Genomic DNA, 70994 nt, shown 5'->3' with positions numbered 1-70994 from the left:
AAGGACTGCAGCTGAGCTGCCCTGCCAAGACAGCCTGTGCATCCATAGATGAACCACCTCTTCCTGCACCTAATACAGTGGGGTCTGGGGACCTCTCCAAGCTGCGGGTGACGGGGCTCTGGAGTTACCGGGGTCTGTTCGTGGCTCTGTCACTGACCTGCTTGGTGACCTGGGGAACTCACAGCCCCTCTGTGTTTTCCTCCTACCCACTGTCTACTTGGATTGTCATCTCTTTGGAGCAAGGACTGTCCCTCTCTCTCTGTGCAGTGCCCAGCACAATGGCGGTGCTGATTTCAGTCAGGTTCTCTCCTATGCGCAGCACGATGGGGCCCTGATCTCCATCAGTGTCTGTGCAACGCAAGGCACAGTTTATAGACTCACAGACTTTAAGGCCAGAAGGGACCATCATGATCATCTAGTCTGAGCTCCTGCCCATCGCAGGCCACAGAACCTTCCTCACCCACTCCTGTAACAGACCCCCTAACCTCTGGCTGAGTAATGAAGTCCTCAAATCATGATTTCGGGAGAGAAAAGTGTGTCTGTGTGTTGCACCTACCCCTCCCCCCCGCCCCCCCCCTTCCCTGCGGCAGGGCCCTTCCCCGGCCCTGGCCCCCTTAAACCTCCCCCCCCCCCCCCGGCTCCCTTAGGGCCCGTTTGAAGGGGGGGGGGGAACCGTCACTGTCTGTGTGTGTTGGACAGTCACATAAAATCCCTCCAAACTGCCCCCTTTCCCCTCCCCTCATTTCATAGCCACAGAAATCCCCCCCCACCCCCCATCTGGGGGTTTGTCTCTCCTGTTACCAAATGCGGAGTTTGTGACCCGTTTTCTGCACCACTCTCATAGATGGATATAACATATCCTAAAATCCCTCCACCTGCCCCCCTGCCATTTTCTCTCTCGTACTCTATTTCTACTTGAATGGGCCCTGAGTGTTGGGCCCTGTCTCTCTAATGATAAAACACAAACAACATCTCAGATTTACCCCTTTTCTCCGGTTCTTCAGCGTGACTAGGCATTTATTGCAAATCTTGCCTCTTTTCTCTCTGTTCATTTGTCAAATACTGATGGGAAATAAACTCAGATTTTACCTCTGATCAACAACTGACGTATGCTGTGGAGCGTAGGGTTTTTTTTTTTTTTTTTGGGGGGGGGGGGGTTGTTTTTTTTCCTGATTTGCCTGACGTTGTGGTGGGGATTTTTCTGTATGTTGTGTTTTTATACCTATATATTGCATAGCATCTTAGACATGTAGGGCTGCTCGGGATCTCAAGCGGTCATCAAGTCCATCTCTCTCTGCCGAGGCAGGACCCAGTATATGTAGATTATCTCTGACAGAGGTTTGTCCTACCTGTTCTTAAAAACTTCCAGGGAAGCGACTCCAGCAACTAGGGATTTATCCAGTGAAGTAGGTGACTTTGAGCCAGACACTGAAAGATCCTCGTGCCTTAGTTTCCACACTGGCCACAGGAGGTTACTAGTACTCCCTCCCCAGATTCCTGGGGGCAGCCAGGGATAATTTAGTGGTTTATGGGAATTAGAAGAGGAAAATTCATTAAGAACGATGATATTTGTGTGTTTATTATTAAATCCCCAGACACCCACCAATCCCCGTCCTCCTTCCGATGAGCTATAAATATCTATGATCCTATAGTGAGTTTCTTCCTCTCCCCACTTTCTATAGCAGCGCTTTTAAGAACAGGCCAGGGAAACATGGAAATACTTTCAACCAAATTCCAGAAGCCGCTGAGCGTGCACAAGTTAAAACGAAAACAAGGTTCTGTCTCTCCAAGGACCTGGCCCCTAGTTCAAAATTATAGACACTCCGCAGAAATCTGAAATGGCCACTTCATAACTGATAGAATGTTATTGATCTATTGACTTCTGGGAATTACCAATAAAAGAAAGAACCCAGTGAAGTTGATACCATGAGGGAAAGATCTCATGTGTCTTTACAAATTGGTATAATCTAATCTGGAACTTTATACAGTAAAATGCCTTATTCGTAGCCCTATAGCGATTGCCTGTATCCTGTAGGGACCTTAATTCTGCCCATTCCCAACTGCTTCTGTCCCCCACCATACCCCAAAACTTTTTCACCCCTGGAACTCTAAACTCTATCCCCTTCTCTTTGCCTCTGAAAGTTGCCTTTCCCAGGGCTTTGCTGCCTGTGTGAATGGCAGGTAGGGATGGGGAGCCATCACTTTCTGTGTATTTATTGAACATTCATCTAGTCCCTGACACCTTCATTTATGCAGCGGTACGTTTATTGTAATTATTTATCTTTTAAAAAGGCAAAAACGTCAAAGATCAGGTCTGCAGCCTACAAACCCTCCGTGTCCTTAAACAGCAGTATGTTGGGCCCTGCCAGAGTATCAAGTTCAGCAAAATTCAAACCTCCAAAAACTAGGAAATAGAGAGCTAATGTGCACGCCAATGCAACCTTAACTCTGCCCCCTGGAGGTGGCAACAGCCACTGGGCATTATCTGCCAGCACTCCAGCTGCACTCACTGTGTTAGGTGTAGCTTCACTGAAAGGTAGAGGCGTTAGTTGGAGCAACTTGGTGGAGGTGTGATTGTGATATAAGAAGATCTGGGTCTGAGTCCCCCATGTGTGCGATGAAAGGAAAGAGGTGCATGTGTACCTTGAGCTTCCAGTGTGTATCTGCACTGAGCTGTGCATGTTGTCAGGTGGAAACGGGACTGTTTGCCATGAGAATGGTCAGCAGTGAGATGGGATGCGAGAGCAGTCTGTGTGCTTAACGATGGGTACGTGAATGTAGAATGTTAGCTGGAACTTCTGTGAGTAAGGATGAAAGAGTTGTAAAAAGGGGTGAAGAGGTGCCTGTACAGCGCAGCTCACCTAAAACCAAATTCCGTCTTAGCAAAGATCAAGTGCTTTATTGTGTGCCCTGGTTGACATTTTCCCCAGTACTTTAGTGATAGGCACTATCTCAAATAGCTGGGTGCACATAGGTGTGTTGTAGGAGTAAAGAAAGGGTCATTGCTCACGTGGGTCAGAATTAGGATTACATTGGTGTGTACCTTATCTCTGCATTTCCTGACTATTACAAGTTTGAGTTTTGCTGATCTCTCTTCTGGAGGGCACCAGACAGCTCCGGGCAACCTTAAATCCTGCGTTCATAAAGTTTTTTGTAAGTGAATTTCCTAGCTTTTTGCATAGAGCGATGTTGGCGGGAGGAGGTAGCAGCCCTATAGGCAGTTGTGGGTCTCACACAAGTTTGCAATCGGAGGCACAGAGAAGTGCAATGAGTTACCCAAGGTCGCCCAACAGGTCTGTGGCAAAGCCAGGTATAGTCCCAACCCAGCGCTCTCTCCATGTGAAGTGTTGCTCTCCTCTCCTGTATTTTTTCATTATGGTGGAATGGGAATAATGGTCATGCTTTCAAATGTTTCTCTCCTTCCCCACCTCCTCCTTCTGCCACCATTTCCAGCTCGGCCTCCCCTTCTTTCAAGTGTTTGTCATGGGCAGTTGGTAACAGAGCCAGTGAGAGAAATCTCTGACCTGGTCTGTGCCCCAGCTGCGCCTTCTGCTCCTGGTCTAGCCATGTCCTAGCTCTGCCCCTCCTCCAAACAGGCCCCCTCCCCGATACACTGTGGCCTGCCCCTCCACCCCATACATGTGTAACATGTACCTTTAAACTATTCATATTTTGGATTTCAGATAATTAAATTTGTTACCTTCAGCTCCCCCCATAAGTTTCAGTTGTTTGGTCTGACAGTTTTCCATTGACAGTTTAGGAGGGAGCAAGGCTGGTCCCTTGAGCGTTGCGTTACCTTGCGTGCTGACTAGTGAGAAGTGACGACTCCCTCTTGGGTGGATGGGCCGATCCGGGGCCGGTTACCTCTCGGTGATTGATTTTTCCATTCCAAGTTCATAAAGTAGATTTTCAATATAAATGCTTTGTTCCTTACGTAGGACCCGTACGTTGATCTCTCGGTCTTTGAGTCTTGACCAGCTATGAGCTTTCTGTAGACACCTCGCATGACCATCCTCCAAGAGATGTGTTTGGTGTGATGGGTTTGTCAGGTCTCAGATGAGAGCTGCTGGCAAAGACCAAGTGACCCTTTGCCAACGGATCTCTGTGTCACTGTCTGACCCCCGTAGGCCAGGGAGAGGACAACTTTCTGCCAATGGCCTTCAGGACGGGTGCTGAATTCACTGCAGTGCCCCATATCCCCTCTCCATTTCCCTTCTCGGTGTGCTATCTGGGACGCTGCTCCACTTTCTGCTCCACAGGCCACCCCTTATCTACTCCATGTGCCAGGCTGCTGGCAGCCCCCAGTGAGAGGCCATCCAGCCCATCAACCTGGTGCCCAACTGCTGGGCCTCCCTCAGTGAAGGCCAGAACCCCGCATGCTGCCAACCCTCTGTTTGGGGCTGGAGATGCTCCACAGACTGTTCCCAGGGTTTCCCCAGTCTGAATAGAGTAGGTCTCTCCTGTTAACTCCTGCTCCAGTCCTGGCATGGTTTGCAGGTGTGGAGGAGCTGGGCCAGTCCAGACTAAAGCAGTTTAACCCCTTCTGTGCCAGCGTGGGGTTTATATAGCCCTTCACAGGCACCCAGGCCCAGGGAATGGCCCCCTATCAGCCCCATGCCTGATGTGGTGGGGCGACCCACTGGCAGCATTGCCTTTGAGGGTGCTGCTCCCTCCTGCTCCCTTCCCTCCCCCTTTACTGCCACCACAGGGCCTGTTACCTTGACTTCCTGAGGGGTGACCCCTAGAAGGTGTGTTTTGTTATCTCTTTCCCACCCCCACGGATCCGTTGTGCACCCTCTGTCACTCATCTCTGTCTCAGGAGACAAGGCGGGTAATGGGGCGCAGGTGATGCTATGCTGGAGATCCATCATCACTCCAGAAGTGACAGTCTTGACCCTCCTTGAAGGTTGCCGGGATGCTGACTTGCACTGGCGGAGAACTGGGGCTTGACTGAGTCCATAGACCATTTGGCCCACACTGTGTCACTGTAAAGCCTGCTCCGCGTTGCTGCCAATTGCTGCTGGTGGCGTTGTGCCCGTAAGTCTCTGTAACTCTGTCTTCAGTGACTCGAGGGCATGAGCACCAGCCTCAGGCAGACTGGGAAGAAGCAGGGAACAAACCCCAAATTGGTTGTGAGGTCTATATGGAGATTTCACCAACCAAGTATCCAGTGTAAACGCTTCAGGCACTGTAACAGCATTAACGTGGAATCACAGACAGTTCCCTTGTGCCATCCCATATATCTCACCACGCAGGTGAGCTCACCTTTGTGACAGATGGTCCCTTACTCCAGGGGTTCTCAACCTTTTTCTTTCTGAGGCCCCCCCCCAACATATAAAAACTCCATGGCCCATGTGGGCCACAATAACTGGCTTTCTGCATCCAAAAGCCAGGGCTGGCGTTAGGGGGTAGCAAGCAGGGCAACTGCCTGGGGCCCCATGCCATAGGGGCCCCCACAAAGCTACATTGCTTAGGCTTTGGCTTTAGCTCCTTGTCGTGGGGCTCAGGGGCCCTGACTTCAGCCCCATGCGCTGGGACTTCAGTTTTCTGCCCTGGGTCTTGGCAAGTCTAATGCTGGCCTTTCTTGGCAGCCCCCCCGTTAACTGCTCGTGGCCCCCCAGGGGGCTCCAGACCCCTGGTTGAGAACCACTGCCTTACACCACGAATCACAGCAATGTTCAGGTTACTGCCAGTCCCAAAGAATCAGTCACTTCCTTAGGTCAATTGAATCTTAGATCTCCCACAAAGACAACACTTGGAGCCAGTCCTGTCATAACCTCTATTGAGATTTATTTCAAAGAAAATGAGAATTGTTTACAAAGTTAAAGCAGATGGAGACGAGTTACAGTCTTAAATTTCAAAAGGCAATGGAAGCTTAATAAGCAAGCTCTACATATTCTTTAGGACTAACCCAGGATAGGGAGCTGAGAATCTCTTCCTTATGCCTAGAAACTTTGCCCCCGCCCAGAGTGCAAGCAGCATACAGATAATCAGTTCCTTCAGCATGGGTTTTTTTATCCCCTTTCTGCCATGTGCTCTGAGCTGCAAACTCAGCTAATGAGAGGTCAAGAGCACAACAACAACAGTCTTGTGTCTTCTTTAACGTCCCATAATAGTCTATCTGATGTTGATGGATCTTTCCTGCCAGGCAGGGTGTAATGCATTCTGTTGGCAATCAGCACTTCCCCTAGGTAAAGTCTCTCCCCTGTCTGGTGATGTAAATAGCCACAGAGGCTCACAATGCAACTAGTGAGATATTAACCCAGGCAACAACTCAATAAAGCATTCAATAAAGTCTAAACACATTCTTGTCATTCTAATACCTGTTTTAACAATACTAACACTGGGGAGTCAGACTGATTCCAGCTATGCGTTTGTCCGTGTTCAGTTAAAACATGGGGGCTTTTACAAGAGCTAACACCTCATCTGCCAGTGTCACAGGCAGGATGGGCAGGGATGGTGTCTCTGGCCTCAGTTTGCCAGAAGCTCAGAATGGGCGACAGGGGATGGATCACTTGATGATTCCCTGTTCTCTTCATTCCCTCTGAAGCACCTGGCATTGGCCACTGAGCTAGATGGACCATTGGTCTGACGCAGTGGGCCATTCTTATGTTCACAGGTTCTATGAGGAGTATCTACTCATCTGGACTCAATAGGGAGCCACAGAAAGAAACAAGGTGTGCTGAGACAAGGAGGCCCAGTCTCAGAGCCCCCAGGGTCATGCTTGCCAAAAGCTAAAACTAGGCCCAGCCCATGAAAGGGGGCACTCCCAGGAGAGACTGTATAAAGGCTGGAGCATCAAACAACTTAGTAAACCTGAGACAGCTGCCTTGGGGACAATGACAGGGAGCATCCCCCAAAGTGACTCCTTTGATTCTGCTCTTCTCTGGCCTTTGGTTCATAGAATCATAGAACTGGAAGAGACCTCAAGTAGTCATCTAGTCCTGTCCCCTGCACTGAAGGCAGGACTAAGTATTATCTAGATAATCCCTGAGAGGTGTTTGTCCAGCCTGCTCTTAAAAATTCCCAATGGTGGAGATTCCACAACCTCCCTAGTCAATTTATTCCATTGCTTAACCGCCCTAACAGGAAGTTTTTTCTAATGTCAGACCTAAACCTCCCTTTCTGCAATTTAAGCCCATTGCTTTTTGTGCTATCCTCAGGGGTTAAGAAGAACAATTTTTCTCCCTCCTCCTTCTAACAGCCTTTTATGTACTTGAAAACTGTGATCATGTCCCTTCTCAGTCTTCTCTTCTCCAGACTAAACAAACACAATTTTTTCAATCTTCCCTCATAGGTCATGTTTTCTAGACCTTTCATCATTTTTGTTGCTCTTCTCTGGACTCTCTCCAATTTGTCCACATCTTTCCTGAAATATGGCGCCCAGAACTGGACGCATTGCTCCAGTTGAGGCCTAATCAGCGTGGAGCAGAGCAGAAGAATTACTTCTCGTGTCTTGCTTACAATACTCCTGCTAATACATCCCAGAATGATGTTTGCTTTTTTTGCAACAGTGTCACTCTGTTGACTCGTATTTAGCTTGTGATCCACTGTGACCCCCCAGATCCCTTTCCACAGTACTACTTCCTAGGCAGTCATTTCCCATTTTGTATGTGTGCAACTGCTTGTTCCTTCCTAAGTGAAGTACTTTGGATTTGTCCTTGTTGAATTTCATCCTATATACTTCAGACCATTTCTCCAGTTTGTCCAGATCATTTTGAATTTTAATCTTATTCTCCAAAGCACTTGCAATTCCTCCCAGCTTGGTATCCTCCGCAAACTTGATAAGTGTAACAGAGAGACTCTGCTACTGAGAGGGTTTCACCGTGTGTCAGAGGGTTACACCCTGGTGGGAGGGGGCTAGGCATGTACTGGAATAAGGTCACTCTGTGCTTCGCAGTGTGGCAGAACCTAGAATGTCCATTAGCAGGGAAAAATCTGTGGGGAATCGGCTTGTGGAGTGGACAAAATCCCCATCTGAATTCTCTCACATTGCCCTTCTCTCCCTGGCAGGCTACAGAATAACGTCCATGTTTCGCTCCAGATCATTCCCTCCTCCCAGGGGGAAGGAAATGGCTGCAATGGAGCTGGCTCAGGTAAGGGATTACCAGGGAGCTGGTGATGGGTTCTGCTTGGAGGGAGAGGAGCAGTAAAGGCATAGGAGGGTGGGAGCTGCTAGAGGTGATGGGAGATAGGAACTATCTAGGGTGGAGAAAGGGAGGGGACAGGACGTGACAAACTGGCTGAGACTTGTGTAATCTAGGATGTAATGGGTTGTCACCCTGGTGTGCAGTCTGGGGGGCTTCTGGGAACCGCTGTGCCCTCTAATTCTGAAGCTGGGCTGTCCCTTCTCACACTGCTTTGCTGGAGATTCAGCCAGCCTCTCCAGGCCTTTTTATCACCCAACACGACAACAGGTGGCGCCATACACTCAGTTAAGCTACCTGAGTGCTTTACCTAAGCCACTCAAGGACAGACAGAAAACAACAACCAATTTCCCAGCGATAAGTGATAGCAAATAGATCAAAGTAGATTACTTGGCAAATAACCAGAAACTCAAACTGAGCCTCGCATACTAGATAAGAGGTGGGTAAACTATGGCCTGCAGGCCACATCCAGCCCGCAGGACCCTCTTGCCCGGCCCCTGAGCTCCTGGTCCAGGGGGCTAGCCCCTGGTCCCTCCCCTCCAGTTGGATAGAGGGCAGGGGAGTTCGGGGTGGTGGTCAGGAGGTGGGGGTGTGGATAGGGGTCAAGGAGGTCAGCAGGGCCGCTCAGAGGGCGGGGCAAGTGGGGCATTTTGCCCCGGGCCCTGCAGGACCCCCCACAAGAATATAGTATTCTATAGTATTGCAACTTATTTTTATGGAAGGGGCCCTCGAAATTGCTTTGCCCCAGGCCGCCTGAATCCTAACCAGCCCTCCATACAATTTCCCAAACCCGATGCAACACTCAGGCCAAAACTTTTTCCCGCCCCTTTACTAGCTGCATAGAATTTGAATTAGCAGTTTCTCACCCTGACTGATGATTGAAGCAGTCCACCAGCACATCCCCCAGTTCAGTCTTTGTTCCTCAGGTGCTTCCAGGAGTTCACTTGTCTGGGGAATGAGGCCAAGAGATGATGTCACATCCCACCTTATGTAGCTTTTCCATATGGCAGGAACCCTTTGTTCCAAACTCAGTTCCCAGTCCCCTTTGTGGAAAAATACAGGTACCAAAATGGAGTTCATTGTCATATGGTCTGGTCACATGCCCTAGCATGCCCTGCTGTAGCCATGACTCATAGGCTGGCTGGAACATTCACAGGAAGGGTAAGCTCTTCCACGGTCCATTGTCTTTGTTGATGAGCCATCAGCACTGTCTGGCTTCTTCACTGTTGTACCTGAAAGGCTCGTTGTGGGTGTTACCCAGAATAAGCACATTTGAAATACAGATACATAGTCAATATTCATAACTTCAGATACAAACATGATCCATGCACACAAAAAGGATAATCCTATTCAGGAAATTATAACTTTTCCAATGACCCTGCACATGATGCATCTTCCACAAAATGCCTCATAATTATGTCCTAATCATATTATAATCCAACACTACGCTGAATATGGGGTGTAGTGTGAGATAGGTCTTAATTTCAAGGCACAGGAGTTGGGAATGGAACTTCCCCTCTTTGTGGAACAGGAAATAACCCCCCAGCCAGGACTGGGAAAACTTCCCAGACTCCCAGTGCTGGAGCCTGAATCTACTGACACTTTATTAGTTACCACCACCCCCAGTCTTTGTGGCAACTGCAAACTTTATCAGTGATGATTTTATATTCTCTTCTAGGTCATTGATAAGAATGTGAAATATCACAGGGCCAAGAACCAATCCTTGCGGGAAGCCACTAGAAAGAAATCCACTTGACCATGGTTCCCCATTTACAATCCCAGTTTTTAATCTATTTAATGTATGCCGTGTGTATTTTGTATCTTTCTAGTTTTCAAGTCACAATATTGTGCTGAACCAAGTCATATGCCTTACAGAAGTCTAGGTATATTACATCAGTACTATTAGCTGTGACCAAACTTGGATCTCATCCAATAAGGATATCCAGTTAGTTTGATAGGATCTATTGTGTCTAAACCTTTGTTAATGGGTACTAATTATATTAGCCCCCCCTTTAATTCTTTATTAATGAAATCCGGTATCTGCTGCTCCATTCTTTTGCCCAGTATCAATTTTAGACTAACACCCTTGTAATGAGATAGGTCATCTCTTTTACACTTTTTAAATATTGGCACAGCATTAGCTTTATTCCTGTCTTATGGAATTTCCCCAGTGTTCCAAGTCCTAATTAAAATCAACATTAACAGTCCATCACTCTCCTACACCAGGTCTTTCAAAACTCTTGTTATCTGGACCCACTGATTTAAACATATCTAACTTTAATAGATGGTGTTTAACGTCCTCGTGAGTTACTGTTGGAATAGAAAGACTGTCAGCGTCAACATCTTATGATAAGAGTTAGATCATCTGTTTTTTTCTCCAAATCCAGGAGAGAGATATTTATTGAACACTTTTACCTCTTCTTCATTATTTTTGATAATTCTGCCATTTCCATCTAGTAATTTACCACTACCATTGTTAGGTTTAATGTTGTACTTAATATACTTTTAAAAATTTCCTTCTTATTGTCATTGATCATTGATTTCTGATAGCTTCCCTTACCAATTTTCTACAATTCTGACCTTCTAACTTATATTCTTTACTATTGACTTCCCCTTTCTTCCATCTATTTTATTTGGAGAGTGTTGGGATTCCTAGTAGGGAGCCACCAGCAGGGTCCAGAGACAGCCCCATCTCCTATATCAATCTCTGGCTAGTAGGTATGTGATAAATGTGAAAACCCTGCCTCCTTCTGTCAGCTGGGAAACACAAAGGTTCTCTCTTCCTACCCTCTGATGCCTCCTGGCTGCTCTAGGCAAGGTGGGGTGGGACTCTGTTAACATGTGCCTCCCAGAGCTTCCATTTACCTGGTGCTGTTGTTCCGTGAATAGTGGGGTTGTGACTGGGGCAGCAGGTACTGAGTGTTGAACTCTTGCTCTTTCAGAGGCCGGTGACTTTCGAGGAGGTGGCTGTGTATTTCACCAGGGAAGAGTGGGCTCTGCTGCACCCCACTCAGAGAGCCCTCTACAGGGATGTCATGCAGGAGAACTATGAGAATGTGACCTCGCTGGGTAAGGATTCCCGTCCCCTCAGTTATTAGATGCTGTGGGTACTCTAAAGAACCTGAGTAGTAATAACTATTCACCTTTACTCATGATACAAGTTTTGACAAGTTTCCTAGCCCCTCCCCCTTTTTTTTTTGCCTTATCTCCCACCCACTACTATAATTTTTGGACATGTGCCTTTTTGGTGTTATCGGTCATTTTAAAATTGCATTTAGTGTATCGTTATTGGATACATTAATATCTACATTAATAACTGTAACTTTCATGCCTTTTCCTCATTTTAAGAGGAAAATATGCTGCCTGTAGAATTCTAAATTAAGTAAATAGTGTAGGACTCATGCATGGCTTGTGTGACAATCAGATGACCTCCTCTTTTGATAGGAGAGCGTATAATGTTGCCATTCAGGACCCCATAGGTGAAGGAAGAAGAGAGATGTGGGAGGGGAGGAAAATGGGGGAGGGGGGTAGATAATTCTGGGGCGCCAGGACATGGGGAGGGTGTGTATAGGATTAGAGCTAAGAAGCAGCAGGGAGGGATGAGGTAGTGAGAGACGAGAAGGGAACACTAAGAAGTTCCCAAGGTGCCGGGAGGTGGTGCCGGCTGAGAGTAATGGGACGAAGGGGAGGGGAGTGTGTAGGAAGGGCACCCAGGAAGTGGGCTGGGTGCGTCAGTGGGAGGGAGGAGAGGTTTGGGGATGTAGAGCTTGGGGGATCCCAGACCTTTAACCCCGAATCCCTATCCAAGCCTTGTTGCTTTAGAGCCTACACTCCAGTTTTATTTCTGTGCAGTTTCAGTTAATTGTACGTTTCCCCCCCAAATATTATTATTTTAACTCTTGACCTCCCTCTTCCACTCATTACCTCTCTCCCCATATAACCTCCCCATCTCTATGCACAGCAACCCTGGCCAACCATCCTGAGTCCTTGTTGCATCCTGAGTCCTCCCTCCCATACCAGGGCCCCTACCCAGGCACAAATGGGGATTTGGTTGATGATGTCACAGGATGGTAGTGTAGCCTGTACACTTTTTACACCTATAAGATTACGTGTTGGGGTACAACTTGTCCTTGTAGATGGCTACTCCAAGTTAATGGAGGAGATGAAATTTGGTGAAACACACAGAACTTGATTTAATACAGACAGTTATAATTGAAATCATAGGCAAAAATCAATACACATAACGATTAGATTAAAGTAAGTACAGTAAAGAGGGTCTTGCACTCTGCGTACTTACAAATTATGGACACCATTGGAAACAGAGATGGAGGGGCAAGGGCAACCATCAGAAGGGAGGCCCTCCTTCAGTTTACACTGTCTCGGGGACCCGACAAAATGAAAAAATGGTAACTAGGAGAGGTATTTTATCTGCTTTCTTAGGGTAATAGGATGGCTATATACCGTATCTGCTCCTTTACTCTGATTACAATAATTTCAATAGGTGCCCCAAAACATATGTGGCCTTTCGGAAGTCCATAATTATGCATCAAGCATTAATACTCATGATTTACATCACTTATTTATTAATAATACATATGAATGCGGTCCAACTGCTGAGATACTTCATAGCAACCTAATTGCTGAAGCACGCCTCAAACTTCCTGCTTTCAGAATCCTGCAGTGTATTGCACCTGTTTGCGGTTCCTCGTTAGTCTCTCAAAATGGGGGTGCAAAATACCTGACCTGGGATTCTCTCCTTAGGCCTATTCAGGTAAATTCCAGACTTCAGCATAACTACTCCCACAGAGCCACAACCTAATATAAGACCCTTTATTGTAGCAAGCTTAGGCTATGTCTACACTACTGCGGTAAGTCAACCTATGTACCTTAGGTAGAGTTACCGCAGGGTCTACTTACCTTACTCTTCTCGTCAGGGTAGAGTACAGGGTTCGACTGCAGAGACATCTTTAGTCGATTTGGTGGGTTTTTACTAGACCGCTACATCGACCACCGGTGGATCGATCTCAGAGCTTTAATCCCAGCTGTAGTGTAGTCCCTGCCCTTAATAACCCATTTATATATGATCACTTCCTTGCCCCTCCACGCATGTTCCAAGCAAATAAGTAATACTTTGAGAATGACATTTTACCACTAGCAAGTATAAAATTGCCCACAAAACATGAGACTAGGTCATAGATCATAAAATCAGGTCGGGGTCAGCAGGAGCGAGAGTTTGGAGAGAGTCTTGTCCCCTCTCTCCCCATCTGCAGCAGCCACAAGCTGTTTTCCCTCCAGGCTCCTTGGATCTTTGAGCCTGTCCCTCCTAGGTTGCATGGCCCAGTTCTTGTTTCTTACATTCTCCTTTTCTAGAAGTATTAGAGGCTGTTGCTCCTGAATTTTAGTGTTTAATTCCCCAGCCTTCTCCACACGCTGGGGAAGTTTAATTCTCCCTCCCATTACACCTGAGTCACTCGATTTCTTAATGCCCCCAAAAGTGCTTTTGCGATGTCACAGTTCTGGGATAGCTAAGCCTTTGACCTGCCTCCGCAGTGTGCTCAAGGAATGCGCTCTCCTGTATCATGCCTCTAGCCAGCCCCTCTCTATGGGTGGGGACCCACATGCCTCTCCTTCTTGACTAAGGTGTGAGGATTGCAGCTTCTCCTCCACTGTGTTCACTGGAATAAGCTCCAGCTCCTGTGCTTTGCTCTCTCTCCAAGGGCTGTGAGCAGTATGTGTGTGTGTGTGATAGAGGTGGGAATTGTGGTGATACTTGTATGATGCCAATACACACCTCGGTTTCCCTCTGTGATTGGTATTGCTATGATTATAAAGAGTAGGAGAAATGAGGTGTTTTCTCACGTAGCTGTCATGGGGTGATATGAATGGGTTATTAAGGACTGGCTGGGACCAACCTACATCGATGGAATACCTGACAGAGACAACGGAATAATTATTACCTGTCCATGGGAGGATATCTGCTTGGCTGAGTGAAGCATACATGGACTCGTTATGTTTTTGGGAGCAGGAAGAACTGGGCTCGCAGAGGCAGGAAGCTCTGCCGGAGCGAAGACAAATGGGCAGTCACAGTGAAAGGAAACCAAAGCGTTTTCTACAGCAGCAGGGCTCAAGGGCATTGCCCAGTACGGACTATATTGTCTTCTTTGCTTCTCTGTCATTGTACTGAAATCTAACTAACAAATTCTAACATATTGTAATATAATTTTCTAACCAATATATCCCAGTACCCTAATTAACTTACACCTAGCAAAATTAATTATACAGCAGACAGAAAAAATGAGAGAACCAGACTGATTGACAATGTAAAAGCAGTGGCCATAAAGATAAAACAATACGGAAATGAGGGTTTCACAGCCAGAACCATTGATAAGTGATTTCTTGCTAGACAGGATGCTATCAAACTAAGTTTTCTTTAAGCATCTTAAGGTCTGTTTCTTTATCAGGTGGTGATGGGCGCTATCGGGACAAGATTGTCTTCCTAACAGCCCAATAGCACCTTAGTTCAGTGTGACTGGTTTGGGAGGTGAGGACGTGACCGGTCGCTTCCCAGCTTATGGCTGCCCCTGCTGCTTAGCCAAAGGGTTTAGCCTGAGAATAAGGCCTCAGACTCTCCTAGTGAGACAAGGCCCAGACACAGGCAGACTGTGATTTTGATTCTTTGTTTTTATACCTCTGTAACTAGCTAAGTGATAAAAATACACCTGAGTTCTTAAAGTATAGGCTTTACAGGCAGGCCTGAATATCTCTATTCTAACAGTGGGTTCTACCCCTTCCCCCATTCTGTGTCCGTCTTGTCTAATTAGATTGTAAATAGGGCATGGGCCATCTACTATTCTGGGTTTGTACTTTGCCTAGCACAATGGGTACCCACTGTTAGTTGGTCCTGAGGCACTAAGGTAATGCATATGATTTATTATAATAATAACTCTCCTGCCACTTTCAGCTAAGGAAGCTGGCCTTGGGATGTTACTGCTTAAAAATCAGCTGGGGTTAAAACCATGGAATATTCTTTGTGCCAAGTATTCCACAAATTCCACTGACCTCCCTTGTTTTCTTTGCCTGTAGTAGGGTTTCCAGTTTCCAAACCTGATGTGATCTCGCAGCTGGAACGAGGGGAAAAGCCATGGATCCTAGACCTCCAGGGCTCTGAGGAAGAAGTGCTCCGGAGAGGTGAGAAATTGGTTAAACCAAATCAACATCTGTTTGGGAATGCAAGAAACATTTGGGATGCCCTACAAAGACCCTGTGAGCTCTCCAAGTTTAGGATTGTTCCCTGCAGATGTGGAATCATTATGGCAGATATCACTCATGGCTTCCTTCCTATTCTGACTGGCAGCAGATCCCTCCCCAATCTCGCTTTTCCCTGAGTGTTCTGGTGAGATGCAGACCAAAACTGATCCCTTCCTCTCTCCTCTGTGGAAGGGTTTGGGGAAAATCAGCTCCTGATAGGTTTGATCTCTCCCACACATATTTTCGGTTGTTCATCCCTTTTTCCATTCCTCTCTCTGAGATTTCCTTTCTTTCTGGTGCAGGGAGTGACCGATGTCTGGATTCTTTTTGTCTCCCATTCAGGTGATGGGATGGTGAGTGAGAATGAGGAGAAACCCCAGCAGGAAGATGCTGAGCAAGTAGAACCACATGGGAAGTTATCAGGAAGATCCAAAGGGAATGTTTCCGGGAGTTGTGCACTCCGAGAAAAAGCAAAAGCCTGTGAGAGTCAGGAGAGACCAGAGGAAAACTTCAGTAGCCACTCAGACCTTATAATACATGACAGAATCAACTTGGAAGAGACACACTACATGTGCTCTGAGTACGGAAAAAGCTTCAATGGGAACTCTGCCCTTATCACACATCAGAGAATCTACATGGGTGAGAAACCTTATGGATGCTCTGAGTGTGGGAAATGCTTCAATCGGATCTCACACCTTATCAGACATCAGAGAATCCACACAGGAGAGACGCCCTACACGTGCTCCGAGTGTGGGAAAAGCTTCAGTCAGAGCTCTGCCCTGAGCACACATAGGAGAATCCACACAGGAGAGAGGCCCTACACATGCTCCGAGTGCGGGAAAAGCTTCAGTCACAGTTCTGCCCTGAGCACACATAGGAGAATCCACACAGGAGAGATGCCCTACACATGCTCTGAGTGCGGGAAAAGCTTCAATCAGAGCTCTGTCCTGAGCCTACACAGGAGAATCCACACAGGAGAGAGGCCCTACACATGCTCTGAGTGCAGTAAAAGCTTCAGGCGGAGCTCACACCTTTTCAGACATCAGAGAATCCACACAGGAGAGAGGCCGTACACGTGCTCTGAGTGCGGGAAATGCTTCAGTTGTAGCTCACACCTCATCTCACATAGGAGAATCCACACAGGAGAGACGCCCTACACATGCTCTGAGTGTGGGAAAAGCTTCAGGCTGAGCTCAGACCTTATCATACATAGGAGAATCCACAGAGGTGAGAAACCGTATGGATGCTCTGAGTGCGGGAAATGCTTCAGTCGGAGCTCACACCTCATCTCACATAGGAGAATCCACACAGGAGAGACGCCCTACACATGCTCTGAGTGTGGGAAAAGCTTCAATCAGAGCTCTGTCCTGAGCGTACACAGGAGAATCCACACAGGAGAGAGGCCCTACACATGCTCTGAGTGCGGGAAAAGCTTCAGTCAGCGTTCAAACCTTATCAAACATCAGAGAATCCACATGGGCAAGAACTGTAATAAATCCTTTGACTAGGGCTGGCCAAAGATTTTTTTTAAAAAAAAATCACATTTGCTAATTCCCACATAGTGATTTTTGCACCATATTCATCGTGATCTCTCAGCTCCACCAGATGAGTTGCCTGCTTGTGCCTTTTGCTGCTCACCTTCTTTGGGGTCAGTCCTGTGATCTTATCTATCAACTCCTTTCCTTTTGAGTTGTAGGAGTGTGTGTCCCTCCAGCCAGGAATGTTCATCAGCTCCAGGTGGGAGAGAGAGATTTGATCCCAACAAGCGGAAGCAAAAACTATCTGTGCCTGACATTCACTAGGACTGTACATGGCGTTGGCTGCTCAAGTTAGTGATCTTGATGTAAAAAGACAATTCTAGTTGTAGCGCAGATGCAGCCCAGGTGCAGTGGTTGGCATTAGGTTCCCCCTTGACCCGACCTAAACAAACCCTGAGCATCACGGTTATACTGTTCCTCCATTTCAAAGCAATTGTTAGTCTTCAGGTTCCCCCTTTGGGAACAAATTGTTTCATTCCCAGTTGCTCTGATGTTGCTTCAGGTTGTGCTGCAGAGCAGATACTTTTACTACTATTTTTATCACTTCAATATTTTTAACTATAACAAAGAGCAGGAACAGGGCAGGGATAGGGGAAAATGTTATTTCACCCTCTGTAACAACAGAAGAAGATAGGGTAAATCAGAGAGATTTCCTTATTCCCCATCACCATCCCAATCCCCCCTGTTCTTCAATTGGTTAGGTCAATATTTTTTCTAAAGGGCTGGGAAGAGGATTCCCTAGTAAATGACTTGGAACTACGCAAAATGCCCATACATTTGGGCTCCCAAAGCAGTTGTGGCACGGGCTCTGCAGGAGGTCGCTCCTGAAGATATCTCCTTCCTAAGCAGCTGCATGTTGCCTGTTATCTGGGAAAGGCAATCCCTATCTAGGTAGAGATGGGGAAAATGGAAGTGACATTTCTGTTCAACTCTCCCCTGGGAGATGCTGCAAATGTGTAGAAAATGAAATCCATGTTGAATGTGATATAGCTGCAGAAAGATATCTATTTTTAATAGATACCTGACAATTTGGATCTTACACTGATTCTAAGCCGTACCTGAATTTAGGTCCTAATTTAAATCTGTGCCACCAGATTAAAGAAATAAAAGGGCATATTTGGGGGAGTTATACCTCACTATCGCTACTGATATGTTGTGTGGTTGGTGAAGTATTCTACGCCAGAGAAGTGTCAAATTACTCCAAGTAAGATCAAAGATTTGACAAGAACTCAGGTAGAAATTGCAGGTACTGGTGGTTGATTTTCACACCAGAGATGGAAGCTATGGTGACCTGTGGCCCAGGAAAAATATTTTTAGATCCCTGCTCCCTTGTTTAGTGGTATTGGTCACACTCCTAAGGGATGCCATAATTAAATTGGGAATAACCGTCCTTTACCATTTGGATCCAAAGTTTCATGAAGCACAGAGAGAAACAGCTGATTCCTTCAGAGCCATTCTATGCCTATGGGTCTGAATCTGGCTACCTTGTTGGACAAAAGCACTTCCATGCTGGGCAAATGATGGTAGCCAATGAGGGAATGTATCAGATTCCAAGTTCAGACTGCAGGATTCATGATTGCTAAGTCCAGAGTCTGTGGTTTGGTCTCTTGGATTTGCTATTAAGTCTAGTGCATTTGTATCACTTCTCCTGCTGCTGCTACTTTGAAGGATTAGAAAGTGTGAAAATAGAGCACAGGTGGTTTTTCTCATGATGCAGCCTTCCCACGTAGTGGGAGACCCCTTCCAACCACACTTCTGGGAGAAGACCGAGGGAGAAATGAATTCACAGAAATGGAAGGCTCCTAGGTTATTGTAGAATGTGACTTCACACAAAGCTCACTGGGTGGAAATGGGAATGAAGAGAAAACTGCCCTATTGGTTTATATTTTGTAATCGTTGGATAAGTTGTTACCAGCAACAATGAAAATAAACATGAAGTTAATTAGTGTCACGGAAGAGGCTGATGATGTGATAACTTTCAGTGTTACAATATAATTCAGGTTTTCTAATTCTCTCCCTGCTGCCTCCTACTACATTGGAAATGGAGGCTAATCCTGAAATTAAAACCTCACTTCAAAGGAATTAGAGTAGGGGAATATGTGAGAGAAATAGCATGTATGAGAATAGAGACCCAGTATAGACGGTAATTATTTCTATTTAAAATGGAATTTATTATGATAAATTTTAAAATAAATCTTCCCTTAAGAGGAAAATTACTTGAGACAGGATTTGGAACCTTTTACCCAGTTAGAGGGTAACAGCCACAGAGTTCTCCAGGTCTCTTGTTTGCAAAGCAAAGATGTCACATCAGGCAGGAGATGTCAAAATCTAAAATGGTGATGGATGTGTGATGGTAGCTTTTCTGGGTTGTTTTTTGGTTTGGTTTGGTTCCTTAATTTAAATTTTGTAACCAGTTATTTTTATAGGTGCTGAGGCCCCTTTTCCTTAGGTCTGGCTCTGGAAACCTCCTCAAAACTGGCCTTGTGTTTCTTTCATGTTTGATATCTTTGGGGTTCACACATCCACACTACATGCGGTTCACAGCAAGAGATACTTTGAGAAAGCTGCTGGGTTAAGCGGGCCTTTTCCAAACTGACATTGGCCCAAAGTCTGCCTCAATTCAGCTGGATTGGGACACATCTGTATGAAAGGAGTGGTTCACACGTGATTTGCCCAGAGACCTCGGGGGAGCTGTTGTAAGATAGGATAAGTAGGAATCCACAACAATAAAATTAAAGGTAGGGGTGACAGACCTTCACCTTGCAGGTCAACAAGCCTGTTCTGTTCGTTCCCTCTGATGCATCTGGCACTGGTCACTCTCAGGCAGCACGCTGGGCTAGATTGACCATTGGTCTGACCCAGTATGACCAGTCTTGCGTTCTTCTGTAAGCCATCTAGGGCCTTGTCTACATTGGCAAGTTTCTGCCCAGTAAAGCTGCTTTCTGTAGTGTAACTCCCGAGGTGTACACTCTGCCAAGCCACTTACTGTACAGAAACTGAGCAGTTGCAGCGCTGTAAAAAAAAACAAAAAAACACTGCGATGAGAGGTGTACAGCTTCCAGCGCCCGGGCTACAGCGCCGCGGTGCCAGTGTAGACACCCTGGTCGATTACAGTGCTGCGATTGGCCTCTGGGAGGCGTCCCACAATCCCTGCTCTCGCCTCTTTGGTCATCATTTTGAACTCTACTGCACTGCCCTCAGGTGACCAACCATGAACCCCCGCCCCCTTAAATTCCTTGGGAATTTTGAAAGTCCCCTTCCTGTTTGCTTGGTGATGCATGCAGTGGTCTCAGTGCATCTTTCCAGGTGACCATGCCTGCTCCATGCACCAAGCGATGCCTTGCTTGGAGCAATGTTGAAATGCTGGACCTCATCAGCATTTGGGGAGAGGAGGCTGTTGTAGCTCTAAGGATTAATATGCTCATTTGCATAGTTAGAAAGTAAACAACTCTAACAGCTTTTGCATTAGCTTCCTCTGCCAGAGGTGTGACATTAGTTTTCTCTATCAGAGGCACCACCAAAGGTGTGATCCTATATCTTCAACACCAGGTCATCAAAACAGGGTGTAAGTATTAACCAAACCTTTGCAGCACATAATCATGTATTACCATATATATATATATAGCTTGAATAACTGTGATACAATTATAATTTTGTAATTCTAACCGTTTTACCATTTACTTATTATGTCATTAATTTTAATAAAAAGTCTTTATACTTGTCTCAGGGTATGTCTACACTACGAGAGTAGTTCGACTTTACTTAAATCGAATATGTGGAATCGATATTACAAAGTCGAACATGTGTATCCACACTAAGGACAGTAATTTGACTTTGTGAGTCCACACTAACGGGGCAAGCGTTGACATTGGAAGCGGTGCACTGTGGGCAGCTATCCCACAGTTCCCGCAGTCCCCGCTGCCCAATGGAATTCTGGGTCAAGCCCCCAATGCCTGCTGGGGAAAAAAATGTGTCGAGGGTGGTTTTGGGTAACTGTCGTCATCCAACCGTCACTCCCGCCCTCCCTCCCTGAAAATGCCGGCGGGCAATCAGTTCGCGCACTTTTCTGGTGAGTGACAGCGCGGACGCCACAGCACTGCGAGCATGGAGTCCGATGCGACCATCGCTGCAGTTATGGCCGTTGTCAACTCGCACCTTATCATCCACCTTTTCCAGAGGCAGATGCTGAGAAATTGGACAAGGAGGCTACAGCAGCGCAGTGAGGACATTAAGACTGAGAGTGGCACAGACTTCTCGCAAAGCATGGGACCCCGCGCCGTGAACATAATGGTGGCAATGGGTCATATTGATGCTATGGAACGGCGATTCTGGGCCTGGGAAACAAGCACGGACTGGTGGGACCGCATAGTGCTGCAGGTCTGGGATGAATAACAGTGGCTGCGAAACTTTCGCATGCAGAAGGGAACTTTCCTGGAACTTTGTGAGTTGCTGTCCCCTGCCCTGAAACACAAGGACACCTGGATGCGAGCAACTCTGACTGTCCAGAAGCGAGTGGCCATAGCCCTCTGGAAGCTTGCAACGCCAGACAGCTACCGGTCAGTCGCGAACCACTTTGGCATGGGCATATCTACCGTGGGGGTTGTTGTGATGCAAGTAGCCAATGCAATCGTTGAGCTACTGCTGTCGAAGGTAGTGACCCTTGGAAACGTTCAGGTCATCATAGATGGCTTCGCCGCGATGGGATTCCCAAAGTGCAGTGGGGCTATAGATGGAACTCACATCCCTATCCTGGGACCGGACCACCAGGCCAGCCAGTACATTAACCAAAAGGGCTACTTTTCAATGGTGCTGCAAGCACTGGTGGACCATAGGGGACATTTTACAAACATCAACGTCGGATGGCCGGGCAAGGTTCATGACGCTCGTGTTTTCAGAAACTCTGATCTGTTTAGACGGCTGCAAGAAGGTATCTACTTCCCGGACCACAAAATAACTGTTGGGGATGTGGAGATGCCTATAGTCATCCTCGGGGACCCAGCCTATCCACTAATGCCCTGGCTCATAAAGCCCTATACAGGCGCCCTGGACAGTGAAAAAGAAGTCTTCAACTACCGGCTGAGCAAGTGCAGAATGGTGGTGGAGTGTGCTTTTGGATGTCTCCAGGGGAGATGGAGAAGCTTACTGACTCGCTCTGATCTCAGCGAAACCAATGTCCCCATTGTTATTGCAGCTTGCTGTGTGCTCCACAATCTCTGTGAGAGCAAGGGGGAGACCTTTATGGCGGGGTGGGAGGTTGAGGCAAATAGTCTGGCTGCTGATTATGCCCAGCCAGGCAGCCGTGCGATTAGAAGAGCCCAGCGGGATGCGCTGTGCATCCGGGAGGCTTTGAAATCTAGGTTCCTGAGTGAGCAGGGTAACCTGTGACTATTAAGTTTGTTGAAAGAGAAGCTGAACCTGCCCCCGTTTCTTTACCCAGTTAATGTTCACTATCCTCTCCAGTTACATACCCCGTTCACCCCCTTCCAACACACGTTTAAAAATAAAATAACTGGAAATTTGTTAATGAACACCGTTTTCTTTATTACGGTTTTCGTGGTAAAGTGTTGAAATTGGGACACAGACTGTGGTGGGGAGCAGGTGTAGTGTAGCGATGCAAAGATCGCTTCTAAACTAGAGGAATGACAGGCTCCTGCTCCTAGAGCGGTCCGCACTGGTGGACTGGTTGTTTCAATGGAGCGTGCCACCCCTCCTGTTCGGGACTCTGTGTGTGGGGGCTATGTGACTTTGTGGCAGGGGGAGGACGGTTACAGATCCCCTGCTGCGTGGCTCTGTGATCCAGGATAAGGACTGCTGCATAAGATCTCTAACCGTCCTCCCCCGCCACAAAGTCACATAGCCCCCCACACACAGAACATGAAAACCACCTCCCAGAATGACCAGGGTGCCTAGTGACTACAATGTGTGTGTGACCTGCTGCTGAACCTGCCCCTGTGTCTGTATCCTGGTAAAGGTGACTGTCCTGTCCAATTACCAACCCTTTCCCCCCCCCTTCAAACACACTCTCCTCTAAAAGAACATGATGGAAACAGTAATTACAGAAACGTATTTTTTATTAGCAGCTACAGAGGTAGGGGATGAAACTGGGACGGGGGCTTGGGTGAGGCAGGAAGGAAAGGACTTATCAAATTTTGGGGAATGACAGCCTTCTACTACTAGAGCAGTCTGCAGGGGTGGAGTAACAGTTTTCACAGCCTCTGCTGCCCCTCCTTGGGACTTTGGGTGAGGGGGATATGGGACTTTGGTGGGGGAGGGCAGTTAGAGATAGACTGCAGCGGGGCTCTGTCCTCCTGCCTCCGGTGCTGCAGAACATCCACAAGGTGCTGGAGCATGTCCGTTTGCTCCCTCATTAGTCCAAGCAGCGTTTGAGTCGCCTGCTGGTCTTCCTGCCGCCACCTCTCCTCCCGTTCGCTCTGTGCTCGCTGGTATTGCGACATGTTCTCCCTCCACTGAGTCTGCTGGGCCGCCTCATCTCGGGAGCAGCCCATAAGTTCTGAGAACATGTCGTCCCGTGTCCTTTTCTTTCTGCGCCTAATCTGCGCCAGCCTCTGGGAGGGTGATGCCAGGGTAGGTCGGGAGACAGTCGCAGCTGTGGGATGGGAAAAAGGGAGTGAATTCCTCAGAAAGATAATTTTTTTTTTTGTGAACAAAGAACATAGTCTTTCTCTGTGAACAAGACCATGCACAGCACCTATCACATGCGCACTCAGGACAAGGTCGAATTTTCGGCCTTCGTATTCAGTGGCTAGGGTCTTGCAGTGCAGATCAGACAAGCGGGGCAGGATAGCGGAATTTGGGTATCAGACTGACATGGTAAGCCTGTAGACTTGTGGCTGCTTAAAACTTAAATTATAGCACTTCCCTCCTTTTCACGTTCAAAGCAATGCTCCTAGCGTTGGCCAGTTCCTGCTGCCAGCAATCGGGCAAGCATGAACTCTGCCCCTGTCCCACCTTCTCGCAGCTGTCCCTGGGAAAGATCCCTGTATGCTGCCCCTCTCCCGCCTCCATCGCGTGGCTGTAAACTGCCGGTTACAGTTCTGTAAAGGAACAGGCAAGCAGTCCCAATACTAACATTCCCCTAATTCAAAGCAGGTCACCATGAGCGACATCACTCTGATAAGGATTTCTGAGACCAAGAAAGAAAGCATGCTTCGTGAAAGCCTGCAAAAATCAGGGCCGTATGCCGCCATGCTCTGCAAGGCAATGATCCCGGAGTACTTGCTGCTAGCCTGGTGCAGAAACGTTTCCTACTACGGAGGACACAATAAGGCCACTCTCCCAAGGAACCTCATGCAAAGGCTTTCCAATTACCTCCAGGAGAGCTTCATGGAGATGTCCCATGAGGATTTCAGCTCTACCCCGGACATATTTTACTGTAGAGCGCCTAGGGCAAACCAATCATGATAAACCGGACATTGTTAGATTTTTTTGCAGTAGTTGCACCACCAAGGACTAAAACTAAAACGTTAAGTGCCTAGGGCAAACTAATCATGAAAAACCCACTGTTAATATTCCTGTTCTGTTCAAAATAAATGTTTACATGTTTAAAACACTTACCAACTGATCCTTCCCCTGATTCTGGGTCTGGGTTAACGCCTGGGGACGGTTGGTGGGGGATCTCTGTGAGGGTGATGAAGAGATCCTGGCTGTCTGGGAAATCAGCATTGTAAGCGCTGTCGACTGCCTCGTCCTCCTCATTTCCTTCCTCATCTTCCCCGTCCGCTAACATCTCCGAGTAAGCAGCTGTCGGCAATATCCCTTCCTCAGAGTCCACGGTCAGTGGTGGGGTAGTGGTGGCAGCCGCACCTAGGATGGAATGCAGTGCCTCGTAGAAATGGCATGTCTGGGGCTGGGATCCGGAGCGTCCGTTTGCCTCTTTAGTCTTCTCGTACCTTTGTCTCAGCTCCTTGATTTTCACACGGCACTGCGTCGCATCCCGGCTGTACCCTCTCTCTGTCATGGCTTTTGAGATCTTCTCGTAGATCTTTGCATTCCGTCTTTTCGATCGCAGCTCCGAAAGCACGAACTCATCGCCCCACACAGCGATCAGATCCAAGACTTCCCGATCAGTCCATGCTGGGGCTCTCTTTCTATTCTGAGATTTCATGGCCACCTCTGCTGGAGAGCTCTGCATCGTTGCCAGTGCTGCTGAGCTCGCCACGATGTCCAAACAGGAAATGAGATTCAAACTGCCCAGCCAGGAAAAGGAATTCAAATTTTCCCGGGGCTTTTTCTGTGTGTCTGGTCAGAGCATCCGAGCTCGGACCGCTGTCCAGAGCGTCAACAGAGTGGTGCACTGTGGGATAGCTCCCGGAGTATTAGCATCGATTTCCATCCACACCTATCCTAATTCGACATGGCCATGTCGAATTTAGCGCTTCTCCCCTCGTTGGGGAGGAGTACAGAAGTTGAATTTAAGAGACATCTATGTCGAACTAAATAGCTTCGTTTTGTGGACGGGTGCAGAGTTAATTCGATTTAATGCTGCTAAATTCGACATAACCTCCTAGTGTAGACCAGGCCTCAGTGTAAGCTATATGTCATACCCCCAAAGGTCCTTTTATAAACTCTATAAAGCCTAATTCAAAACAAACTTTATCTTCTAATCAAACGAATTGGCAAGCCTAACCCCATACTTATTATTATGGATATCAATAAGTATTAATATTAATTAATTAAAAATTAAGTATATTAATAAATTAAATCAACACTACTAACATACCCCAAATCAGGCTACACTGTCCAGTCCCAGCTGTTCTTCAGCCAAAGAAATTGATACATATGGACAGATTTCACGATGCATGAGAGAAAGGGGCCATGACCAGGACACGCTGCAATGCAGGGTCAAAGTGAAGGAGCTGCGGATCGCCTACTCCTAGGCACGGGAGGCAAACCGCTGCTCCGGTGCTGCACCCACCAGCTCCCGGTTCTACAAATGGCTGGATGCGATACTTGGTGGTGACCCCACCTCCTCTGCGAAGACCACTGTGGATACTTCGGTGGCTCACGTGCCAGTTGATGGTGGACCGAGCCAGGAGGAGGAAATCTTGGATGACGATGTGGAGGTGGAGGGAGACCCAGAGGCAGAGGATGAGTTGGAGGTCAGAGGTGCATGCAGCCAGTTCTTCTTCTCTACCCTGGAGGAGCCTAGCCAGTCACAGCTGTTGGAGCTTGGCAAAGTTCAAACAGGAGAGGAGGCCCCTGGTAAGTGGCTTTGATTTGGGGAATCACTGAAGTGAGTTCTTGGGGGCAGGAGGGTTGCAGAAAGCAGGCTTGTGTCTGTATGATGTGTGTACCACCACATGCCCAGTCTGAGCAGCGGAACAGGGTGTTGATTGACTCCCTCACTTCATGGGAATCTGCGCCAGAGATGTCCATAGAAAGCAACAGAGGGTCCTGTGGCACCTTTGAGACTAACAGAAGTATTGGGAGCATAAGCTTTCGTGGGTAAGAACCTCACTTCTTCAGATGCAAGTAATGGAAATCTCCAGAGGCAGGTATATATCAGTGTGGAGATAACGAGGTTAGTTCAGTCAGGGAGGGTGAGGTGCTCTGCTAGCAGTTGAGGTGTGAACACCAAGGGAGGAGAAACTGCTTCTGTAGTTGGATAGCCATTCACAGTCTTTGTTTAATCCTGATCTGATGGTGTCAAATTTGCAAATGAACTGGAGCTCAGCAGTTTCTCTTTGGAGTCTGGTCCTGAAGTTTTTTTGCTGTAAGATGGCTACCTTTACATCTGCTATTGTGTGGCCAGGGAGGTTGAAGTGTTCTCCTACAGGTTTTTGTATATTTCCATTCCTGATATCTGACTTGTGTCCATTTATCCTCTTGCGTAGTGACTGTCCAGTTTGGCCAATGTACATAGCAGAGGGGCATTGCTGGCATATGATGGCATATATAACATTGGTGGATGTGCAGGTGAATGAGCCGGTGAAATCTGGAGATTTCCATTACTTGCATCTGAAGAAGTGAGGTTCTTACCCACGAAAGCTTATGCTCCCAATACTTCTGTTAGTCTCAAAGGTGCCACAGGACCCTCTGTTGCTTTCTACAGATTCAGACTAACACGGCTACCCCTCTGATACCAGAGATGTCCATGAAACTCTCATGGAGATACAGGGCAATCCAGTTCTTTGGCAGAGCTGCTTTTTTCTTGCCCCATTAAGGGTAACTTTCCTGCACTACTCTGCTGTCATGGGAGGGGCAGGGGGGGCCATTGCTGCACCCAGGGGAGTCATGTAAGAGCCATGGTGAAAGCTGCAGTCTTGGAGAAGACCCTCCCTTGATTCCCTGCTCACCCTCAGCAGCGAGATATCTTCCATAATGAACACAGCCTGTGGAAAATGTGGGTATAGGAATGATTATAAGCTCCCCCCACAGTGCTGTCTCTCCCCAAGAGCCACATGTCCAGTGTACAGTACAGTTCGGGAACAGTGATTTCCCCTGCTGTTACCATTTTGGGGGTCTTGTGGCTCGTGTGTGCTTGCCTGGGTTTAGCCAGTTAGTGATAGGTATGTGAACAGTGGCTGTATTTTAAATAACTGTACCAATGGTCTCTCTGTTGCAAACAATACTGCTTCTGTAAAATGTTGCATTTTGGCTTCAGAGAGATGATCTTGGGAGCCCAGCCTCCCTCTTGGTTATCGCTGGCTGAACGGCTGCACAGAATTAGAAAGCGGCCATGAAGAACTAAAGAGAACTTTCTGCATGCGGTCATGATGCACTCTGTGGCCAAAAAGCATGAATTGCAGGAGTGGCCAGACAGTGAGAAGAGGGACCAAAAGGAGAACACGGTGTGTCAGAATGAAGCCACAGAGCGGCTCTTAAATGTTATGGACTGCCACGTGGACACGCTTCAGGTGCAACTAGCACTGCAAACCGAGCAGCTCCGCGACCACCCTCCCCTGCATCTGCTGTCACAAAAGTCTTTCCAATGCATCCCCCTGACACTACCAACACACTCTTATTCACCTCCTGGCTCCAGTCTGTACTCGCTGCATTCCACTCCTGCCCCATCACAGTCCAGGCCTGTGGACGCCCAATACCCAGTGCACTCAACACCCGTCCCTCTGTAGTTTATTCCTGCTGAAGTATAGTACCCGCTGCACTGTACTCCAACGGATAACGTTGGCTATGATACCTGCACATACACAAATCTTTAACTGTCCTGGGACCCCACCACCTCATGTGCCCCTCCCTTCCCCCATCCCCCACAGTGCTGATGTGTTGTTGTTTTTTGTCTCTCTCCTCCGGTGGTTGTTTTTTCATAAAAGAATAGTTTTGGTTTGAAAGCAATCGTTATTCCATTAAAGGAAAGCAAACAGAGCCTTGCAAAGCAACACACAATTTTCTTAAACTTTCATAGTGCATCGTCTGCAGCAATCACAATCACCTCCTAGCATTACAAGCACTGCACTGAACTCCTGTGAATAGCAACAAATATTAGTGGCTTTTAGCTTCAAATTGCTGCCTTGAGGCATCCCTGATTCTTATGGCCCCACGCGTCACCCCTCTAATAGGCCTGGTCTCTGGCTTTTCAAATTCAGCCTCTGGGTGCTGAGCCTCAGCCGTCCAACCCTAAATGAAGCTTTCACCCTTCCCTCCACAGATATTATGGGGTGCACAGCATGCGGCTATAAGCATAAGAATATTGTCATCGGCCAGGTCCAGCCTTCCATAGAGGCAGCGCCAGCGGGCCTTTAAATGCCCAAAAGCAAACTTAACTGTCATTCTGCACTTGCTCAGCCTGTTGTTGAACAAACTCCTTGCTGCTGTCAAAATACCCCATGTATGGCTTCATAAGCCACGGCATTAAGGGATAAGTAGGGTCTCCCAGGATCACAAGGGGCATTTCAACTTCACCTAAAGTGATCTTCTGATCCGGGAAGAAAGTCCCTGCGTTCGGCTTCCTGAATAGGCCAGTGTTCTGAAAGATGCGGGCGGCATGCACCTTTCCGGATCAGTCTGTGTTAATGTCTGTGAACACACAAGTGCCTGTAGAACCATAGAAAAATACCCCTGTGATTAATGTACTCGGTGGCTAGGTAGTCAGGTGCCAGAATTGGAATATGCGTGCCATCTATCCCCCTCCGCAGTTAGGGAAGCCCATTTGTACAAAGCCATCCACAATGTGACACATGTTTCCCAGAGTCTCAGTCTTTCAGAGCAGGATGCAATTAATGGCCCTGTACACTTATCAACAGGGGTCCAACAGTCGACTTTCCCACTCCGAACTGGTTAGTGACAGATTGGTAGTAGTCTGGAGTAGCCAGCTTCCACAGTACAATTGCCACACTCTTCTCCAATGGCAGGGCAGCTCTCATTCTCGTGTCCTTGCATTGCAGGGCTGGGGCAAGCTCATCATAGTCCCATGAATGTGGCTTTCCTCATCCAAAAGCTCTGCAGCCACTGCTCGTCATCCCAGATGCGCATCATAATGTGATTCCACCGCTCGGTGCTTGTTTCCTGAGCCCAAAAGCGGCATTCCGCTGTGGTCAGCACCTCCGTGAATGCCACAAGCAATCTCGTGTCATAGCTACTGCGTGTGGCGAGATCAATATCGAACTCCTCTTGCCTTTGTAGTTTAAGGAAGAACTTCACTGCCACTCATGACGTGTTAGTAAGTGTGGGATCCATTCCTACAGACCAAATAGGCAGAGCGTGTAGTACACAAATCACTGAAAGATGGCACCAAATGGGGACAGAAGCACGGTGATTGCTGAGATGAGAAGCAATGCATGACAAGACATTCACCGCGGTGCTGACCACAGTGGAATGCTGCTTTTGGGCTCAGGAAACACCTCCCTCCCACCTTCCTACACCTTCCCACAACTCTTAGTGGCAGAGGAGAAAGAGGTGCTCAGTGCAATAGCTGCCCAGAGTGCACCGCTCCGAGTACCACTGTAAGTTCAGCAGGCAGCTGACAGTGTGAACACACAATAGCAGTTTCCCTTCAGCACTCTCTGAGTGGTGCTGTAACTCTGCTAGTGTAGACATAGCCTCAGAGAGACTGACTGCCAGGATCCCAGGACTGATCCCCTCTGGGGAATGAAGCACAAGGCCGACAGGTTTTGCAGCCTTCACTAGTCTCCCTGTATCTGCAAACCCTGCTAGCCCAAAGTGCTGGACCATCTATGCCATTACCTGATTCCTAAACTGCAGCTACAGTTCCTACTCCTGGTGAATCCAAAGACCGAGAGGTGCAGAGACCAAACCCCTTATAATCTTAGAAATGCTTTGTTCCTTTATCTATTTTTTGTCTGTTTCTTTTTATGGACTTGGAGACCTCCCATCCTTTCTATTAGATTGGGGTGTAACCGTGCGGCTCAGTGGGTGTGAGTGTGTGAACGCCTCTGAAATCTACAAAGGGAAGATGTGAGGAAGAATAGTTCCCCAAATCTGAATAGCCTTAAAACTCTGCCCTATGAAATGACTGAACGCACGCTCCTCACCTATGAAAGCATTGCAAGGCATTGAGCTGTCAGATATGTATTGTTCAGCGAGAGCTGTTTGAACTTCTTTTACTAATGTCTCTCTAAGGTTTGTATGTGTTCTGGGGCAAGAGGGCGAGGAGAAGTATTAGCTACACAATAGTGAAATCTAAGGAGAAAACTAATTCGCTTTGAGGTAATGGGCTAAATGTAAGCAATAATTTGGTTTCGGTATTGAAATATTCAGCTGGCTAAATCTGGGTTGCACTGCCTGGGTAAATCTATGATTGGGATTTTGGCATCACTAAATATACACCTGCCTTCTTGGGTTACTCTTTTAGGATTTATAAGGGTTGATTTTCTGCTGTATTAATCTGATGGTTAGACCAAATTGATAACTTGATTCCAATGCAATATCCTTGTTAACTCATTGATTTGACCTGAACTTTGTCACTGTATTGTTTAACCCTTAGCTGAGTGGTGTCTATAGTCATTTAGCCTTAGTGATGTGTGCTCTTGGATGTATTTGTTCGTGTTAATAAAACATGTAACTGGGCTACTGAGTCATTTCTTTCAATAAGCAACAGGGGCTGGAACTTTTATTTATATATTTCCCTATAATTCAATCTCCATTTTCTTCATTTCATACTGTCCTAAATTAAGGAATGTGCAGCACCAGAAACTTATACAAGCCTTTTGCTGCCCCATTCTGTGCCCATCCAGCAGGAGTAGAGAACAAACACCTCCTGGAGCGGGGATTGTCACAGTGGACTGTACATACAGACGCATGTTAGTAGTATAAGGGCCCTACCGTCAATCAGAACCTAAGCCCGCCCCTTAAGCCCCGCCCCTTGACTCATCGGCGCCTCCCACTTGTCACCAGAAGTCGCACCCCATGTGTGTATTACTTCCAGGGTCAATGTGCCACCTGACCGGAAGCAAGGTGTGTCATGTGGCCCCTCTAAGAACTCCCCTCACCACCTTCTACCAATCAGGAGCAGTTTCGTCCCGATAGGACAGCCCCGAGAGGAGATTTTGACCAATCAGGGTGACTTCCAGGGCGGGGGTGACCCGTCCGAAAGTGGGTCGTGTGACCCCTCTAAGAACTCCCCCCAGTACCCTCTACCAATCAGGAGGGGTTTTGTGCCGAAAGGACCGCCCCGAGAGGAGATGTTGACCAATTAAGGGTGACTTCCGGGGCAGGGGTGACCCGTCTGGAAGTGGGTCGTGTGACCCCTCTAAGAACTCCTCCCACCACCCTCTACCAATCAAGAGGGGTTTCGTGCCGACAGGACCGCCCTGAGAGGAGATGTTGACCAATCAGGGTGACTTCTGGCTTGGGGTGACCCGTCCGGAAGTGAGTCGTGTGACCCCACTAAGAACTCCTCCCAAGGCCCTCCGCCAATCAGAGTGCAGCACCATTACCCCATAAGTCCCAGCGCCAGACAGAGGAGGCGGCCATCTCTTACCAAGGACACGTGTTTTCGAAAGCATGGAAAGGCTGCTGAGAGGAAACATGGACTCCTTCACCACCCCCGTGAGAACTTCAGACTTTGTTTTAGGCCCAAGGGTCTTTGACCTTCTGCGGAGAAAGTGCTACATCAGCGACAGTTCCGAGGAGGAGGAGGGAGCGACCGAGGGGAGCCCTTTGGCCCAGCCGTTGCTGGATACACCGGAACCCGACCCCGAAACCCTCGTGAGACAGCCCGATGGCACCATGACTGTGTGATTTGGACTTCAGTGGATATAAACTGCAAGCTCCGGGGCCTGTGTGCTGAGCTGTGTTTGGAAAGCTTATTAAACACTGTTGTTGCCATAGGTTATGATATGCAATGTCTGTGCCTAACCCAAGAACATTTAGTGCAAGGGCTGACCTTGATAAATGCTATGCAATTCAGTGCAGACCCTGACTGTGTTCTAAAGAAAATGACCAAACCGGAAGATGCCTGCTTAGAGCGTTATATTGACCGTCTAGTCCGCACAAAGAGTTACAGAACCCTGCTTAAGAAAAAAACTATTTGTAAGAAATCTAAAAGGATTAAGTTAGAGAATGGTGAGGGGACAAACATGCGATATAAAACTTGGTAGCTGTAAAATTTTTTTAAAAGGTGGGGTTTGTGACTATCTGTGTTTTGTTAGAAGGCCTTTGGCCCTTAAGTGAGCTAAAAAGTTTTAATGAAGCATCTTGGTTTGTTTTCAAGGAGCTGTATGTTTTTTAAAATAAAAAAATTAATTGTTTGTGAGAATTAGCTCTTGTGGGTTTTTTTTTTTTTCGTGTGTGTATAGCAAAAAGCTGAAATATCTGTTGTGGGAGGGGGGAAAATCCTAAAAATGTGCTTACAATAAAACAAACAAGGCTAGTTCAGACATGTGTCTGAGTACAATAGAGAGTTAATATGGAGATATACTTATCTCATAGAGCTGCTTTCACTAGCAGGGCCAAATATTGATTTTGCCCTAGAGCCCTAAGTGACCCTCTCAAGGCTTGAACTCACAACCCTGGACTTAACAGGTTGATGCTTAAACCACTGAGCTATCCTTAATCTGTTGAACTGAATGGGGTTTTAACCACACACACCCAGACAAAATGGTTTCACTACCCCAGATCACAAAAGGGAATGCTATGGGAGGGGTGATTAAATTAACCTGTTAGCAACTATGTTTGAAACAATGGGCTAAGAGGGTATAAAAACCTCAGGTATGCTGCAGTTTGTCCTTTTCAACAGAAAACTTTCTTGGATAGCTGCTGGACTGCAAAAAGAGGTAAGACTTGCTGTCTTTAACTCTGAAACTATATATTATATAAGGCCACTCTTTGCCCATGCTGTCTTAGTAAATAATGGTGCCTATGTTTATTGCAGTGTGATCTGTTTAGCATGGAACCAGTAACTTTAAACTGCATTTCACCACCAGGCCAAGGTAAAAACCATTTTAACTATGGTTGTGCTTAATACTGTTGAATTAAAAAAAAAAAGTATTACACAGGCTGTATAGGGATTTGGTGGTAATACTAACTAACATTTTTGCTTGTTCTTGAATCTGAAGGCCCAAGCACACATAAGGGGGAACAGAACAAGCGTGTGCCTGCAACACTTTATCCCATAGTGAAAGGTAACTTTATTTTTTTTTTTTTATTTTTTTTTTTTTGCAACAAACTTTTAAATGCATGTGGGTTTTTGAAAAGTATATGGCTGCAAACTTTGGGTTTTAAACTGGTGGTATGTGTATTTTAAACTAACAAGGGTTTCTCTGCAAAATGGATTTTAAAAGCAGTTTTGGTTTTTATTCTGCAAAAATGAGATGTATTTAAAAACTTGTTTGTTGTACAGCCTGAAATGGATTATTTTGTTGTAAAGCTATGACCTTTTAAATAGAAAAACACCCTAATGAAGTAAGTGTGTGTGTGTGTGTGAGAGAGAAGTGTGTTTACAAGACAGTTTCATGTGTTTTAGAATAATATTGTTGTTTGCTCCACAGTACAGTCAAAACATGAGAGATCCTTAGAACAGAGGGAAAACAAGCTGAAAAGAAAAAGGAAAGAGACCACTGAAAAGGAAAATTCACCAGCATCAGTGATGGATGGATGAAGCCCTGTAAATATATTTTGCTTATTGGTTTGGTTGTTCTGAGGTTTTGTATTTTAAGTAAATACATAGGTGTGGGTGAGAGAGGTGGTAAAGTTCAGTTTTTGTAAAATGTTGTTTTCCCCCGTCATAGGCCTGGGCAACTTTTCTGACAGTGCTGTAGTCAGAGATACAAGGACATCTCCTCCAGAACTGCCAACGAACCAGGAATCTGCTTTGAGACCTTTAACAACGCAAAACAGCACAAGAGTGCAGCTGAAACATCTGGGCAGTCCAAACCTCATATACGTCAAACCCAAGGACAAAACAAAAGACTCTGGTAAACAACCATGCCACCACAACTCCAGTTCCTCAGTGGCCACCACCACACCAAGCCCTGAGGAAACTGAGCGAAAACACCCACATTCACAAACCTGGAGCATGCGCTCTAGGGGTTGTGAATAAAAAAACAAGAACTGACAAACCATTCTCCCAAAACCATAAGCTTGTCCCAGCTCCCCCATATTCTAGTAGTTGGGAAGGGCTTGAGGCTTCCCTCAGAAAAGTGGTGGAGGATGTATCCTCGGGTAGTCTAAAAGAACGGGATTCTAGAAAGAAATGGGAAAAATATGATGCTTGGTTCAGAGCCATGATGAAAAACATAAGGGCTGGAAAGGGTGGCTCTGAGCAGGCATGACTAGTTGTGAAAAGGGGCCTGGGTAAAAGGGGCACCCTCCAGGGTACACATCAGCTCATGTGTAAACAAAAGGGGGGAACAGCGCTTGGGGGATAAACAGATGGCTGCCAAAAAGTTCCAGGCCCGGGTTGTTGTAAAAATTTTAAAAAGGGCTAAAGAGGTAATGAGGAAAAAAAAGAGATGCCCCCTACTGGAGGCTCTCAAACTGGCTTGTCTGAAAATGGGGAGGCGGAATCAGACTCTGGTTTAGCAAATTCCCCAGAGGGCTCTCTAGATGGGTCCCGTTCTACTCCCAATGACCCTCATGGAGGCGCCTCAGAGTCTGACTCTCAAATAGCATCTGATGTAGAAGATGCCGCTAATGATCCCGTAGAGGAACCCCCAAGTAACCCCGAAAATGCCGAGGTGTATATGGAGAGAGTGAGAAGTTGGCAATGTGAAGTACCCAGATTTGGGGGGTCGGTGTATTGTGAGGAATTTTGTTTTGTTAATCTTGAGCAAATAAATTCAGCTCAGCAGGTTGTTGAAGCCATACACCGGGGAATACAGTTAGTGCTCGATGACATTAATGGTAGAGTAGGCCCTGATGATTATGTTCAGTTACGTTTAGAGAGCCGTAATTTAACTAACTCTTTGTTTTCGGTCAAAAGAACTAGGGATGAGCTGTGTGCTGAGGATTTCTTAAATCAGACCTCAAAACTGCTACAGAGCAATAGAGAATTGCATCTCAATGGGACGTTGCGCCTTGTTGTGACAGTTGTAAAAAACAGGGGTTGGGGCGCTCGTAGAGTTTTAAATACTATCCTTAATAGTCAAATTAGTCATAAAAAGAGACAGTGTTTAGTAGACCTGACTTACACCGGTACCAATTTGTGTTTTGCGGGTGGGCTCTTGGCTGTCATATCCGATCGTAAACCTACGGACACTGAATTGTTAGCGGAGGCAAGAAAGTTACATGAGAAACTGGGGTGGTCAGATCAAAAAAAGGTTATGCTCAGCGACGTAGCAAAGTTTGAACAGCATTTAGGAGTTAACATACAGGTGGTGCTGTATACGGCGAAAGGCGGCTGGGGCTTTTTTAAAATGGGGGGCACAGTGTACCCCAAGACTTATTTTATCCTGCTGCACGATGAGCATTACTATGGGGTTCTGGATATAAAAAAGTTGTTCGGAGCAAAAAATTATTGTGAGTTTTGCCACATGGTGTACAGCCACGACCACTCTTGCAGATATCGTTGCCGCTTCTGCTTGAGCATAACGTGCTCAGACAGCATGGGTGTGCAGCAGCGGTGTTCTAGCTGTAGACTGTATTGTCGGTCCAAAGAGTGTTTGGACAGACATATCGACTGCATCAAAAAACCAAGTTGAATGCCTGTCTAAAACTTTGTGTGAGAAGTGTCAGTCTTACGTGAACAAGCAGCATAGGTGTAAAGGGAGACGGTGTAAGCAGTGTCAGGGTTTGATCGTTGGTGATGTAGACAGTCACCTCTGTTTTATGGACAGCCTTAGAAAGCCCGAATCTTCAGAAAAGTGTTTTTTTTTTTTTTTTTTTTTTTTTTTTTTTTTATGATTTCAAATGCACGCAGGAGACTGGGGTGCACACTCCAATTACATTTTTGCTATGTCCCTAAAGCCAGAAGAATCCTGGGAATTTAAGGGCGATGAGTGTCTTTATGTGTTTGTGAAGTCCTTTATTGGCAAAGAGTTTCGGGACTACACGTTCTTAGCACATAATTCTAAAGGTTATGATGCATACTTTATTGTTAGACGTTTCCCAAGGAAAAGATGGGCCTAGAACTGATCACTCAGGGTAGTAAACTAATGTACGTGGAAGTTAAGGCCCTGGGCATGCGTTTTATAGACTCTTTAAACTTCTTGCCCATGAAGCTTAGCAAGCTACCGCAGGCGATGGGGTTTGAAGGGTGCAAAGGGTATTTTCCACACTTTTTTAACACGTTAGAAAATCAAAATTACGTGGGGCCTATGCCCGGTATGGAGCACTATGGTGTAGAAAGCATGATGCCCAGAGAAAAAGCAGAGTTTCTCGACTGGTATCGGGACCACAGCTCTGAGGCACTTGACTTGCAGAAAGAGCTCGCGTATTACTGTCAGCAGGATGTAAAAATTTTGAGACAGGCCTGTATCCTATACAGAAAAGAGATTATGAAAATGACAGAGAAGGGAGATGTAGTAGAGAGAGAACCTGGTAAATTCACTGAGATAAAACTGTGTATAGATCCATTCCGGTACATAACACTGGCATCTGTCTGCATGGCTATGTACAGGTTTATGTTTTTGGAGCCTAACACGGTAGCTCTTCTCCCTCCAGACAACTATCACAGGCAGAAAAAGAGATATTAGACCCCATCTATTCAGTGGCTGTTGTATCTCTCACAAAGAAAATATACAAATATGGCATGCTTTACAGGGTGGGGAACTACAGGTAGGCCCCTACTTTTTAGACGGTTATGCCGATGTTGATGGGGTACGCACAGCCTTTGAGTTTAACGGGTGTGTTTTCCACGGCTGAGTCACCTGTTGTGAAAAAGCACAAAATCCTATGACGGGGACATCTTTTGGGTTTCTTTATTACAAGACGCAGCTCAAGACCGACTATCTGAAATGACTTGGTTTTGTAGTGAGGACTCTTTAGGAGCACGAGTGGGAGGTGATGAAAGAAACAGACAGGGAGCTTGCAGACTTTTTAAACCGAGCCCAGTTACCCCAGCCTCTCGTGCCTAGGGATGCTCTTTTTGGGGGGAGGACAAACGCTATCCGCCTATATTACAAGCCTAACCCCGGGGAAGAAATCCACTATTATGATTTTACCAGCCTGTACCCTTTCGTAAACAAAACCAAAGAATACCCTATTGGACACCCCGATATAGTCTATGACAAATTTGGGGCCCCTTGCAAATTATTTTGGAATTGCAAAAGTTAGTGTACCCCCCACAAGGCCTCTTTTTCCCATTGTTACCTGTCAGAGTGGGTGGCAAGCTTATGTTCCCGCTATGCCGAACCTGTGCGGAAACCGAGCAGTAGGAGACATGCACCCATACTGATGAGGAGCGGGCCATCCTGGGGACTTGGTGCACAGTGGAATTGAACGCGGCCATAGCGAAGGGGTATGCGGAGGCTAAGATCTATGAAATCTGGCATTTTAATGAAAAATCTGATAAACTCTTTTCAGAGTACATAAAATTACACCTCCGTCAGAAACAAGAGGCTTCAGGGTATCCCAGTTGGTGCACAGACGAGGAAAAACAAAATAAGTACGTTAGCGATTTCTACCAGAAAGAAGGCGTGCATTTACGCCAACACGAGATCAGATCAAACACTGCTAAACACCAAATCGCTAAACTGTTTTTAAATTCTCTGTGGGGTAAATTCGGCCAAAGATCCAACCTACCCAACACCAGCATCGTGAGAGACCCTGACGAACTCTTGCAGTACCTGTTCTCCCCCCAATTATGAGGTTTCATCCTGCAAGTTTATCGACGATGAAACAGTGTGCGTGTCATGGAAGTATGCAAAAGAACGGTACTCTGTCTCTGGCAATACCAATGTTTTCATAGCCTGTTTCACCACCGCTTATGCCTGCTTAGAATTATACAGCCTCCTAGACAGTTTGCAAGAGCGGTGCCTGTACCACGACACTGACTCGGTGATATTTGTGAAAAGGGAGGGTGACTGGAATCCCCCTCTGGGGGATTATTTAGGGGACCTCACGAGCGAGATCCCGCCAGATCAACACATCACCGAGTTTGTGTTGGCAGGCCCGAAAACCTATGCGTATAAGCTGTCGGGTGGAAAGGCCTGTATGAAAGTCAAAGGTATTCCCCTAAACGTAGCAAACTGCGAAAAGATCAACTTCCACAGTTTGAAAGATCTAGTCCCGGACTATTGCACGGGTCTGCAAGAAAACCCCTCCAAAAAGATAGAGGTGCAGCAGCCCTCTAGCGTAAGAAACAAAAACCAGTGGCAAATAGAGACAAAAACCCTTAAAAAGACACACAAAGTGGTTTACAACAAGAGGGTCCTAGGAGAAGGTTTTAAAACCCTGCCCTACGGTTTTTGAAAAAAGAAAAAATGGATATGAGGTGGAAACACCCCTTTTCTGCAATTCTCGCAGGGCCTAGCAACTGCAGGAAAAGTTACTTTATAAAAAACGTGTTGGATAATGCCAAACACACACTGTCTGTTATGCCTGAGAATATCGTGTGGTGTTACAGTTGTTGGCAACCTCTGTATAAAGAACTGCTTTGTAAATATCCCTTTATCAATTTTGTGGAGGGTCTGCCTGATGCTTTTGACGATGACAGTTTGTTTCCTACTAATAAAGTAAATATGATTATCATAGACGATCTGATGAACTCGGCTTGTGAAAGCAATGAAATCGAGAAAGCCTTTACCAAGTACGTGCATCACAGAAACCTGAGCATTATGTATATAGTTCAAAACGTATTTTGTCAGGGGAAAAAAGAGTCGCACGATTAACCTAAACACAAAGTACATGGTTCTGTTCAAAAACCCCAGGGATAAATTACAAATTGCTACGCTCGCTCGGCAAATGTACCCTGGCAAAGCTCAATTCTTTCTAGAAGCTTTTGAGGATGCTAGCAAAAGACCTTATGGCTACCTGGTGGTGGATTTAAATGCTTCCACACCAGAAGCTTATAGACCGAGAACTGTTTTTTTTCCCTCCAGACTGGCCGGCGGTTTATACTTTGAAAAGAACAGCCAGGTATAAAAAAAGAGGACTTATCGGCAGGCCCCTTTTTAACAGCCGGGGCTGCTGACCAAAAACATGTCTAGCTGTGTGAAGAGAAACCTGGGCCTTTTAAAATTACTTAGCAAATCGTCCCCACAGCAAAGGAGGGCTATACTGTGTTCGTCCTCTGACGATCTAGTAGCGGCCATCTCAGAAATAGCGCTCAATACCTTAAAAGGGAATGTACCTTTAACACAGAATCAAGTGCGTGTGCTGAAAAAGAAACGCACGCTTATAAAAACTTTGTGTAATAAAAGGGTTTCACTTAAACCCCCCAGACTGCTTTACCAGATGCTTTTTTCTTTTATCGGACCTCTGTTAAGTTTTGCTATCCCTCTGATAACGGGACTTTTAACTAATCGATAATGGAGTATGCAGAAAAAATGTTCCTGGTGCCCAGCCACCAGTTGCAGCAATTAAGGGCTCCCCCTCCGGCAGAGGAAAATATCAGAACAACCGCAACTCGCTTACTGGATGCTGAAATGAAGTCTGTTCCTCAAAGAACTGACTTGGCTGAATATGAAAAGGCTAAACTTTACAGCGCCGTGCTTCAAAGGTACCTAATGTACGTGAAGCAGAGCGATGCAGATAAAGGAAAAATAAGTCTGTTTCTACTGGAACAGTGTGACTGCCAAACCCCCAGAAACACCAAAGAACTCAGACTCTGTTGCTCAGGAGGTGTTGGATAACATCAATAAGCGTTATAAGAAAAATGTAATAGTATTGCTAAATAAGCTGGGCCAGGATAAAAATCTCTCTTCATGGAACGATAAAGGGTCTTTTGTGTACAAAGGCTCTGTGGCTAATGGTTCTAACATGCTCGACTTAGTCAGGGCCGTCACCCAGACTCGCTCTGTTCCTAACAGACATGTACCTAAAGGATGGGATGTGTTTATGAATGCCATGGCGGAACTGAACGTACCATCTTCCGTCATGGGCAATGCGGCCAACAGAGATCTTTTGTAACGCCTCAAGGCCTCGACTGCTGACACCGCCGTGGATCGAGAAACCGTGACCCCTTTTTTGCCATCTAAAAAACGAAAATTGGCTAAAAGAGCCGAATGCCTCAGTGTGTAACATTTTTCACATTCTAAATTTAAAAAAAAAATGGTAATGTTTTGCTTTAAATAAAACATTTCTATAATTTAAAAAAAAAATCTGTGTACTTTTTCCTCAATTGGTTTTTAAAAAAAAAAAAAAAACACCAAACATCATTTGTCTTTAAACCCCACACGTGGGGTGCTTTATTGGGTAACACGGCTATGAAAATCATTGCAAGATACACATGTCTGGGCTTGTTGAAACATGGTTTGAGCAAGACTAGGCATGCCCAAGAATTTAAATTTACTTTTTACAAAATTCATCACCATCCGGTCGTTTTGCACTAAGTCGTTAGAATACAAATTTAAAATCCGCTCAAAAGATAAACCCTTGCTACGATGATGTAAGAAAAACACGCAGTGATAGCCACAGGCGATGGAGCGGGGGTCTTGTAATTGTCTATTGTGAAACACCATGTCTGTGGCATTTTTGTTTAAAAATTTCATAATGCTTTTAGGAAACAACACACTGTTCGGGGGGTGCCCATATGAGTCAAAAAACTCTCCACGGTTACGCTCCGCCAGATACAAGGCGAGCCAGTGTTCACTCGGTTGGTTGTGTGGATGCGTGTTCACCACCAAGCCTAGGGGCCTCTGAGACAGCTTGCCTCCTGGGAGCCAATCGCAAGGGAACACATCTAAGAAATTCTTTTTCATGTAAGGGTCCGTTGATAAGACACGTGAGAGCTGCACGGTGTCCATGTTCACATGTAGTCAAACAGAATGTTTCTCCTCTGATTTATTTCTATGACATTGTCAAAAACCCCATACACAATCATATTGACGGTAACCATTAAAGCCTTCCCAAAACGTATTTCTGCTCTCAGGTTCCCGGTTTTAATCAGGGAATAGTGATCAGCGCATTCCTGGTCGGGAGATAGGTCAAAGGCAAACAAGGTGTAACCCTGTGCAAACTCCTCACGGTCGATTAACAGAGAACAATCTTTCATGTGTTTACCAGCTGTCTGTACCAAATTCATGTATTCTCTCACGCAGCGTCCTGCCTCAAAGTCCGGTTGCAGAGGCTTGGTCGGTATCTGTTCACCATCCACATACAAGGCCACAAAATTAATATCGTAATGTTTAAAATTAAAGGGATTTTTAGCGTAATTTCCGCTAAAGGCATCGTTATCCACAAACCCTAGGACAAGCATTTTGGATAACTGTCCCAAGAACAGGTTTTCCTGGTTACTGACCCTGCTGCCCGTGGGGATGCTAAACACTTTCATTCCCACACGGTCCACGGGGTATTTAGCATTAGCAGTAAGCAGGGCCTCCGCGTGCCCCAGACGTACTCCCAGGGCCACCCGTACTTTCTTCACAAAAAGGGACGCTGATACAATGCGCAGTTTAAAGCCTTCAGCTGCACTGCCCATTAAACAGAAAGCGTCTTTACTGCGCATCAGTTTAATTTTCACATCCACTCCGTTTAACAAAAGGTTTTCTTGTGTAACCCTTCTGCCAGGCCAAGTTGATGGCAGCAAGGGCCGGATTCAGTACATAGGGGTCCCTTCCCAACAGCGTGACACAGAACCAGCTCGAACCCCCACCCAGTGACCTGGGAAAATCTTACACAAACCCCTAGGCGCCTCGAAGAGGCAATATTTCCCCTCTCGCAAGCACAGAGCCTCGGTGTAGCAGAAAATGTTTAATAACATGAGATAAACGACATAGCATTAAATTGGGAAAACACCACAACTAGAGTTCATAGACCAAACCATGAGCGAAGACCCACCCCAGCAAATTGGGCCGTGTCCTCTCCCGTTGGTTCTTGAAACCAGCGACCCAAGAATCACCAAAGTCCCAAAAGTCTGACAACCCCCCAAAGTCTCTGTCCCTGATCAGTGCAGCCCCAGAGTTCAAAGGGGGGGGGGTGAGCAGGGTGTTAAGGCGCACCTTACGTGATCCGAGGCCAACCGGCTGCTTCTCCGTGGGGTTCCACCGCAGCCTTCACCACGAACTGCTCCACTCCACCCGCAGTCCCACTCCTGCCATCCCACGAACTGCTCTGGCAGCTGCTCCGCTCCGCTCACCGACCTGTGAGCCGCTCTGCTCCGCTCACCGACCTGTGAGCCGCGCCGCTCCGCTCCGCTCACCGACCTGTGAGCCGCGCCGCTCCGCTCTGCTAACCGACCTGTGAGCCGCGCCGCTCTGCTCCGCTCACCGACCTGTGAGCCGCGCCGCTCCACTCCGCTCCAGCCGTCCCTTGGGCCGCTCCCACAAGGCTCTGCTCTGCTAGCTGCTCCTCCAGCCGCTCCGCTCGCCCCCGCTAAGCTAAGTTAGCTTAGCAATATAGCTTCAGGCTCCCCCATTAGTTAACACAGCCTCAGTGATCTCAGCTCTCAAATAGCTTTAGCTCTTTTGTGATTTCAGCTCGTAGTAGGGGAGCCCCAGTGCTGGTGCACTATTGGCCCAAAGTGAACTCAGCTCAGCAGTCTGTAACTAGACTCCTAAGGGAATCAAAGTTAGTTCTGACGTTCAACAGTGGAGAGAGGAGGAGGTGCAATTGGTGTTTCAGGCCCACAAAAGGGACCCACACCACCAGGTACTAAACTGATAAGAACAGATACTACGTTTGCGCCACAGCTCAGAGAGCCGAGAAGCAAGGCCCCCAACCTCTCTCAATTCACTGGGTTTTGTAACCCATGCCCCTTGACAAGCAAATGCTACTTAGGTAATGGTGAATGACTCACTCAGTCCTTCTGTCATACAACAGTTCCACTGGCCTTGATTCACAGAATCAGGGTAACAAAACTTTATTCTTCCTGCCCCAATAACAGAGAAACTGGGGATCCCACACCAGCCAAAGTAACCACTTTGAGTTGCTGTTGTTTCATGCCGGGCGAATGGGTGTGCCTATGCAAACAAGATCAGCCCCTGGAGTTCTTTTCCACACTCGCCATAATTCACCACCAGATGTCAGGGTAGAGCTCATCCTGACTCTGCTTACACTTGAAAAAACAGGTCGCTGTGTAAATGGCCCAGCAGCTCTACCATTCTGCTCTCGGCCGTCAGCTTTGCACGCCTCACAAACCCTAGATTCCCTCCATCCAACTCTGTTTCTTTATGTTGTCCAGCAATGTCTTTGTAAAACAGGCCGGCGGAAAATTGCGTGGCGAGGGTGTCGTCGCTGTAATTGAGCACCGATTCTATAAAGGTTCTGTAAGGGTAGCAGTTGTTGCTTTGGTTTATGAGGCGGTCTCCCAGCGTGACATCCAACTGACTGAAAATAGAGGCCACGGGGTAATTCACCAGACCCACTTCGGCGTCCACGGCGAGTTCAGTTCCGTCTCCTTTTACAAACTTGCAACACAGGTACAGCAGCGTGTTGTTTAAATCCATATAATCTATGCCATTCCCTGCTATAAAAAAGTCAATGGGAGCAGACTCTGTAATGGCCAATAGAGGCGGCACCTCGATGTAGATGCTTTTCTCGATGCTGGTCTGCGTAGAGGCTATTTGAAACAAGTCTAGTTCGGATTTGGTGAACTTTTCAGACCCACAGTGAACAAAAGCCATGTTGATTAAAATATGTCTCTTTTACCAGGCAGAGCGCGTCTCCTCTTTCGCCCAGGCTTCCTCTTGGACTTTCGCTTATGGCCGGCCCTGCGTGTCAAAGCCCTTCTTTTAAAGGGTTTCGGGGGACCTGTGCATCGCGGGTATGACGTATTTCTCTTTCTCTTCCTCCTTTCAGCCCCGATCCTTCCTGTGAAGCTGTATTCCCCACCTTCTCCAGAACAGCACGGGAGACATGACCTACCACATCTCTAGCTATGTTTTGAGCGGTGGTTTTTACATGGGGTTTAATAATCTCTAGCCCCCTTCTCAAAAGTGGTACGGCTTTTCGAAAGAAAATATTCCACCCACACCCGCCCCGTACATCACGGAGGCCTCATGATATCCAGGAAGGGCGTATCCAGCCTAGGCTTTGTAATAGTTCCTGTAGATGGTGGGGTCACCATAATTTTTTGGGATCGCCATAATAGGGTTTTGCTTTTTTAGAAACCTCGCTCTCTCCGTGGCCGCAAATGCAGCTTGACAATCACCTTGCCGAAGCGAAATGAGACATGTCTGTTCTGATCTGTCTTTATTTCAATGGTGATGGTGTCGATGTGGTGTTTACTGACAGAGACGTAATGAGGTTTGTCGTAGGTGATGGTAACAAACTCGTTGTTCCTTCCTTGGACAGGGACGCAGCGTAACAGGGGAACAGAAAAGTCCCCCACAAACTGGTGTTCTACGATAGCCGTGTATACATACAAGGAGTTAAAACCTCCTGTGATGTCTGCCAAGAAGGGGAATTTTTGGACGTTGCATTTGTGGCCCAAACCCAGAAGGTTAGCTAGCTCCCCGTCAGTAGAAAACACGTACATAAAATCGGTAGATTTAAGTCTCACTTTTCTACCCACAGGGTCGTAGTTCATGACCACCTCAGGCGGTCCGGGATGACGAGCCATGTTGCTGTTCATATGCTCCAGTAATTCGGGTATGGTCGAGTAATAACCTCGTCATAGGATGAAATTCCATGTTGTAGCTCCAAAGGTGATTTCGAAAGGGGCGTCTTCGTTGATAGTATTCCAGCTGTGCGGGTATTATATTTCCACTAACCCCACCTCCCAGGCACCCGGGAGATCCAAGGGCTTAATTAGCCGTATTGTAAAGTTTGAGATGGTGTTTTGGGGAAAAACTGCAGAGCTGGCATTGCTGGGCAAAGTAATGTAAAACCCGCTGTCACTCATTTTACTCTCTCTCTCTCTCTCTCTGTCCTTGCAGAAGGAATCTTTTTGTTTGTTTGTTTGTTCGTGTCTAGATGTCACAGAGTTGAGAAGCTTCCACCCAGCTGTTAAACTTATCAGGCCACCCCAACTGTTTCACCAGTAGCTGCTTTTTTCTCCCTTTTCCTTTCTCTGCTAGAACTTTTTCAATCCTGTAAATCCTGTCTCGTTTGGGGTTTACTTTTTGTAATTCTTCAGGGTAAAAAGATCCAGTAACTGCCTCACCCTCGTAATCTTTTAAACGGTATACAGGTCTCTGGCCCCTGGTTAAGGCTTCATCCACTATGAATATCTCATCGGTAAACGTCTGTTCATAACCTTTTTCAAAAGCGCCTTTGGTTTTAGATAGTCTCACGTGGTCACCTTTTCTAAAAGGGGCAACAACCGGTTTTATTTTAAAATGATCTCCGTAAACCGTTTTCCATACCTTCAGAGAATTTGAAGGGTTAACATCAATGGGTCTGGTACGTATAGTTCTGTGAAAGCTCTGGTTGTAACTCTTTATAAAGTCAGGTAAGACGTCAATGTAGCGAAAGGTGTTATGGGCTGTAAAATATCTCCACATCCTAGTTTTTAAAGTTCTGTTAAATCGCTCCACAACCCCTGCTTTGACTTCATTATTGGTAACAAAACGGTGAACTCCATGCCGCTTTAACAATCCACTTAAAGGTTTGTTTAAAAATTCTTTCCCCCGATCGGTTTGTAATTTTTGAGGCACGCGACCTTCACTGAAAATAGCTTTAAAGGCCTTGGATACCTCACCACTCGTCTTGTCTTTTAGGCCTAAGGCCCAGGCATATTTGGATAGAATGTCTATCACTGTTAAGATGTACTTAAAACCGCTGTTGTGTTTGGAGAACTGGTGCATATCCACCAAATCTGCCTGCCACTGCACATCCACCTCTGAAACAATGGTCTGGTTTCTTTTAAAACTTATTCGAGCCGGTTTGTGTAAAGTGTAAGCATCCTGGTCTAAAAGCCATGCTGTTACCTGTCTTCTGTTTAAAGTTTTACTATGCTTTCTGGCCGCTTGAAAAAGAGGGTTGACCCCGCCGAAGCTCCCAACTTCCCTGGGGGCGTAATATATTTTCTTTAACAGAGCCGTCTGTGTAGACATGACTGTTACTGGTACCGTCTTTTACTAGCACAAGTATGAAAGGGAACACATTTAAATAAGTTTTATTAATCGCCTGGTTTAACATGACCTTTTACAGCCACCTGTAAAAATGGATGCCATGACCCCTACCATAAGGGAGTCTCAGATGGTTCATTCTTCCATTTTGTCCTTTTCGGCTTGAGCTCTGTGTCTCAGACATGAGCAAAAGCAGCTGACGCACGATATGTTTACTCCCACAGGGCTTCCAATGTGTAAGTTCTTAAAGGCCTCTAAAAAGTCATCGTCGACCTGTTGAGAGATTTTCAGAAAAGAAACCGCGTAAGCACCCCCTGCTTGTTTTTTTAATTTACGCAACCCCCGGATCCTACCCCATTACCCACCCCTCCTTGACCGCTGCTTCTTAATCATTCATTTTACCTGAGCGCCGTCTTTTCCGTTCGCTTTGTCCACCGGTGCCTCCCCCGAGCCGTTATCGCCTTCCACTTCTGAGGGGGTGGACAAAGAGAGGCCGTCATGTTCATTGGGCTGTCTCACGAGGGTTTCGGGGTCGGGTTCCGATGTATCCATCAATGGCTGGGTCACAGGGTCCTCCTCGGAACTGTCGCTGATGTAACGCCTGCTCCACACAAGGTCAAGGGTGATTGGGCCTAAAACAAAGTCCGAAGTTCTCACGGGGGTGGTGAAGGAGTCCAGGTTTCCTCTCAGCAGCCTTTCCGTGTTTTCGAAAACACGTGTCCTTGGTAAGAGATGGCTGCCTCCTCTGGCGCTGGGACTTATGGGGTAATGGTGCTGCACTCTGATTGGCGGAGGGCCTTGGGAGGAGTTTTTAGTGGGGTCACACGACTCACTTCCGGAGGGGTCACCCCAACCCAGAAGTCACCCTGATTGGTCAACATCTCCTCTCAGGGCGGTCCTGTCAGCACTAAACCCCTCCTGATTGGTAGAGGGTGGTGGGGGAGTTCTTAGAGGGGTCACACGACCCACTTCCGGATGGGTCACCCCCGCCCCGGAAGTCACCCTGATTGGTCAAAATCTCCTCTCGGGGCGGTCCTATCGGGACGAAACCCCTCCTGATTGGTAGAGGGTGGTGGTGGGAGTTCTTAGAGGGGTCACATGACACACCTTGCTTCCGGTCAGGTGGCACATTGACCCTGGAAGTAATACCCCCATGAGGTGGGACTTCCGCTGACAGGTGGGAGGAACCAAGTGGTCAAGGGGCGGGGCTTAAGGGGTCAAGGGGCGGGGTTAGGGGTTGATTGACGGTAGGGCCCTTACACTACTCATGTTCCCAAGCTTTGCTGTCTTTCTCAAATCCTGGCATAAGGGTGACACCTACAGCTGCTTGTAATCACGCCTGGCAGGAAGGAGACCCCTATGTGCATTCCCTGGGGAGGCAGGGGGATCTGGGAGACCCTGGACTCTGGGGGATATATACCCAGAGCTCAGGAGCAATCTACTCAGGGGTGATGCAGTAGAAAAGAGCTGGGTGCTGCTTTCCCCACATTTCTCCTTATCCCCTTTCAGTCTCTTCACTCTCCCTTTCTTCCCCCTTCCCCAACCCTCTGGCAGGGAGACTTGGTCACTTCCCTGCTCCCAGGGGCGCTCACTCTCCCGTAGCTGGACTGACCCCTGCGAGTGCTAATAGGAGCGAGAGCCTGGGTGCGGGTCAGTCTCTGCAGCGGCTCTGGGACACAGAGGCGGGAGGAGGAGCAGAGATGGGGGTGCTGTAGGAGACTTGATTCAGTGATATTGGAGCATAAGCTTTCGTGGGTGAATACCCACTTCGTGAGATGATGAAGTGGGCATTCACCCACAAAAGCTTATACTCCAATCCGTCTGTTAGTCTATAAGGTGCCACAGGACTCTCTGTCGCTTTTTACAGATCCAGACTAACACGGCTACCCCTCTGATACTTCATTCAGTGAAATCCTTTACAGAACCAAAGAATCCCCTTATCAGTGCATCTGGCTGCAAAAAGTCTCACAGCAGTTCACCAACTTGTCTTTTCTGCTGCTGGGATTCCCTGAATTACTTTTATCACTTCATCATTTAGCTTTGTTATTGTGCAGATGCAGATCATTGTGCTATTTAATTTATATTTTACCAACAAGTCCTCCTCAAAAATATGCAGCAGTAAGAAATTGCTAGTTTTAGCAATGACATCTGTGTTTCTGGTATTGCACTTGCTCTGTTTTTTTACTGTGATTTCTAATTTGGAATTTTTAATTCTAACTTTTTCTTCTTATTTTTAGAGCAGATGTTGATTCTGCTGGATCATCTGACTTCCAGCCTGACTGAATTTCTGGGCTGGTCTCAAAAATTTTTTTTGTTCAATCCACAAATGGTGTTTCCCTTTTGCAACTGCTATTTTGCATCTCAATCCAGCCCTTAATTTTTTTCGGCATGCCATTACTTGAGTGTAGAACTTGATTAACAAATATTGCATAAAGGCTGTATACTCTCTCATGTAACATCCTTGTCAAAGGCAAAAATCAATTGTAATTTTTGCTGAACATTAGAACTGCTGTAGTGGGTCAGACGAATAGTCCATCTAGTTCAGGATCCTGTCTTCTGACAAGGGCCAGTGCCAGGTGCTTCTGAGGGAATGAACAAAACAGGCGATCACTGAGTGACCCATCCTGGCACTCAGAGGTTTAGGGACACCCAGAGCATGGGGATGGATTCCTGGTTCTCTTGGTTAATATCTGATGCACCTACCCTGAGGGACTGATCTAATTCTTTGTTAAACCCATTTATAGTTTTGTCCTTCAAAACATAATGAGCACACATCTACAACCCCAAGAGGGCTTGACAACCCCAAAAATTCTAAAAACATGAGTTATACACCCTGAGGTCAAGAAACTTTAATTAATACATGATATTTTGTTCTTATGTGCCTCTTTGAGCCTGAGCCTTTAGGGCTTTGAGCAGGGGATTGGACTAGATGAGCTCCTGAGGTCCCTTCCAAGCCTGATATTCTACGATATATTCTATGGTGCCATAAGGCCACTTCCAGAAAAGCTGGAGCTAAACACCTGAATGAAACTTGGTCTACCCTCATACTTCTCTTGTTACCTTTCCCAAACATTTCACATACCTTAGGCCATATCTACACTACAAGCCTATGTTAACTCAAGGTATGTCAGCATAGTCTTGCTATGGGTACTGTGTCACTTCTGTGACTGACTTGTGCTCTTGTAATAAATAAAATAGAACTGTAGTGGGGATAAATTACACCAGAATGCAAACCCTACGGAAATTAAAAATTTAAATTATCCTCCACGTGTCCCACTAAAATGAATCCAACCCACAGGTCACTTGGGCAGAAGTATCAATGTCAGGATGCTACATTTTGAGCACAGTAAATGAAGCTGCAAAATAAATGATGTTTAAATGACCTCACTCTATTTTTTACAATCCTATATTAAGAGGCAATTTTTATATTTGGAAGCTGAAGACTTTATGCGTCCATCCCCCACCACTATCACATTTTAGCAAATTAGGACAAGTCATCAAATAAGAACAAGCGTAGGTATCAGTAACTGCTATTGGTATCAATTCGCTACCTCTGTACCAAAAGGTGGGAAAGGTGAGAAGTACCAAATTAGGACAAGTTAGCAAATACGAACAACCATAGGTATCACAGTAGCTGCTACTGGTAGCAAATTACAGCAGATCACAGTTTTTTACGATCTCTTACATATGAGTAACTGCCAGACGTAGCAAATTCCTACAGGTAGCAGTTTCTCGCACCACACCTGCACAGCTCTGCTCCCGGGCTCTTCTTCAGCTCCTGCTCTCTCCTTATCTCGGCCCTACTCTGGCCCAGGTAGTTCCAGCTCACATGGAGAATGGGACCCCCTGGCCTGGCGACTCCCTCATTAGACTGTCTCTCAGGGTGAGCTGGAGCTTTGGCCTCTCCCCATTGCCCCTGGGGACTGTCAGTCTCAGGGTCCTGATTTCCCATTGACCCTTCCCCTTCGTTTTGGTACTGGGAACTAGCCAACCAAAAAACCCCACTAAGTTTTAGTAAGGGGCCAACAATCCCCTTACACAAACCAGCCCCGTGAGGGTCACAGATGTCCAGAGAAAACAGCACAAGATGGCTCCGTGGTGTAACGGTCAGCACTCGGGACTCTGAATCCACTTCTTTGGAAAAGGCAGACACTGTGTTTCTCAGGTCATCTACTGAGGGGACGGAGACACTCTGGGCACAAGAAGTCGAGTCCCCAGTGAGGTGTGAGACTTAATTCTATGGAGCCAGGTGCAGGACTTTGGCAGGGAGGCTCAGGCATGGGGGATCGGGGTGCAGCGGACGGGCCAGCTGTCTAGGTGTGGAGATTTAGTCGCACTGAGGCCCAGGAGGGAAGAGAAGGAGGAACCCTGCTGATGGGCAGTGGCTGTGGAGAAAAAGAGGAAGGGTTCCTGGGACTTTCCCCCCTCTCTTTTACCTGCCTGCTTGCTGTTGTGGTGGAAGGGGACAGATGCTCCCAGGAAGCCTGTTTTGTTAGTTCCCTCTGGGGCACCTGGTATTGGCCACTGTCAGAGGACAGGATACTGGGCTAGATGGACCTTTGCTCTGACCCAGTCTGGCCGTTCTTATGGGGTTTGCCAATGTCACCTATGGATCTTCTCTTTGTGTCTCTGAATGCTCTATGGGGCTGCATAAGCTGCAACAAGTTTCTGGTCTTGGGTTTGATTTTGAGAAACAGGATTGTAGGCAAGGCAGGGATCAAAGGGTCTCACGCCTGACTGCCAGCAGACGTGCAGGTCACAGGCAACGAGCCCAGGACAACTGATAAATGTGGTGCATGAATGAGCCCAAACTAGAAGGTCTCTTGTTGGCCTCAAAGGGTAGTTGCTCAAAGGGAGCCGTTTGGTGTGATGAAAAGAGTGACCCATGTATGGACTCGACTAGCTTGGGGAGTCCTTGCACTGGGGGGGATGGGGAAGTTAATATGTTGTTGGGAGAATTCCACATCCATAAAATCTCACCCCTGGGTTTGTAATGTCCGGCTGCAGCAAACAAGTACCTCTATGTGTGAGGAGGAGGGGCTGTGATGGGGAGGGTCCATTGGAATGTCAGTTTGAGGGGAGGGGCTATGAGGGGGAGGGCTATGCAGTGTCTCTGTGAGGGGGAGGGGCTGAGGATAGAGTCACCTCCAGGCAGCAGGAGCCCCCTGACATGAGGTTTACTGCCCCCTCTCCCCAGGTGCTTTGGGGGGCCCTAGGGCCCAGCATGGAGTTGCTGTCCCTGCAGGGTCCCTGGGAGTCACAAAGGGGTGAGGTGAAGTTACTGCCCCGTCTGTGCTGGGATGGGTGCCTGGAGCCCCGGAAACAACACAGGGGCCCCAACAAAGTTAAGTTGCTTTGAATTTACTCCCAGCTAGTTGGGCTCAGATTTCAGCTTTCTGCCCCAAGCCCCGTGAGTCTAACGCCGGCCCTGCTTTCTGGGTTATTTTGGTGCCCCCCCTCCCAAAATCTGTTTACTGTCCCCTCAACTTGGGACCCCTGGTTGAGAACCACTGCCTGGGAGNGTGGGGCCTGTTTCCAATCCTCTGTTCGTTCACGTATCCGGGCAGAGTTCCTCTGGTGGCGTCCACTGTCTCCCTTGACGCCTTTGAGGAGCAGTGGGCGCTGTCCGGGGTTCTCTGCTCGGTATCCCCGTCAGGTTCCCTTCTTTTGACCCTTTGACCGCACTCCTGTCCCTGTTTTTTACCTTAGTTGTCCCCCGTAATTATTTGAGTTCCAGGCCCTGTGGATCCTCCCCTTAGGCTGCGGGGGAACCCAATATGTACACAGACTAACACAATTGGGGAGTCCTTGCACTGGGGGGGATGGGGAAGTTAATATGTGGTTGGGAGAATTCCACATCCATAAAATCTCACCCCTGGGTTTGTAATGTCAGGCTGCAGCAAACAAGTCCCTCTATGTGTGAGGAGGAGGGGCTGTGATGGGGAGGGTCCATTGGAATGTCAGTGTGAGGGGCTGTGAGGCGGGGTCCATGGGGGTGTCAGTGTGAGGGGAGGGGCTATGAGGGGGAGGGCTATGGAGTGTCTCTGTGAGGGGGAGGGGCTGTGAGCATAGAGTCACCTCCAGGCAGCAGGAGTCCCCTGATATGGGGGTTTACTGCCCCCTCTCCCCAGGTATTTTGGGGGCCCTAGGGCCCAGCATGGAGCTGCTGTCCCTGCAGGGTCCCTGGGAGTCACAAAGGGGTGATGTGAGGTTACTGCCCCATCTGTGCTGGGATGGGGGCCTGGAGCCCTGGGAACAACACAGGGGCCCCCATAAAGTTAAGTTGCTTCGAATTCAGCCCCGGCTAGTCGGGCTCAGATTTCAGTTTTCTGCCCCAAGCCCTAATGCCGGCCCTGCTTTCTGGGTTATTTTGTTGCCCCCACAAAAAAATCTGTTCGCTGCCCCTTCAACTTGGGACCCCTGGTTGAGAACCACTGCCTGGGAGCTCTGTTTAGACATAGGGAGCAAAGCTGCTGCCTTTGCTGATGGCTGAACTCAGGCCCTGAGAGTGGGATATCCAGGCACGGCCAGTGACACCAGAAGAGCTCCCCGAGCAGCTGCCTGGCCTCAGGGACGGTCTGAGCCTGCAGGGCCCGAGGGGGCAATGAAGCAGCTGGGTCAGGCTGGGCACCTCGATTCCCAGAGAACAGCCCTGGCTCCCTGCTCAGCAGCAAAGAATAATTTCTCCCCCGTTCCCCAATAAATCCGCCTGGAGCTAAGTGCAGAGCTGAGGGTTTCTCCTTTCACTCCTGCTGGGGAATGTAGGGGTCTGGAGGGCGTTTCTAGGAGAGCATTTGGGACTCAACTGGGGGAACCAGCCTTTCATTACAGAACGCTCAAGTTCTGATGACATCTTTATTTACAATTTTTTATAATGTGATATAATCCTTCAATCCTAGTGTCACCATCGATAACACGGCTTGGTCAGCCTGGTGAGATACCAAGGGTAAAACTAACCCGCTCTTCAAATCCAGAAGAGTGGAGATCAATCGCCTGTCAGAGTCAATGTGGGTCATCAATAGGCAGACGGCGGGCCAAATCGCTTTTCAATGGACCCCAACATCTATTTATTTACTTCTTATTAGCATTATTGTTATCTTTTTTTTATTTTCTTCTTTGGAGTCTGGACTTCGACTAGACCTTGACCAAGAATTTTGGACCTTGACAAAAAAGAATGGCTTACCACTAAGAATGGGGTTATGTTACCTTCCTTATGTCCTTGTGACGAACTGGGACTGTTCTTACTATGATCTTTGAATGCTGACAGGGGAGTGTGGCTAGGATAGTCTGCATTGGGGGATGGGAGGCTGACCGACGGAAAATACCTGAGCATGTAACATGAGAACCCAGGAAGGGGTTAGAGGCCAGGTGACACCTTTGCCCAGGAAACTGAACAAAGGGCTGTGGGAGGGGTCGCTGAGGGGAGAGTTTTCAGGAGCTGGATGGTGATATGGCTAGGAGGCAGACGGGGCTCTGACCTCCCAAGGGGGCTGGGATGCCCGGGGACCCCAAGATGGACCTAACTGAGGGGGATCCTGTTGTCTGTGCCTGCAAAAGACCTGTCTTGGATTGTGTTCCTATCATCTAAATAAACCTTCTGCTTTACTGGCTGGCTGAGAGTCATGGTGAATCACAGGAAGCCGGGGGTACAGGGCCCTGAGTCCCCCACACTCCACGACAACTGGTGGTAACGGTGGGATCTACTGCACCCCGTGGACGGCGCTTCCTGCAGTAAGTGACTGGGGAGCAGTAAAACGAAGTGGGATTGACGGGGACCAGGCATGCTGAAGAATCAGAGAGAGACGGTTTCAGGGGGCGATTAACCCCTGGGAGTGTGTGACCAGTGAGAAGGACTTCCGCAGTGAGCGGTCCCGGGGCGGAGGAGTCTGCAGCTCGACCCTGGCAGAGAGGTGGTGACCTGAAGAAGGGCTGGCACAGTAGGGGTCCCCCTGGAATGGTGGAAAGCGGAAAGCACAGGCCAGCGAGTGGCCAGCAGGAGGATGTATGCTAAACGCCTTAAGAGCGACCTGGTGGAGCTGTGCAGGCAGAGGGGGCTGCGCATTGGGAGGTCCACCAAAGAACAGCTAATTGCCCAGCTGGAGGAGAGGGATCACTTGGATGAACCGAGCCCTGTTCCTGAGGGAAGCCGCCCGGTGGATGCAGCGTGGGCCCCGGGGCCTGACATAGCTGGGAGGGGTCAGACTGCTGCCGAGGATATCCCGAGACCCTGCCTACCTGTGCGTAGGGGAGGGGTTGGGGGAAGCCCAGCAAATACCGAGGGCACCCTGACCCCGATGGCCAGCAGGGGATCGTCCTGGCGGAGCTCCCTGTCCCGGGAGCGGATGCGACTGGAATGTGACAGTGAGCTGAGACTGAAAGAGCTCGAGTTAAGGCAGCAAGAACTGAAGCAGGAGTGGGAAGAGAAGGAGAAACAATGTCAACATGAGGAGAACCAGTGTCAGCATGAGCGGGAAGAGAAGGAGAAACAACGTCAGCATGAGCTGGAACTGGCCAGGCTGAGGAGCAGTGGGGCCCCGGCTGCGGTGAGCGAGGGGGGACCCAAGACTGCAAAGAGCTTTGATAAGTGCTTGCTGGCCCAGCGTAAGGAGGGGGAGGACATGGATACCTTCCTGACGGCCTTTGAGAATACCTGCGAGCTGCTCCAGGTTGACCCTGCAGAGAGGCTCCAGTTTCTCATCCCCGCACTGGACTCCACAGCCAGGGAGGTGTACAGCCGACTGAAAGGGGCAGAGACAGGGGACTACGAACTGTTCAAAAGGGCCCTGATCCGTGAGTTTGGGCTGACCCCTGAGATGTACCGGAAAAGGTTCCGGAGTCAGCGTAAAACCCGTGAGGTCACATACCTACAACTAGCCAACCAGGCTCAGGGGTATGCCTGCAAGTGGATACCTGGGGCCCAAACTATAGAGGACCTGCTTGACCTATTCGTACTGGAGCATGTGTATGAGCAGTGCCCATCCGACCTGAGGCGATGGTTGATGGACCAAAAGCCAGAGAACCCGCAGCATGCAGGCCAGTTGGCCGACGAGTTTGTGAACAGTCAGGCAGGGGATAACCGGGAGGAGTCCCAAAGGAACAGTCCCACCACAACGCAGAGCGAGAGTCACCATGGGACCTCCCAGCGGGGAAATATGGAGAACCCTCACCAAAGGGGAACATCCAGCGTCAGGTCCATCCAACCCGCTCAAGGGGACCCACGGGACATGGGCTGCTATCACTGTGGCCAGAGAGGTCCCATACGGGCCCAGTGCCCCAGGCTCAGGGACAGACTGAGCAGACCGAACCCACAGAGGGTTGACTGGGTAGATACCCAGCTGGGCGAGAGGCAGCATTCCCAGGGAAGCGGGGCTGGCAGAATACCACCTGCTAAATAGGGAGGAGAGCTCCAGGCCAGCTCCTCTGGGGGGCTGGATGCTCCAAACTCAGGGTTTTTGGTTTATACGGTGAGTGTGGGGCTGTCCCTCCGGAAAGAGTACCTTGTTCCCCTGGAGGTGGATGGGAGGAAGGTCAATGGATACTGGGATACGGGCGCAGAGGTGACGCTGGCCCGGCCCGAGGTGGTGGCCCCAGATTGGGTGGTGCACGACACCTACCTGACCCTGACGGGGGTGGCTGGGACCCCATTCAAGGTACCTGTGGTGAGGGTACACCTGAAGTGGGGGGCCAAGGAGGGCCCCAAGGACGTGGGGGTACACCCATATTTGCCCACTGAGGTGTTGATGGGGGGGGGACCTGGAGGACGGGCCAAGCAACCCCCAGGGTGCCCTGGTTGTGACCCGCAGTCAGAGCCGGCAAGAGGCACTGCGCCCTGGCCTTGGGGAGGGTGCCTTGCCTGAGGTGCAGGACCCTAACCTGGTGGGGAGGGAACACCCAGGGACACGGCTCAGGGAGGCTGCGGCTTCAGACCCAGCCGGCGAGAGAAAGCAGGTGGCCATCCCTGTCCCAGCTGCTGAGTTCCAGGCCGAGTTGCAAAAAGATCCCTCCTTGTGGAAGATAAGGGACCTGGCCGACCTCAGTGCGGTACAGACCATGGGGAGAGGTGGCCGGAAAAGGTTCCTGTGGGAGAAAGGGTTCCTGTACCGAGAATGGGCTCCCCCAGGGAAAATAGAGTCAGGGGGGATCAGGAGGCAGCTGGTGGTACCCCAGAATATCGCCACCAGCTGCTGTACCGGGCCCATGACATTCCCCTCTGAGGGCACCAAGGAACCTGGCGTACCCAACAGAGGTTGCTACGGAGCTTTTACTGGCCTGGGGTCTTTGTTACTGTCCGACAGTACTGCCGATCCTGTGACCCCTGTCAGAGGGGGAGGAAGGCCCAGGACAAGGGGAAAATGGCTTTAGGACCCTTGCCCAGCATAGAGGAGCCTTTCCAGAGGGTGGCCAAGGTTAAAAGTGGGGCTCTGAACCAAGAGAGTCCAAATCACCGACCTCCAGACTGGAAAGCTGTGAGAAGACCCCAGCCCAGTTGGAACCCCAGGGGTATTGGGGTGGGAAAAGGACACAGGCCGCATGAACCTTCCCACATGTGAACTACGAGTGCCACCGAGCAACCCCGACCTAAGGGGGGGGGTGAAACTGGAGGGGCCTGGTGTAATTCTCACCAAGGAATGGGAGGGATGCTGGGGCATCCACGGGAATGGGGCTAGGTTCGAACTTCCCTGGGTCACTGGCTAAAGTGACCCCTCAGGGGGAGAGATGTGACGAACTGGGAATGTCCTTACTGTGGTCTCTCAATGCTGACAGGGGAGTGTTGGCTGGGAAGGCAGCGGAGTGTGGCTAGGATAGTCTGCATTGGGGGATGGGAGGCTGACCGACGGAGAATACCTGAGCATGTAACATGAGAACCCAGGAAGGGGTTAGAGGCCAGGTGACACCTTTGCCCGGGAAACTGAACAAAGGGCTGTGGGAGGGGTCGCTGAGGGGAGAGTTTTCAGGAGCTGGCTGGTGATATGGCTGGGAGGCAGACAGGGCTCTGACCTCCCACGGGGGCTGGGATGCCCAGGGACCACAAGATGGACCTAACTGAGGGGGATCCTGTTGTCTGTGCCTGCAAGACCTGTCTTGGACTGTGTTCCTGTCATCTAAATAAACCTTCTGCTTTACTGGCTGGTTGAGAGTCATGGTGAATCGCAGGAAGCCGGGGGTACAGGCCCTGAGTCCCCCACAATCCGCGACAGTCCTGGCTCCATCTTGTGGCCATTTCCTTTCCCTCCTTTCGGTGAAAAGCTTTGGGCTTTTGTGGGGACCGACAAACACCCTGAAGATGAGTCAGCATCTCTGTCAAAAGAATAATCTCCCATCTTCACTTGAGTGACAGCCTGAATCGTTCCTTATCCGGGCAGAGCCCAAAGATTGGCATCATCAGGAGAAACAAACCGTTCTGTATGTAGCAGGAACCAACACAAAATGTGCTTTAAAAGGAGCTGTCTCCTTCCTTCTGGGGTGAAATTTGTCATTATGGTCATCGATTTTCATTTCCTTTCTCGGAGGGTGGAGATGAGGTTGGTGCTACCTCAGGCTAGGACAGGAGTGGGCAAACTTTTTGGCCTGAGGGCCACATCAGGGTTGCAAAAGTGTATGGAGGGCCAGGCAGGGAAGGCTGTGCATCCCCAAACAGCCTGGTCCCCGCCCCCTATCCACTCCTTTCCACTTCCTGCCCCCTGACTGCCACTCTCACAACCCCAACCCATCCAACCCCCCCTACTCCTTGTCCCCGACTGCCCCCTCCCGGGACCCCCCACCCCTAATTGCCCCCCTGGGATCCCACCCCCTATCCAACCACCTCCTGTTCCCTGTCCCCTGACTGCCCCGACCCCTATCCACACCCCCTGACAGGCCCCCCCTGGACTCCCAACCCCCCGGTTCCCCATCCTCTGACCTCCACCCCCAGAACCTCTGCCTCATCCAACCACCCCCTGTTCCCTGACTGCTCCCCAGGACCCCCCCACTCCCTGCCCCCTTACCATGCCGGAACCAGCCATGCTGTCTTTCTGCCAGGCAGGAGTGGCGTGCCAGAGCGCTGGCAGTGCAACGAGGTGAGGCTGTGGGGGAGGGGGGACAGCAGGGGAGGGGCCAGGGTGAGCCTTCCTGGCCGGGAGCTCAAGGGCCGAGCAGGCTGGATGTGGCCCGCAGGCCGTAGTTTGCCCACCTCTGGGGTAGGATGTAGATCCCATGTTCCCATCTGTCTGTCATCCTGGGAACCTGTCTCTGCTCACAGGCTGCCTACAGCCTGTCCGGCCACCTCCTGAGCTCTGTGGGGGTGAGTCATTCGGCATAAGTGGCACCTGGGAGAAACATTCCTGCCCGATGCATTGGTGGTATAGTGGTGAGCATAGCTGCCTTCCAAGCAGTTGACTTGGGTTTGATCCAATGCAGGTATGTGCCCTTTTCAGTCACATTGTATCAGTTTATCAATGGAATGGGAGAATTAATGTCCCAAATCCCAGCAGGTCATTCAACACCCAGTGGCGGAAGAAAGGGGTGGGACTATACAGTGTGCTGTTAGAGTCATCCTGGTATTACAATGTTTGGTTTATTTATTTTAAATGTGTTCTTTACTTCCCTCTCCCTTTAAGACTCAGAGCCTTTAAGGGTAGAAGGGACCAGAGTGGTCATCTAGTTCGACCTCCTGCACCTTGCAGGCCAAAGGACCCCACCCACCGACTCCTGTAATAGACCCCCAACCTCTGCTTGAGTTACTGACATCCTGAAATCATGGATTAAAGCTGTCAAGTTACAGAGAATCCACCATTTACACTGGTTTAAACCTGCAAGTGACCTATGCCCCATGCTGCAGAGGAAGGCGAAACCCCCCAGGGTCTCTGCCAATCTACTCTTGGGGAAAACTCCTTCCCAACCCCAAATATGGCCATCAGTGAGACCCTGAGCATGCAGACAAGTGGCACCGGGCAAACATCTGGGAAAGAATTCTCTGCAGTAACTCTGAGCCCTCTCCACCTATTGTCCCATCTCCGGCCTTTGGAGATATTTGCTGCTAGCAATCACAGATCAGCCACATGCCATTGCAGGCAGTCCCATCACACCACCCCGTCCATAAACTTATCAAGCTCAGTCTTGAAGCCAGTTCGGTTTTTTGCCCCCACTGCTCCCCTTGGGAGGCTGTTCCAGAACTTCACTCCTCTGGTGGTTAGAAACCTTCACCTAATCTCAAGGTTAAACTTGTTGATGCTCAGTTTAGATCCATTAGTTCATTACTAGTGGGGGCATGTGATAGTGTGGGGGAGGGAGGGAGAAAGACAGGAGAACTGACAGTGGGAGCCAGAGAGATTCCCTGTTCCCCGGTCACCCATCTCTGGGAAGAACCAGTTGGAATTGCCCTTGGGAAGCTGCCACTAATAACTCAGGTGTAAAATCATCATTCCATTGGAATTAGATTAAAGCCTCCTCACACCCGGTGTCACGGTCATCGATACGGCTCATTACTGGGATGTTACCGGCCACAGCAATGCAATGAGTGGAACCAAATCCCTTTCCAGAGCCCAGGCACACACAGAAATTCTGGGGCTTTTCGTCCCTAGGCTTCTGGCGCCATCGTCTGGCCCGTTGGTTTCACTCCTTTCTGTTCAAACCTTTAGCTTTCTGCACAGAAATGTTAATTCCCTGGGAGAGACTCGGGAGCGTTTCTCTGTTTTGTGTTGTTAAGGGTTGAAATGTTCCTGGATCCTCGGTCCCAACCTGCCTCCCGTTCTACTGCCCATGCAGCCCCATCCCAGCCCTCAGCCGCCAGTAGATGCCGATTCCCTCAGCCCCATCTGTGCAGGCTGTGAAGCCCTTTCACTGCGCATTGCCTAGTTCCCCTAACTCTGAGGGACTTCAGCTCCTCTCTGTCCCCAGGGACCCTCCACACCACTCCCCTACTTACCACGGTTCAATTGCAGTAGCATGAGTCTGGCGCTCATTTTAGAGGCTCCACATTAATAACCATTTTCAATATGAACTTACTGGGGTTTTTATCACAATAGTTGGGTGGGGGGAACCTGTTAAAAACATTCATAAAACTCTTTTCCCAATAGAGTCCCAGGGCTCTTGATATCCCGTGTATCGGGTGATGAACATCCACTGACCATGTAGCTGATTGTGGTATAAACATCTTAGATTTCCCCAGCTAGATAAGATCCCATTTTTACGTAAATGTCAGGGAGCCCTGCCTGAAAACAGTGACAATCTTAGAACAGTTCATCGGCAGAATTATCACACTAAAGCGTATGTGCAAAGCATGTGCCCTGCCACTGAGCTCCCTCCCCACCAATACAGCTAATGCCATAAGGTATTGGGGGGGGAGTATGGGGAGAGTCTCCATGCTTGATCTTGGTGGCAGAAGTGGTTTGGGGCTTCACGAGCTTCCACATTATCACATAGTGGATGGGGCCGTGGATGGAAGGCGTGGAAGGGGTGGAAGAGGGCGGGGCTGCAGGCAGAAAGGATGGGGATTTGGTATCACTATACCCTGCTTAGCGAGTAGGGTTCAGTTCAGGGCAGTGGTCCCCAAAATGTGGGGCACGCTTCTTAGGGGGGCACAGGGGAAAGTTCTGGGGGCACCTAAGGGCCTAAGCCAGCCCCCATGGAGGGCAGGGAGGGAGCACCACTCCGCCCCACTCTGCCCCAACCCTGCCCCCAGCCTGGTGCCCTGGCTCGGCCTTGACCCCTTACCTCATCCACACCCCTCTCTGCAGGAAGCCACCGTCCCGCTACCAGCCCCAGTTCTTGACTGTGGCTGCCAAGGGGCCGCAGACACAGATAAAAGGGCAGTGTGGAAAGTTTGGGGACCACTGGCTTAGGGTGACACCCTCAATCACTTCTATGCAGTCCAATAAAAGATATTCCTCACCCCTCAAGTAGGACGGACTATGTTCTGCTGCCCTTTACTCATCCAGGAAGGATAACAAGATTTCATTGCACTCATGTGATTTGTAACCCCCATCAGCCCAAACTGGTCCTTTTGGCAAAGCCGCCCCATCATGCTGCGTAGCTAGGCGGAGTAGGCGGGTCGGTGCAAACACGGTCTGTTCCTGAAGTATTTCCCCCAGCTCATCACTAGGTGTGAGGGGGGAGCTCGTTCAGACCCTGCTTACACTTAGTATTTAAAAACTCCTTATTGTCCCTACCTCTGCTGGACTTAGATTTCTCCTCCTGTCCCTTCCCTGATAGCTCAGATGAGGTGGCCGAGTGGTTAAGGTAATGCTGCTAATCGATTGTGCTCTGCAAGTCTGGGTTTGAATCCCATCCTCATCGGAGGCCATCAGGCTTCTCTCTTCCTTTACAAACAACCATCTTCCCCCTTTGGTACAATCACAGACCACACCATGTTGCTTCCTGCAAAGAAAAGCAAACTCAGAAACCCCCTTGCTTAAAATAAAATGTCTAAATACCAGATTTCTAAAAGAATTCTCTAGTCCTGGATTTCTTAGTTTTTATCTCAAAAGGCGACATCCTCATCAATTCCCCCAAACACCCCAAGACCTCCATTATTATTAAAATTATTAAAATGCCCCAGTCCTCAGCAAGGCCACGACAGTGACCCACGGCGAGAGTGTCTAGGCCAAGCTGTTGTGAGGGAGGCAAATCAAACATTTTCTCTCTGCTTCCCTTGGCAAGGTCTGATGGGAAAACAAAATCCCCCAAACTGAAGATTTTCTGTTGAAAAACCAATACTAGTCTGCTTGGGGACTTTGATTTGAATGTATTGTTATTATTCTCTTGTGATTTCTGAATTATCTCAGTTCAGTCTTTGTGCTCCAGGTGTATTTCCAGGTTTTGAGTTGTGGGGGAGAGAGGCCAGGTCATGATGTCTCTTCCCCTCTTTCACAGTTTCTTCCAACTTGCTAGGAAGCTGCTTTTCTACGATGTGAGTCAAGCAGTGTCCATTGTCTCTGGGCTATCTCGGAGAAGTCTGCATTGTACACGGCTCCTGGGATAGTCCTTGGGAGCGTGGATTCCTTCAATGGGCCAACAGCGAGTCTGGCTCCTCCACTGTGGCACCGGAAAGGCTGGTTGTGGGCATTTGCCAACCTTGTAACATAGTTCAGTAACGCACACAGAGCAAAACATCCACTCACCATTGTGGATTGCCACGGGCACACAGGGGTGAAAGAAAATGCAGGCCTGTTATTTACCAGGCTGCACGTGGCAATAGACTATATTGGTAAGGGATGCAAGGAGAGTATGGGTCACGATGCAAGCTGCAGACACACACACACACACAACTAAAATGAATCAATTTAAAGTTTTATTGGGGATAATTACAAGGGGTAAGGGAGCAGCGTTTGATTAGCTAATAGAGTTAATGAAACTTAAAACACACAATGACTAAAATATCTACTAACAATATTTATAAACAAAGATGCAGCAATTAGTAATAACTGATACTTACAAATACAAACCAACGCATAACGACCGGCAAACGTAGACACTCTGTTTGAAACACGTGAGCTGAGAGGCTTCGAGGTGATCAGGCTCGGTTACGGGTGTACACAGGATACACAGGATTCGTTTTTCTTTCTCCTCTCCCTGCCTGCACATGGCAGGCAGCCCATAAAGTACCAACTATGACATCATAGAAGTGTCATAGGGGACGGGGCCCAAAACCTGTTTGTGTTCGTTTCTGATTGGCACAAGCAAAGTTTACACCAAGTAGGGGAGCAGGTGCCTCAAAGTCTGGCTTCGCCCCCAAAAGGTGAGGAAATGCATATTGCTTTAGAATGCGTGCAACACTGAATGACAAAAGAAGAGGCCAGGGCAATACCGGTATGGGCAAGTTTTACAGGATGCAGACAGGAACTCATCTCAACATGCCCCCGTGCCCTGGCCGAAATAGTTAGGCCGAAAACCTAAACTTCCGAGTCCGACTTCTCATCCCCACCTACGAGGGGATGCGCTTCGGGGGTGGAAGCGATGTAGGCCGAGGCAACAAACTTGTGAATGCAGGCTTTAATGAAGGCACATCCGAGACAGAGAAGAGCGAGCCCAACCAGAAGGGACACAAACAGGGATTGGAAATAGGATTTGTAGGGCGCAAGGCCAAGCCAATCGAGCCATGACCAAAACTGGAAGGACTCTCGTGACTCTCGGACAGTAGAGCTCAACGTTTGCAGGTCTTTAACAACTGAGGACAAATTAGGAGAAATAGAAGGCAAAGAAACACAGCATTTATCAGCAAAGTCGGGATATACTTCAGCAAATTTAGTACAAAATGAGGAAGATTGTAACAAATATTGAATCATTAATCTATTTTGAATACTATACTGAACAAGGGAATTTAACTGCTGATTAATTAAGGAGAGGCCCTTGCCCGTAGTATTAGCAAGCATTTCAATAGCAAGGGATTGAAACAGCACTTGATCACGTAACATCATATAACCAACAGGGTTAAAACTAACAATAGAGGAGGCGAGGGAGGAGTTAGAGGCCAACCAGCCAGCTAGCTTCTCTAAGCTTTTTTGTGCTGATGCATTCCACACTTCTCGGGAGCATTTAGAAGAGAGAGAGCTTTGTAGGATTTCTAGGTTAGAAATTAATTGTGCCGGAATATATTGGCGGTGATAATTAAGGAGACCTAGTAGCTGCTGAAGCTCTCATTTATTTTTTGGAGGGGCTTCTGTCCAAGGGTCTAATACGCTGGCTGGGGCTTGTGTGGGAGTGGTGGGAGTGAAATGGAGTCCCAAGAATGAGAATTGCTGGCTAGCCTGCAGGTGGCTCTTTGTTTTGTTAATTTGCCACCCATCTGCTTCTAATGCATCTATTATCATTTGGGTGGTACTTTGAACTGCTTGTGGATTGGGCCCACAAACGACAATGTCATCTACATAGGCTAACACGGACACATCCTGTAGGGGTTTTACCTTTTGTAATGTGATATTGAGATGGGACGATGCAAGTGCAGGTGAATTACAGAACCCCTGTGGGCAGACTTTCCATTTATATTGGACACCCTCAAAAGCAAAATTTAAGATTCCTTGTGTGTCCAGGAGTGGGATTTGGTAAAACATATCTTTTAAATCAAGAGTACATGCCCACTGATTACTTGCATCGCTTAGTTGCCGCTGTATTTCTGGAATGGTGACAGAGCTGGAAAATGCGATAGGCTTTACACGGCTGTTAGCTTGTCTATAATCGATGACAAGGCGATATTTAGAGGGATTGCTGGGCTTGGGAATACCCCAACCCGCCGACAGAAAGGTGGATGCAGTAACCCTTTCTATCTTTTTCTCTTCTAGAAGCTGAGTGAGCAAAGCTTCAATAAGGGGAAGCCCTTCAGATTTTGTGGGGATAGGGGAAAATTTCCATGGCTGGGAGTTAACTACTTCGGGGGTATAGGGGAAATGATCGCCTACGGTTATAGGGAGGGCTTGCAGAATTTGATTATGCAGTTTAAATTTTTTAATATCTGAGACAACTAGCAGATTTTTTGATCCTAACAAGGCTTTTATTTTTCTTACGTATTTTCCGTGGGCAATTTTAACCCAAACCACGGGTTTTTCTTGTACTGCATTGAGGCCTTGAACAAACATAAAGGAGCCAGTAGGACAGTGGGGAACGTTGGGTTCAATAATGCTAACTTGAGCTCCAGTGTCTAATAAAAAGGAGGTGGGGGTGTCACCATTAACTAACAGGGTGGCGTATGGGCGTTCATCGGTGGGATCTTTAATTTGGGACGGGCAGCATCCGGCCCCTATTCGTTTTTTGACCTAACATAATCCTCCCAATTTTTCCAGCCTAGCTGTTCAGCTATATTTTGCTGCTCTTGATCTGACATTTTACGCAGGGCTTCTTTGGGGATTCCTTTGTTAAGAAGGAAGCCAAATCGTGCCCGTTCAGCTTTAGTTCGCTCAGGATATTTTTGGGGATTAAACTGACTCTTTGGAGGGTCTTTTGGTGGCGAATCAACTGGGAGGACAACAGGCGGGGGCGGCAGTGACAACTTAATTTTACTAACTACTTCAAATAATGTTAAGATGGATCTGCGAACAGCCGCATGCAAGTGCAGCATGGCACCAGTGTCAGCTCCAGGGGCAGCTTCTAATGCTAAATCAACTGCCTCTGCTGAGACAGGAATTTGGGTGGGATCAGTGACATGTATAAAGGGTGTGGCCACCAATTGCTGTTGAACAGTTAAATTAAGTGGGTTTTGTAGTGGATCCCACAGGGCTACGGAAGCTCCTGCAATTGCCCATATTAAATCGTGTGGAGTAACTAAGGATCCCGGGGGGATATACAATCCTTTAAAACTGCCTTGCATTGCTAAAACGGCAGCTGCCGGGGTGGTAAGTGGCCAAATGCGATTATTTAATAAAGCATGACCTGGGAAGCCTCGAGCCCAATTGGCCGTTTTGGCTAAGAATGCCAGCCTCCTCACAGTCCACCAATTCTGCTCCGTGTTCTAAGGCTAGCCGCCTGACCCAAACCATAGGTGCCTCATCGGCTTTTCGTTGCGTTTCCTTTAAAAACTCTTTAAGTTCGGCCTTAGTACGTGTTCGCAGTTCAGTAACCTGCGTGGTGTTGCCTGTTTGTGCATCTATTTTAGTTTTAGTTATCGCAATAGGCAAAGCTTCTGCTACAGTTTCAGATTCAGTTAATTCTGGGGCTGTTGGCAGAGCTGGATACACAGGAGTTTTAGGAGCTTCATATGGGGGTGGCAAAATTTTCTGAGAGGGACTTGGGGAGGGGGAGGTAGTGATGGGCTCTACCTTTTCTGTCTTCTCCTCAGATACGTGTGTTCCCACTGGGTTGGGAAACCCTCCCCCCTCGTGGGTCTCAGTGGCTGGGCTCAAGCCCGTATGTCTGCACTGTCATGGTACAGCCCTGCAGCCCCAGCCCCACAAGCCTGAGCCAGCTGCCCCGGGCTTGGAGACAGGTGCCCCGGGGGTGTTAATCGCAGTGTAGACATAATGTCAGGGCACGTCTACACGGCGACGAAACCCCCGCGGCTGGTCCGTGTCTGACAAATCCGGCTTTGCCTCCTTCTGCTCCTTGTTCCCCGGGACGGGACGATCTGCCAGAGAGGCTGCAGCCAGTGGGTCTGGGCAGGTCCCGGGTCTGGGAAACCCCCCCCCCCCATCTCCCCCTTGTCCTCCTGCCCCACCCCAGTCCCGTCTCCCACCATCTCCCCCGTCCCCCCCGATGTGCGCATGCCCAGAGCCGGGAGACACAAAACTCTTCTCCGGCCCCGGGAGAGGCTCTAACGGCCCCGCACGAGCCAGGCAGAGCCGCAGCGCCCGGCGAGCATTCGCAGCTGAGCCCCGCCTCCCCGTTCGACGTCACGTCCGGTCCCGAGAGAGTCCGGAACTACATCTCCCAGCGTACCCCGGGGGGGCTTCCGCCCTGTTCAGCTCAGGTGAGGGAAGGTTTCAGCAGCTGTTACTGCGCATGTTCCGTGCGATCCCCGTTCGCCCACCCCCAGGCCTAAAGTCACTTCCGCTGCTAGTTCCCTGTGATCCGGGAGCGCGGGCTGAGCGGGGCGGGGCCGGGAGCGGCAGGAGGGGTCCGGAGCGGGGAGGAAGGGGGAATAAGGGGCGGGGCTGTGGAGAACCCCGCCCCCAATGGGGGGACAGCGCCGCTTCCCAGCCCCGCTCGCGCCGCGCTCCAACGGCCCTAACCGTCATGTGTCTCCCTTCCCCTCCCCCACCCTGACTCCCCGCGGGTTGCGTCACTTCCGGACCAGCTGCCGGGGGGGAGCTCCGGGCCCGCGGGAGAGCCGGTAAGGGCCAGGCCGGAAGCTGGGGTGAGGCGGTGGGTCCCGGTTCGGCCTCCGTAGCGATGGGAGTGGGGGCGGGTTGAGCTCTCGGTGGGGAGCTGGGAAGCCCCTGGCGGATAAAACGGTCGGTGTCTGGGTGTGTTGCACTTGCCCGTCCCCCACTGCTGCCCCCTTCCCTGCTCCAGGGACCTTCCCCCCCCCGGGCCCCCTCCAACCTGCCCCCCCAGGCTCCCTGCAGCCCATGTGAAGGGGGGGGAACCGTCACTGTCTGTGTGTGTTGGACAGTCACATAAAATCCCTTCACACTGCCCCTCCCCCTCCTCCTCCCCTCATTTCATAGCCACAGAAATTCTTCCCCCCTCCCCCCCCCCGCCTGGGGGTTTGTCTCTCCTGTTACCAAATGCGGAGTTTGTGACCCGTTTTCTGCACAACTCTCATAGATGGATATAAAAATCCTAAATCCCTCCCCCTCACCCCGCCACTTTCTCTCTCGTTGTCTAGTTCTACTTGAATGGGCCCTGAGTGTTGGGCCCTGTCTCTCTAATGATAAAACACAAACCACATCTCAGATTTACCCCTTTTCTCCGGTTCTTCAGCATGACTAGACATTTATTGCAAATCTTGCCTCTTCTCATTTATCAAATACTGATGGGAAATACACTCAGATTTTACCTCTGATCAACAACTGACATAAGCTGTGGAGTGTAGGTTTTTTTTGGGGGGGGGGAGGGATTGTTTTTATTCCTGATTTGCCTGACATTATGTTGTGGTGGGAATTTTTCTCTGGGTTGTGTTTTTATATCTATATATTGCATAGCATCCTAGACATGTAGGGCTGCTCAGGATCTCAAGCTGTCATCAAGTCCAGCTCTCTCTGCGGAGGCAGGACCCAGTATATGTAGATTATCTCTGACAGAGGTTTGTCCTACCTGTTCTTAAAAACTTCCAGGGAAGCGACTCCAGCAAGTAGGGATTTATCCAGTGAAGTAGGTGACTTTGAGCCAGACACTGAAAGATCCTTGTGCCTTAGTTTCCACACTGGCCACAGGAGGTTACTAGTATCAGGGGTGCATCCGAAGAAGTGAGGTTTTTACCCACGAAAGCTTATGCCCAAGTAAATCTGTTAGTCTTTAAGGTGCCACCAGACTCCTTGTTGTTTTCTTAGGAGGTTACCAGTACTCCCTCCCCACACTCCTGGGGGCAGCCAGGGATAATTTAGTGGTTTATGGGAATTAGAAGAGGAAAATTCATTAAGAACGATGATATTTGTGTGTTTATTATTAAATCCCCAGACACCCACCAATCCCCGTCCTTCTTCCGATGAGCTATAAATAGCTATGATCCTATAGTGAGTTTCTGCCTCTCCCCACTTTCTATAGCAGCGCTTTTAAGAACAGGTCAAGGAAACATGGAAATACTTTCAACCACATTCCAGAAGCCGCTGAGCGTGCACAAGGTTCCATCTCTCCAAGGACCTGGCCCCTAGTGCAAAATTATAGACACTCCCCAGAATTCTGAAACGGCCACTTCATAACTGATAGATTGTTATTGATCTATTGACTTCTGGGAATTACCAATAAAAGAAAGAACCCAGTGAAGTTGATACTATGAGGGAAAGATCTCATGTGTCTTTAGATTATACCAATTTGTAATCTGGAACTTTATACAGTAAAATGCCTTATTCATAGCCCTATGGCGATTGCCTGTATCCTGTAGGGACCTTAATTCTGCCCAGTCCCAGGTGCTTCTGTCCCCCACCATACCCCAAACCTTTTCACCCCTGGAACTATCAGCTGTCAGTCTTCCCTTGCTGCTACACCTTCCTGACTGGCAGAGAAACTCTAAGCTCTAGTCCCTTCTCTTTGCCTCTGAAAGTTGCCTTTCCCAGGGCTTTGCTGCCTGTGTGAATGGCAGATAGGGATGGGGAGCCATCATTCTGTGTATTTACTGAACATCCATCTAGTCCCTGACACCTTCAATTATGCAGAGGAACATTTATTGTAATTATTTATCTTTTTTAAAAAAACAAAAACGTCAAAGATCAGGTCTGCAGCCTACAAACCCTCCGTGTCTTTAAACAGCAGTATGTTGGGCCCTGCCAGAGTATCAAGTTCAGCAAAATTCAAACCTCCAAAAACTAGGAAATAGAGAGCTAATGTGCACGCCAATGCAACCTTAACTCTGTCCCCTGGGGGTGGCAACAGCCACTGGGCATTATCTGCCAGCACTCCAGCTGCACTCACTGTATTAGGTGTAACTTCACTGAAAGGTAGAGGCGTTGGTTGGAGCAACTTGGTGGAGGTGTGATTGTGATATAAGAAGATCTGGGTCTGAGTCCCCCATGTGTGCGATGAAAGGAAAGAGGTGCATGTGTACCTTGAGCTTCCAGTCTGTGTCTGCACTGAGCTGTGCATGTTGTCAGGTGGAAACGGGACTGTTTGCCATGGGAATGGTCAGCAGTGAGATGGGATGTGGGAGCAGTCTGTGTGCTTAACGATGGGTAAGTGAATGTAGAAAGTTAGCTGGAACTTCTGTGAGTAAGGATGAAAGAGTTGTAAAAAGGAGTGAAGAGGTGTTCAGTTGACAAGTGTGCGGCTGTTTCTGGGGAGCAGCCCAGTATCTGAGTTTAGAACAGGTGTCAGTAGCTCCTGTACAGCGCAGCTGACCTAAAACCAAATTCCGTCTTAGCAAAGATAAAGTGCTTTATTGTGTGTCCTGGTTGACATTTTCCATAGTACTTTAGTGATAGGCACTACCTCAAATAGCTGGGTGCACATAGGTGTGTTGTAGGAGTAAAGAAAGGGTCATTGCTCACGTGGGTCAGAATTAGGATTACATTGATGTGTATCTTATCTCTGCATTTCCTGACTATTAACAAGTTTGAGTTTTGCTGATCTCTCTTCTGGAGGGGCACCAGACAGCTTGGGGCAACCTTAAATTCTGCGTTCATAAAGTTTTTTGTAAGTGAATTTCCTAGCTTTTTGCACAGAGCGATGTTGGCGGGAAGAGTTAGCAGCCCTATAGGCAGTTGTGGGTCTCAAACAAGTTTGCAATCGGAGGCACAGAGAAGTGCAATGAGTTACCCAAGGTCGCCCAACAGGCCTGTGGCAGAGCCAGGAATAGTCCCCGTCCAGTGCTCTCTCCATGTAGGTGCTGGGTGATTGTGAAGTGTTGCTCCCCTCTCCTGTACTTTTTTCATTACGGTGGAATGGGAATAATGGTCATGCTTTCAAATGTTTCTCTCTTTCCCACCTCCTCCTTCTGCCACCATTTCCAACTCGGCCTCCCCTTCTTTCAAGTGTTTGTCATGGCAGTTGGTAACAGAGCCAGCGAGAGAAATCTCTGACCTGGTCTGTGCCCCTGCTGGGCCTTCTGCTCCTGGTCTAGCCATGTCCTAGCTCTGCCCCTCCTCCAAACAGGCCCCCTCCCCGATACACTGTGGCCTGCCCCTCCACCCCATACATGTGTAACATGTACCTTTAAACTATTCATATTTTGGATTTCAGATAATTAAATTTGTTACCTTCAGCTCCTCCCCATAAGTTTTAGTTGTTTGGTGGTGCTCTGATGGTTTTCCATTGACAGTTTGGGAGGGAGCAAGGCTGGTCACTTGAGCATTGCGTTACCTTGCGAGCTGACTAGTGAGAAGTGACGACTCCCTTTTGGGTGGAAGGGCCGATCCCGCGGCCCGTTACCTCTCGGTGATTGATTTTCCATTCCAAGTTCATAAAGTAGATTTTCAATATAAATGCTTTGTTCCTTACATATGACCCATACGTTGATCTCTCGGTCTTTGAGTCTTGACCAGCTATGAGCTTTCTGTAGACACCTCACATGACCATCC

General features: G+C 48.4%; 2 protein-coding genes and 1 long non-coding RNA gene across 7 annotated transcripts in view; 2 read left to right on the top strand and 1 right to left on the bottom strand.

Moving 5' to 3' along the window:
• LOC117869996 (zinc finger protein 239-like) overlaps positions 1-18078 on the top strand; it is a 1162621-nt gene extending 1144543 nt beyond the window's left edge. For 2 of the 5 annotated variants that reach the window (XM_034757129.1, XM_034757130.1), the window contains 4 exons: positions 8014-8096; positions 9826-11216; positions 15231-15335; positions 15738-18078. In XM_034757129.1, coding sequence (XP_034613020.1) covers positions 11183-11216; positions 15231-15335; positions 15738-16903 — 1305 coding nt within the window. In that variant the 5' untranslated portion in view covers positions 8014-8096; positions 9826-11182 and the 3' untranslated portion in view covers positions 16904-18078. Of the gene's footprint in view, positions 1-8013; positions 8097-9825; positions 11217-14509; positions 14689-15230; positions 15336-15737 lie in introns of those variants that run through there. The other 3 variants (XM_034757125.1, XM_034757131.1, XM_034757132.1) reach the window with 2 other exon arrangements.
• A 14929-nt stretch (positions 18079-33007) lies between these two features.
• LOC117870104 lies at positions 33008-33492 on the top strand. The gene is made up of 3 exons (XR_004643932.1): positions 33008-33144; positions 33243-33300; positions 33427-33492. It is a non-coding gene; the product is annotated as an uncharacterized LOC117870104 (long non-coding RNA).
• Positions 33493-41216: 7724 nt separating this feature from the next.
• LOC117869925 (uncharacterized protein F54H12.2-like) lies at positions 41217-43854 on the bottom strand. The gene is made up of 2 exons (XM_034757023.1): positions 43463-43854; positions 41217-41880 (listed from the first exon to the last, which is right to left on the bottom strand). Exons 1-2 carry the CDS (start codon positions 43852-43854, stop codon positions 41217-41219), a joined length of 1056 nt encoding a protein of 351 aa, XP_034612914.1.
• Positions 43855-70994: the final 27140 nt, after the last annotated feature.

The sequence above is a fragment of the Trachemys scripta genome, chromosome 25 (assembly GCF_013100865.1).
Source record: "Trachemys scripta elegans isolate TJP31775 chromosome 25, CAS_Tse_1.0, whole genome shotgun sequence".
In the NCBI taxonomy this organism is placed as follows: Eukaryota; Metazoa; Chordata; order Testudines; family Emydidae; genus Trachemys; species Trachemys scripta.
This window is presented reverse-complemented; position numbering and strand designations above follow the sequence as displayed.

Coding starts and splice junctions, on each gene's coding strand:
- LOC117869925 (XM_034757023.1), bottom strand. CDS start 43,854: ATGGATTTAAACAACACGCTGCTGTACCTGTGTTGCAAGTTTGTAAAA. Junction 41,881..43,462: donor AGCGACCTGTTTTTTCAAGT/GTAAGCAGAGTC, acceptor TTTAATGGGCAG/TGCAGCTGAAGGCTTTAAAC.